This window comes from Acomys minous (assembly GCF_964271855.1).
Source record: "Acomys minous genome assembly, chromosome: 7".
NCBI lineage: Eukaryota > Metazoa > Chordata > Mammalia > Rodentia > Muridae > Acomys > Acomys minous.
In genome coordinates, this window is record NC_140488.1 from 1,523,817 (window position 1) to 1,584,764 (window position 60,948).

At 51.6% G+C, this 60,948-nt stretch overlaps 4 protein-coding genes and 1 long non-coding RNA gene across 23 annotated transcripts in view; 3 read left to right on the forward strand and 2 right to left on the reverse strand.

Annotated features, from left to right (window-relative positions):
• The window catches only part of PDZD4 (PDZ domain containing 4), a 26,227-nt gene extending 2,936 nt beyond the window's left edge, over positions 1–23,291 (forward strand). The window contains exons 2-8 of one of the 5 annotated variants that reach the window (XM_084790958.1): positions 16,599–16,852; positions 17,840–17,930; positions 18,415–18,513; positions 19,679–19,741; positions 20,118–20,219; positions 20,384–20,494; positions 20,676–23,291. In XM_084790958.1, the coding sequence (XP_084647084.1) occupies positions 16,599–16,852; positions 17,840–17,930; positions 18,415–18,513; positions 19,679–19,741; positions 20,118–20,219; positions 20,384–20,494; positions 20,676–22,214 (2,259 nt within the window). In that variant the 3' untranslated portion in view covers positions 22,215–23,291. Of the gene's footprint in view, positions 1–16,598; positions 16,853–16,883; positions 17,319–17,839; positions 17,931–18,414; positions 18,514–19,678; positions 19,742–20,117; positions 20,220–20,383; positions 20,495–20,675 lie in introns of those variants that run through there. The other 4 variants (XM_084790960.1, XM_084790959.1, XM_084790961.1 and 1 more) reach the window with 4 other exon arrangements.
• Positions 23,292–24,734: 1,443 nt separating this feature from the next.
• Positions 24,735–29,030, reverse strand: SSR4 (signal sequence receptor subunit 4). 6 transcript variants are annotated; one of them, XM_084789106.1, is made up of 7 exons: positions 28,716–29,030; positions 26,783–26,898; positions 26,599–26,681; positions 25,864–25,938; positions 25,615–25,704; positions 25,301–25,366; positions 24,735–25,104 (listed from the first exon to the last, which is right to left on the reverse strand). In XM_084789106.1, exons 4-7 carry the CDS (start codon positions 25,933–25,935, stop codon positions 25,000–25,002), a joined length of 333 nt encoding a protein of 110 aa, XP_084645232.1. In that variant the 5' UTR covers positions 25,936–25,938; positions 26,599–26,681; positions 26,783–26,898; positions 28,716–29,030; the 3' UTR covers positions 24,735–24,999. The 6 variants fall into 6 exon arrangements, with proteins under 6 accessions (XP_084645232.1, XP_084645231.1, XP_084645230.1 ...); XM_084789105.1 differs by having other exon boundaries at positions 26,783–26,901; XM_084789104.1 differs by lacking the exon at positions 26,599–26,681 and having other exon boundaries at positions 28,716–28,919.
• On the forward strand, positions 26,908–28,807 carry LOC311601589. The gene is made up of 2 exons (XR_014780604.1): positions 26,908–27,937; positions 28,413–28,807. It is a non-coding gene; the product is annotated as an uncharacterized lncRNA (long non-coding RNA).
• A 69-nt stretch (positions 29,031–29,099) lies between the features above and the next one.
• On the forward strand, positions 29,100–37,843 carry IDH3G (isocitrate dehydrogenase (NAD(+)) 3 non-catalytic subunit gamma). 2 transcript variants are annotated; one of them, XM_084789079.1, is made up of 13 exons: positions 29,100–29,254; positions 33,432–33,473; positions 33,814–33,825; positions 34,052–34,149; positions 34,550–34,662; positions 35,660–35,720; positions 35,850–35,982; positions 36,159–36,292; positions 36,539–36,641; positions 36,727–36,873; positions 37,129–37,223; positions 37,311–37,371; positions 37,637–37,843. In XM_084789079.1, exons 1-13 carry the CDS (start codon positions 29,174–29,176, stop codon positions 37,736–37,738), a joined length of 1,182 nt encoding a protein of 393 aa, XP_084645205.1. In that variant the 5' UTR covers positions 29,100–29,173; the 3' UTR covers positions 37,739–37,843. The 2 variants fall into 2 exon arrangements, with proteins under 2 accessions (XP_084645205.1, XP_084645206.1); XM_084789080.1 differs by lacking the exon at positions 33,814–33,825.
• Positions 37,844–37,869: 26 nt separating this feature from the next.
• Positions 37,870–60,722, reverse strand: LOC311601568 (SRSF protein kinase 3). 9 transcript variants are annotated; one of them, XM_084789058.1, is made up of 48 exons: positions 60,598–60,722; positions 57,763–58,901; positions 57,179–57,358; positions 56,199–56,327; positions 56,003–56,103; positions 54,965–55,094; positions 54,682–54,838; positions 54,487–54,595; positions 54,290–54,404; positions 54,034–54,159; positions 53,835–53,951; positions 53,455–53,548; positions 53,194–53,363; positions 52,850–53,001; positions 52,517–52,622; positions 51,315–51,445; positions 50,906–51,082; positions 50,608–50,803; positions 50,277–50,516; positions 50,006–50,167; positions 49,781–49,932; positions 49,571–49,671; positions 49,261–49,484; positions 48,697–48,875; positions 48,449–48,515; positions 47,977–48,058; positions 47,731–47,823; positions 47,526–47,629; positions 47,345–47,441; positions 46,814–46,992; positions 46,509–46,669; positions 46,122–46,269; positions 45,911–45,975; positions 45,768–45,843; positions 45,574–45,635; positions 42,257–42,387; positions 41,967–42,075; positions 41,778–41,865; positions 41,393–41,480; positions 40,817–40,923; positions 40,459–40,746; positions 39,852–39,981; positions 39,524–39,763; positions 39,344–39,444; positions 38,756–38,863; positions 38,613–38,682; positions 38,440–38,532; positions 37,876–38,330 (listed from the first exon to the last, which is right to left on the reverse strand). In XM_084789058.1, exons 2-48 carry the CDS (start codon positions 58,819–58,821, stop codon positions 38,146–38,148), a joined length of 7,179 nt encoding a protein of 2,392 aa, XP_084645184.1. In that variant the 5' UTR covers positions 58,822–58,901; positions 60,598–60,722; the 3' UTR covers positions 37,876–38,145. The 9 variants fall into 9 exon arrangements, with proteins under 9 accessions (XP_084645188.1, XP_084645189.1, XP_084645190.1 ...); XM_084789057.1 differs by having other exon boundaries at positions 47,731–48,058; positions 49,781–49,926; XM_084789056.1 differs by having other exon boundaries at positions 47,731–48,058.
• Positions 60,723–60,948: the final 226 nt, after the last annotated feature.

Sequence of the window (60,948 nt, forward strand, 5' to 3'; positions counted from 1 at the left end):
AATATAGGAACAATATATTGAAATCAGTGAAAGCTATTAGGTAGTTCAGGTGAGATCTTATGCAAGAGGGAAGTTCATAGGCCTCAAGGAGTTTCCCAGCAGAGCAGAAGGCAGCTTTCATCCTGAAAAACCCCGGCAGTTCTCAGTATCCCTTTTCTGCCTCCCGAGATCCTTAAACATGTGTGTTTCCCCCATATTGAGTGCCCTTCTCCCTGTCTCAAAGGGACTTTGTCCATGTTGACTCATGGCCTCACCAACCGTGACACATTAGGACTTAAAGGAAAATTATAGCTTTATTGACATAAAATTCACAGGCTATACAATGTATCTTTTCAAAGAGTACCATTCAGTGCTTTTGGCTATTGTAGATAATACTACAATGAATACTGGTATACAAATGTCTGAATCCCTGCTTTCAATTCTTTTGAGTAATACCTAAAAATGGAGTTGCTGGTAACTTAAAGTGTATAGGGGTTCCAGTTTCTCCACATGCTTGTCAACACTTTTAATTTCCTGGTGATAAAGTGGCATCTTTTGTGGGTTTTTTGTTTACTCAGATATAGTGTTAGGGATAGAAGCCAAGGACTGCTACATGCCAGGCAAGAGCTCTACCATGGAGCCATATCCCCTTGCTCTCACTGTGGATTTGCTCATTTGCGTATCTGGTGGCTAAGTGCTGCCAAGCACCTTTTTTTGTGCTTATTGTCCATTTACATATCCCATTTGCAGAAGGGTCTGTCTTAATGCTTTTATGATGGAGCATTCTAGGAAGTCTTGAACTTAAGAAGCAGCTGGTCCTTCAACTTTATCTCTTTTTAAGATTGTTTGGCTCTATTGGGTCCCTTGTTTCCATGTGGAGTTTGGGAACATCTTATTTTCTGAAAATAAACTGGGATTTGATGGGGTGGCATTGAGTCCATAGCTCAGATTGTAGAGTATTGCCTGCTTATTTGGGCCAAGGCTTTACTTCAAATATTTCCTTTGTTAAATATATGTTAGTACTTTATTATTTTTTTAAATTGTATATGAGTGTTCTGCCTGTATGAATGTGTATACATTAGATGGCCTGGTGTCCTAAAAGGCCTCAGAGGCCGTCAGAATCCCTGGGACTATAGAGACTCCTGGAACTGGCATTATACATATTTGTGAGCCATGTGGGTGCTGAGAACTGAAATTGGGTCCTCTGCAAGAGCAACCAATGCTCTTAACTGAAGAGCCATCTTTCTAGCCCAAGTCTTTTATTCTTTTTTAAGTTATTGTAAGTGGATTTTAAAAGCAGCCTACCTGTATCCCTGGCTAGTCTAGAACTTATTATGTAACAGGCTGAGCTTGAACTCATAACAGTTTGGCGTCAACTTCTCAAGTCCATGAGCCAGTATGCCAGGCTTGGAATTGTTTTCTAAATTTTATTTTTATCTTTCTCATTGCCTAGACATAAAAATACTTGTTTTTTAAAAAAGATGTATTTATTTATTATGTATACAGCATTCTGCCTGCACACCAGAAGAGGGCACCAGATCTCATTATAGATGGTTGTGAGCCACCATGTGGTTGCTGGGAATTAAACTCATGACCTTTGGAAGAGCAGCCAGTGCTCTTAACCTCTGAGCCATCTCTCTAGCCCTCTACTTGTTATTTTTTTAAGTGGCAGAGGGGGAACCTACTATCTTTCACAAGGTACACCCGTCCTCTATCACTGAGCTAACAACCCCAGTGTCTCCCAATGATTTACCCTGCTTAGTGGATTTTAAGGAATCGATATACTGTGATTATGTCCTTGGCAAATAGAAACAAACTTACTTATTCCCAATCTTGGTTCATTTTTCTACCAGTAAGGAGGAGGGTAGCTGGTTTTTTTTTTAATTAATACTTTATTTTTTGTGTATGGGTGTTTTGCCTGAATGTCTGCAGTATACGCATTCCCCTAGCTATCTATCAGATTCCCTGGAACTAGTGTTAGAGACAACTGTGAGTTACAGTGTGGGTGCTGAGACTCACATATGGGTCCTATGTAAGAGCAGCAAGTGCTTTAAACTGCTGAGCTATTTCTCCAGCCCGTACTCTTACTTATTTTTATTATTATTATTATTATTATTATTATTATTATTATTATTATTATTATACAGGGTCATACTCTGGAGTAGAGGCCTCAACCTCTTGATATTCCTGCGTCAGAATGTTGGCGTTCATAGGTGTGTACCACACACTGGGCTTAGCAGATTGAGGAAGCTCCCTCCCATCCCTGCTTTGGCAAAAATGTCTATAATGAGAGATTATAATTTTGTCAAATGCTTTTTCTGTCGATGCCGAGATGTAATTTTGTAATCTATTTGACTGATGAGATCTGTTACAGGCCCTTTACTGTAGTGTGCCAGAACTTCATGGCCATGTCTGTTATTTTGGTTGTGTCCTTTCAGCACACTGAATGGGGTGTGGCTGAATAGAGCAGGCTGAATGGGGCACAGGAGTGAGGATGCTTATGAAGTACAAGACTTGCTTCTGACCAAAAGGGAAATCACTGAATTTTAACAGGGTCAGTCTGCTTTGTCCTACTGCCCCAAGATTTTCTCTTTGATCATTTCTACACGTAGTTTTGTACTTACATTGTGTGCGTGAGGATGCACGTGTGGGGATCAGAGAACAGCTTTTAGGAGGTGGATTTTTTATCATACAGGTTCCTGGGATAGAAGGCAGATCCAGATCATCACTTAGGCCCTCCCACCCTCCCCTCCCCTCCTCAGGCAGCCTGGGATGGCCTTGAGCTCTGGATTTCCCCCTGCCTTTCTTTTTTCTTTTCTTTTTTTTCTTTTTAAGATAGGCCAGTCTGTAACACAGGCTTGCCTCAAATGTGTATGTGAGACTCATGCATCAGTGTCAAAGAGCAAACTATTATAGCCTATATGGTTTTGGGGACTGAACCTAGGCAAACGCTCTCTACCACTGTACTACATCCCTACCTTTTTGCCTGTCTATTCTGAAGACTATCAAATCTGTTGAAATAAATTGTGACACAAACATATCAGCAGTTGCAGGGCAACTGGGGCAGCAGGGCCATCCAGACCCTTAGTTATGACACAAATCACCATTGTGTCTGTTGCGTTGATTTTGCAGGTATGTGGACATAATATACAAAACTTGTTTTATGCCAGGTGTGCTGGCACACGCCTTTAACCCCAGCACTCAGGGAGTCAGATGGCAGTGAGTTTGAGGAGCCTGGTCTACATACAAATTGAGTCCAGGACAGCCAAGGCTACACAGAGAAACTGTCTTAAAAACAACAACAAACAAAAAGAAAGAAAGAAAAAGAAAAGAAGGAAAGAAAGATGAAAACCAACCTATTTCCCTTTATATACCATATACAGGCATCCCTCACTCAGTAAACTTCAAAACTCAGAACTTCCTGTTTACACATGTACACCCCAGCTCCTGGAGTTATGGGGTATCTCCATGGTCTATTCCTCCATCAGGTTGATGTGGTAGCAGGTAAGAGCAGTTGTGCCTCCAACCCTAATTTCCCCACTTGCTATGTATGAGTGAATGAGCACTTGTTGCTGCAGCCCATTCGGGTGATCCCTAAGACATAGAACAGGACCTGTTCGACATCTAGTGACAGAAGACTGTCTTACCTACCTTATTCTGAGAGTTTCTCTAATGTGAAAGAAAACGGAGCAGGGTGAGTTAGGAGAGGGACAGGGATAACAGCAGAGGCCTAAGTTGTCATTTTGCACAGAAGGAACAGGCTAAGAAGTTGCAGGACTAAATACCTTCCTTCGCATAGTGCATTCTGTCCCATCTTCACTGTACTGTTTGGAGCAGATAACATCACTCTGCTTATGGCTAGCTATGGACCTTGCCGTTGCTCTGCCAGGCCAACAGGAGGTGGTGGGAGCTTTGGCTCTCGGCCACTAATATTTATTGGGCACAGGAAAACTGAACGAATACCCAAAGGACATGGTCTCGGGAAGTTGGCTATTGACCTAATAGGGCATTCCTTCTTCCTGTCTGCTTCTCTGGCAGGACTACAGAATTGTGGAGGGGCAACTGGCCTCTGGCAAGGCAGTGGGGGTGGGGTAGGGAATGGGGGGCAATCTCTGCCAACTCTGAGCCAGCATTACTCACACCGCTGCTTTGGAGAAGGCAGATGCTGGAGCCTGGTCTGATTTTTAAAGGAGTTTTTGTGGTGGAGTCTTGTAATTCCCTTTCTCTCAATGCACAGCCCCCTCCTTTACTCGGGGAGAAGCTTGTTCAAATGTAAATCCAGATTAAGAGAGGTAGTGGGTGGGATGAGGTGGCTGTTTGTTTCCGGAGTTTGCATTTCTTTCTCACGAGCTAGGAGCAAGGTTGCTTTCCTGATGAGGTGAGGGACTTCACATAGGAATTTGGGAGAAGGTCAGTGAAAGAAGCCTCAAGTTACATCAGTATCAGTGGGGAAGTCGGGTGCTTTTACACATAAATGGTAAGACCTTACCGCAGACCTATTAATTTACAAAACCAGGACCAGCAGAGGGCATTGCCTAAATCAGGCCTTAAAAGGCACAGTGTGGGGCTGGAGAGATGGCTTAGAGGTTAAGAGCACTGGCTGCTCTCCCAGAGGTCCTGAGTTCAATTCCCAGCAACCACATGGTGGCTCACAACCATCTGTAATGAGACCTGGTGCCCTCTTTAGGTGAGCAGGCCCATATGCAGGCAGAGCACTCACTGTATACATAATAAATAAATCTTTAAAAGAAAAAGGTCTCTTGCAGATGCCTTCCAGCCCTGGAGAGATGGATAGAAAGGATAGAAAGGATGAGTACAGAGAGATTGGGAGTGGTGAACAGCCACACCCTCTCCCAGATTGGCAGATATGGGGGAATGTGTGCTGTGCTCATGCTAGAAAATAAGGTGTTTCATAGCCACCAATGGAATAACTCACTTACACAAGAGTCAGCCCCCTGTTCCTGTGAATAAGAGAAAGTGCATCTTATGCCAAGCATAGTGGTACACACGTGTAGCCCCAAGATTGCAGAGGCAGAAGGATTCATGATATGACTCTTGTTGCAAACAATGGGCACCTTATAAGGGAGCGGTCCGCAGCCACTACCTTGACTATGTGCTGAAGTTGGAGCAGAAGGGCCAGGTGGGATCTGTTGTAAAATACAGATAAGGTGAGTGGAGTGATAGTTTGGGGGTTTCAACTGCTTCTGCAAACATGGGAGTAAGTGAGAGCAGGTGTACGTTGTGGAAAGATCTAGATAAAGGAAACATGCAGGTATTTATCTTCTTGGAAGTTGACAATTTTTGAAACCCAGAGTTAGGAAAACATACATGGGAACTTCTGTTGGGGATAACCCAGAACGTTGAGGCCCTGCTGTGTTCCTTTGTTGTTTGTTTGTTTTTGTTTTTGTTTTTTCTCACTTTGTTGATCTGCTCACTTCGACATCCCAGTAACATCAGTGTGGGCTTGGGAAGCTACATCCAGGCTATTTCCTGTATACTCCAGAGAGCAGAACTGAGAGCCAGCAGGTCGGTGGGAACTGGAGGCTAACTTCAGGTTTCTTTTCTTCCCCAGCCTCAGACTCCTCATCTGAAAAGTGGGGTAAGCCACCTGATTGTGGCACCTGGGTTCCTTAGAAATGATGTAGTTTCACCAGCTACCCCTTGCGTTTTATCCATGAGTGCAAAGGACCATTTCTCTAGCCAAATAGGAAGTCTCAGGCCTTGCAGGATATCCCAAGGTAGGGCTCTTTTCTTTTGGCTCCACCTCTACCTTACATTTCTGAAGACCCAGACTAGCAGGAAGGCATCCCAGCCCAGAGCGCAGCGAGGTCAGGCTGAATAACATACAACACAAGAGATGGCGTCCTGTGGGGCTGCACTCACCCGCACCAGGAAGGCAGATGCAGGGAAGGTGCTGGGGACCTCCGTGTGCCTGCCTGCTCTTCCCCCGCCGCCGCTGCCAGGATCTCTTTGTCTGCAGCTTCGGAACCAGAAGGCGGGGCGAGTGCTCCCGCCTCCCCCACCCCTCCGGCTTTTCTGCTGCTGCTGCTGCCTAGCCCTTCCCCGTCTCCGGCTTTAGGAAATTTTTTTTTTCCTTAAGTAATCCTCATCAGCATTTGCCCCATCACACAAAGTGGCCCCCAAACCTGCAAAACCAAAACCAACTAAAGGGAGCAGGTGCCCTGAGTTGCCCTCATCCATCTTCAAAAGCTTCCAAAGAAGGCTATGCCTATTCAGACTGAGCTTTATGGTCTGTCTCGCCCTGTCAATTTCTTCTTCATCTATCTTGCGCCCCTCCCAAGTCTGGTTTCTTGCCCTTGATTTTCTCTCTTGATGACTTTGGAGCTCTATTCTCTTTTCAAGCACTCAATGTAAAAGTGCCCCAAAGGCCTCTACTCCCTTGTCTATTTCATGGCTGCCTCCTCCTGATCTCAAATCAAGAACCATTTGCAATTAATTAAATTCAGTAATAGGTGTAGTGACGCTGGCCTTTAATCCCAACACTATGAGTTTTTGGCCAGCCTGGTCTGCATAGTCAGTTCCAAAACAGCCAGAGACCCTGTCTAAAAACAAAAAAACGAAAACAAACAACCCAGCAACAATGCTTACAGGCTACTCAAGTTAGGGGCTCTTGTTTTCTAAGTAGGTGTAATGGGGCGCTGGAGTCGTTTGTGGGTGTCAGGACTTTCAAGCTGCAACGAAGGAAACCCAGCTCCATGTGGTGCCCCTTCCTGTAATCTCAGGATTTAAATGGCACAAGAGGAACCAGAATTTAAAAATATCTGCTATGGAGAGAGTATGTGTTAAATAAGATTCTGTCTGGGGGGGAAAAGATCCTGTCTGAAAACAAGGAAACAAGCATTTCCATTTTCAGTTAAGCCTAGGCCTGGAGTTGTCCCTCAGCCTTCCTTTCTTTTGTAAGGACATCCCTGGTCTCTGTGGATATCTGCAAAGCTTTCACTTTTATTGTGGTAAAATACACATAATGTAAAATGTGCTATTAGTGACTTTTCATCTATTCACAGTGTTCATTCCAGAGAAAACTGAGAGCCATTAAACTGCCACTCCCCACTTCCCTTCCTTCAGCTCCTGGCAACCATTACACTGGTCTCTGTCCCCATGGATTTGCCTGACAGAGATGCTCCATCTAAATGGAATGCCATACGACATGTGCCTTTTGTGTTTAATATAAACCATTTGTAAAGTCCATCCATATTTGGATACATCTCAGCAGTTCATCTTTCCATCCTGTATAGAACAATAATCCACTTTGCATGGATCACAACATATTTATCTGTGGGTCTTATGTACTCAGGGGACCCCAGCTGACTTGGAGTCACATGTGCCCCCTCCCATCACCTTCCAGTTGTACTATTTGTTTTCGTTGTTTTGTAAGATTTATTTATTTATTATTACATATACAGTGCTCTTCCTGCATGTGTGCCTGCAGGCCAGAAGAGGGCACCAGATCTCATTGTACGTGGTTGCTGGGAATTGAACTCAGGACCTCTGGAAGAGCACTCAGTGCTCCTAACCTCTGAGCCACCTCTCCAGCCCCACTCTTTTGTTGTTTGTTTGTTTGTTTTCGAAACAGGGTTTCTCTGTGTAGCCTTGGCTGTCCTGGACTCACTTTGTAGACCAGGCTGCCCTGGAACTCACAACGATCCGCCTGCCTCTGCCTCCCGGGTGCTGGGATTAAAGGTGTGCGCCACCACGCCTGGCTTCTTTTGGTTTTTAAAGACAGGGTTTCTCTGGCTGTCTTGCAACTCTGTAGACCTCAAACTTAGAGATCTACCTGCCTCTGCCTCCCAAGTGCTGGGGTTAATTATAATCCCACCACTGCCTTGCTCACCTATACTCTTGAGCATGGAGTGGCACTGGGTTCCAAGCCCTCTACCTCCACAGAGAAGCAGCTGCCACTAGTCTGTCTTTTCAAGTTTTCTTTCTTTCTTTCTTTTCTTTTTTTTAGTCTAGGGTGGGAGTAGAACTCTTCCCCATCTTCCAGAGGTGTTTCCAGGAAACGTCAGTGCCCAGTTTGGGGTCCTCATTCATCCTCCATTCACAAAGCAGGCACCCACCCATAATTTCAGCCTTGGGAAGATGGAGACAGGAGGACAAAGAGTTCAAATGTTCAAGGCTAGCCTCTACTACCAAGACCCTGTCTTAAAATTAAAAAAAGAAAGTTTCAGGTAATTTGAACCTGAAATAAAATAATAGTACTGGGTTATGCAGATAGCTGTGTAGTATCATATATAGATGCACTAAACATTTCTTGGTTGTATATTTAATTAGGTCAAATTTTTTTTCATTTTTTAAAAATTTATTTTTCATATATACACAGTGTATTTGCATGCATGCACACCAGATGAGGGCACCAGTTCTCATTACAGATGGTTGTGAGCCACCATGTGGTTGCTGGGAATTGAACTCAGGACCTCTGGAAGAGCAGCCAGTGCTCTTAACCTCTGAGCCATCTCTCCAGCTCCCCTTTTTCTTTCTTTCTTTTTTTTTTCTCTTTCTTTTTTTGAGACAGGGTCTCACTATATACTTCTGGCTGGCCTGGAACTCAGGCTGTCTTTGAATTTACAGAGATCTGCCTGCCTCTGCCTTCCAAATGCTTAAACTAAATGCATGTATTACTATGTTCATCTTGGTTGTATATTTAAAAAGTGGGTAATTTTGTCTTAGGTGTATTCTACCATAATAACACTGTTATAAATATCCTTGCAATTAAATTTGAAAATGTCTTTTCTCATACTTTGAGGTAGAATTCTGTTGCCTGTGTGTTTGGAGGGGAAACTGAGGTAGGCTGGAGTGAGGAGTGCCCAGTGCCATGATGGCTGGTGATGGCCACTGTGCTGGGACCCTATCCCAGCCGAAGGTTCCAAATTCAGCAACAAATTAGGAAATGAGCAGACCTGAATGCTGAAGAGGAAACAAATTCAGGGAATGGTGTCCCGGGGTGGCAATTGCTGGGGACTTAGGGTTAAGTACAATTTTTTTTTTCTTGAGACAGGGTCTCTCTGTGTATCCCTGGCTGTCCTGGACTCACTTTGTAGACCAGGCTGGCCTCAAACTCACAGTGATCCACCTGCCTCTGCCTCCTGAGTGCTGGGATTCCAGGCACACCTGGCTTAAATACAGATCTTGAGATGTTCCATATCCTCTGTGTGGTGCTTTGAGTGCTTCTATTGTTTCAAAAAGCACAAGAGCAATGGTTCTAGTGCAGGATGAAGGACCAACTGGTGTGAACAACCCTGTAACTTGTAGTTGACTGCAAACACTCTGCATAAACAATGGCCAGCACAGGCCTTGTGGGATGCCAGTTGTACTGGCAATTGCAGCGGGTTAGAGGTATAAGAAGGCTTGGGAGATTAAAGTAGTCTTCCGGATTGTTACAAAGGCAAGTTGTACTTGATAACGGAGCAATTTTATTTGTTTTCTGACAATAGTCTGCTTAGTAAGTGCCACTTTTCTAATACTCGAAACAAAGTGAATTCCTCCAAAGGAGATACAGGCATTCATTTGATGAAGAAAAAAAATTTTTAACCCCCCTCTCTCCCCAGTAATGGAGATGCTATTAGGCAGTTGATCTGTTACTAAGCTACATTCCCAGCCCTGAAACTTTCTGGTGTTGGCTTATTTATTTATTTATTTTGAGATAGAATCTCATGTATTTCAGGTTGCCATCAAACTCTCTACACAGGATTTTGTGTGTGTGTGTGTGTGTGTGTGTGTGTGTGTGTGTGTCTGTAACTCCACTGCCAGGGCTCTGTAGACCAGGTTGGCCTCAAACTCACAGAGATCCACACACCTCTGCCTCACCAGTGGGGGACCAATATGTTGTGGTTAATTTAGAAGTATGGCCTAATGTTTATTATTAACCCTATAATTATTATTAGGGCAGTATCTTTTTTCTTTTTTGGTTTTTCGAGACAGGGTTTCTCTGTGTAACCTTGGCTGTCCTGGACTCACTCTGTAGACCAGGCTGGCCTCGAACTCACAGTGATCTGTCTGCCTCTGCCTCCCGAGTGCTGGGATTAAAGGTGTGCGCCACCATGCCCAGCAATGGCGGTATTTTCTAACCCACTAGCAATCAATAAAGACACCTGTTATATTTTAAAATAGCCTTAGTTAACCAAGGGCAGGGCAGATATTAATCCCCTAAACTACCTCCCATATTGCGCCAGGTGTCCCATACCCTGCCCCACTCCCATGCCATCTGCTATTAATAATTTCTATCAAGCTACCTCCTATCCATAATCCTAAATAATTGTTAATTTTCATCATCTAGGTCAAATCCTTCATCCATGCCAGCCATGTGTTTCTTCTCCACCTAACCCATGGCATGGCCTTCCTTCCTCTCCTCCCTTCTTGTCTCCTCTTCCCCTCTTCCAGTCTCTCTGCTTCTTTTCCCAAGAACCCCTCTGTGTGACCAGCCTGGGAACCTTAGCCACGTCTATCCCATTTACCCTGCTCGGGTGTGTTGGCTTTTTATTGGCCAAATACAAATAAGTTCTTAGGCAAAGTTACAAACATTTTGGGGTATGTGAGTCTGCTAATTGGGCAGCAACTAGACCAAATCTCAACAGGGTTTCTCTGTGTAGCCCTGGCTATTCTGTAATCTAGGCTGGCCTCAAAGTCACAGAGATCTGCCTGTCTCTGCATCCCTGGGTGCTAGGATTATAGGTCATAACCCCAGCTCCTGCTTTTTTTTTTTCTACACAGGGTTTCTCTCTGTGTAGCCCTGGTTGTCCTGGGCTCGATTTGTAGACCAGGCTGGCCTTGAGCTCACAGAGATCCACCTGCCTCTGCCTCCCGAGTGCTGGGATTAAAAGCATGCACCATCACGCCTGGCATTGCTTTTTTCCCCCCCAAATGAAGGTGTTTGTGGCAGATCTGAAAGCACCCGTGCACTACCCTCGGTATTCCCCTCTCCTCTCTCCCAGAAGGATTCTGTGCAGTGATTTTCATGGAGAGTTTCTTCTATTGCTGATGCCTTTAAGAAGTAGGTGTGAGTGCTCACTTTGGCAGCACATATCCTAATATTGGACCGATACACAGATTAGCATAGTCCCTGCGCAAGGATGACATGCAGATTCGGGAAGCGTTCCATATTTTTAAGATACAAGTGAGAGGATAACAATTGGGATGTAATCTGAATAAATAATTTATAAAAGAAAAAATAGAAACAAACAAAAAAGATGTGGATGTGAATCAGATGGTGGTGTGTACCTGTAATCGTAGCACTTGTTAAGATTTGCGAGGCCAGCCTAAGTAATTTAGTGAGATTATGTCTTGACTCCCCAGCAAAAAGAAACACACAGAAATGCACAGCTCCTGCCTGTGGACTTCTACTGATCAGCAATTTGCTTGTCTGCTGTGGCCTGGATGTAAATTCTCTTAGTCCACAGCACACATGCTCTTGTCTGGAATGTGCTTTTAGTTGGTGCATACATGCTCTTCATGGTTTGCTGTTCCCTGTTCCAAGGATCCTAAGAGACATCCTTCTCACCTAGCACTGGACTGCTTTGGGCCAACTTTCCCCAAATAGCCTTGCTGCTGTTCTGCCAGTTTTCATCTTTGGAGTGTCCGCTTTTCCTACACCTCAGATGCACTGTTCACTCACTGCTAAGGCAGGGTGTTTGCCTTGCCCCAATTACATCTCTGGTCTATTTTGTTTTGTTTGTTGGAGCTTGTATTGGGTGATAGCAAGCGTTATGTGATTACAGGGGGCATCCTGAGTGTCTCATAGATTAGTTCTAGCATTTGAACTGTCTTAGTTCAGGTTTTTATTGTTGTGAGGGGGCACCACAACCATAGCAACTCTTTTTTTTTTTTTTGAAGATTTATTTTGTACAGTGTCCTGCCTGCATGTACACCTGCCTGCCAGAAGAGGGCATCAGATCTCCCCATGTGGTTGCTGGGGAATTGAACTCAGGACTTTTGGAAGAGCAGCCAGTGCTCTTAACCACTGAGCCATCTCTCCAGGCCCCACAGCAACTCTTATAAAGGAAAACATTTCATTGGGGCTGGCTTACAGTTTAGAGGTTGAGTCCATTGGGATCATTGTGGGGAACATGGTGATGTGCAGGCATTTGTGGTGATAGAGTATAGCTAAGATCCGCAGGAGCAGCAGGAGACCGCCACACTAGTCCTAGCTTGAGCATGTAAGACCTCAAAGCCTGCCTCCGCAGTGACACTCTTCCTCCAACAAGACCACACCTCCTAATAGTGCCACTCCCTATAAGCCAAGCGTTCAAACACAGGAATCTATTCTTCCTTCCTTCCTTCCTTCCTTCCTTTCTTCCTTTCTTCCTTCTTTCCTCCTCCTTCTCTTCAAACAGGCCTTTTCTGTGTAGCCCTGCAGCCTGTGGTGCTCGAGGGGAGGCTGGTGGAAGCCAGACTGCATCTCCATGCCGTTGTTGCTCAGCTCTGAGCCTTGTGCATGCTGAGCTACACCCCTAGGCCAGAACGCTTTTCACAGAACAGCGCTCTGAAGGTTAGAGGTGCCCATAACTGTTGGGGACAGGCAAGATAAGAGCTGTCCCATGCCTGGCCCTGCACTGCTGTGCACAGTGCCTCATGTATTTCTATCCTACTAGGAGCTGGAAGGAGTTCTTGTCACGGTTTCTCTCTGTCCTGTGTACCTTCACTAGTTATTGAGAATCATAAGACCTGAAGAGGAAGAGGGAGAGGAGTCCAAGGGGTATGGCCACCACTTGGGCCAAGAGAGCCCTCTGGCCTGTCAGAGGCAGTCTTTCTGATGGCTCCTTTTCTGAGGTGCTAAGACTGTGTTCCCCGCCCCCACCTGCCTGCCCTGCAAGCTCTTCCCAGTGCCTGGGCCTGGTTTCCATAGTAACGCTGCTGCTGGGTAACTTAATGATTCCAGGGAGAAAGGCATTCCTGCAGTTCTGTGTCACCTGAACATCCCACCCTATGCTAGTGCCCTGGGATTTTCAGGGTAACTCCTTCCACACAGAAATCCACAGATCATCTCTGACATCTTCTGCTTCTTTGTTTCCACTTAAGAGTAGTGATGAGCTAGCAGATGTTACAAAACAAAAGTAAGTAGTGAGCTGGAACACCGGCTGCTTTTTTATGGTGTTAAATGCTCTTTCTACTCTAGCCCATTTCGAGCCACTAATATGAGCCACTATGGAGCAGAGTGAAGAAATGTGCAAAGCACACACTATCAAATGTTTACTTACAGACACACAGAATGGAAATAATGCCAAGCACACAGACTACAGCAAAGTGTAGTGAACAATTAGAGAGCCAGAAGGCTCCGTCTTTATTGCCTTTGTCTGTATTTATTTATTTATTTATTTATTGAGACAGGGTTTCTCTGTGTAGCCCTGGCTGTCCTGGATTCTTTTTGTAGACCAAGCTGGCCTCAAACTCACAGTGATTCACCTGTCTTTGCCTTCCCAGTGCTGGGATTATAGGTGTGCACCACCACGTCTAACTTAATGTCTGTGGGTTTTTTGTTTTTGTTTATTTGTTTGTTTGTTTGTTTGTTTGTTTGTTGGAGACAGGGTTTTTCTGTGTGGCATTAGCTGTTCTGGACTCACTCTGTAGACCAGGTTGGCCTCAAACTCAGGTCAATCCACCTGCCTCTGCCTCCGAGTGCTGGGATTAAAGGCTGTGCTGGCAACGCCCGGCCCTTCATGTCTGTTTTTAACAGCTGCTCCAGCCACTGCTGTGAGGACCATTCGTCGCATCATTTTCAGAGGCCTTTCCTGACACACACCTTGCTGGTGTCCTATGCATAGCTGCTTCCTTAGCCTGCCTGGCTAACTGGCCTCTATATGAGTCAGGACTGATCTGTAATTCCCCCCAAAGAGGAAACTAACCTTGAAGTCCTGATCCCTGTGCTCCTGAGTGCTGAGTGTGTTTCCACATCCAGCTCCATCTAATTTTTAAAAAATATACTTGCCTAGAAAATGCCTTTCTGCTGGGTGTGGTGACACACACCTGTAATCCCAGCACTCGGGAGGCAGAGAGGTAGACGGGTCTCTGAGAGTTCATGGCCAGCCTGGTCTACATAGCGAGTCAAGGACAGCCAAGGCTGCACAGAGAAACCCTGTCTCAAAAAAATGTCTCTCCTGAGAGAGGGCAGTTTGCCTGAACATGTTTCAATAACTCTACTTCAAGAAAGACTTAATCTAGTGTGTATAATTCATCACAGTAGATTACACAGACACACGAAAGATACCCCAAATTGACCTTTGCTATAGTCTTTATAGCAAAAAACTGGAAATGGCCTTCTTGCTATGCAGTAGAGTTTGAAGGATCTACTCCTACCTTATCATACACACAGAAAAAACTGAAAATATGCCCAGAGGGCCACAGCATTACATATACATCTGAAATCACAAGCAGTGTTGGTTTTCTATAGTTTTAAAATATTTCACAATGGTCTGGTGTTTCTCTTATATTTAGACAAAATGCAATTTTTGTTTTGTTTTGTTTTTTGGGGCCTTGGTTTTTTTGAGACAGGGCCTCGTGTATTCCAGGTTGACATCAAACTCTTGCGGTACAGTCAGGCAGATCTCTGTGAGTTCACGGCCAGCCTGGTCGACATAGTGAGTCCCAAGACACCCAGGGCTACATAAAGACCCTGTCTCAAAAACAGAAACAAACAAACAAACAAAAACTTTTTACAAAGGAAGTTCATGGGAGAAAGGAGACAGAGGAAACAAACTGTTATCTATAAGGGCGTGATGAACTAGCATAGGGATGTATGGGCTACATGGCTCAGGGAGGGGTTGATGCTGTGGGTCCATGATACAGGATCTTTACAGATACTCACGACTACGCTTTCTTGAGCTGCATGGAGCCACAGCCATAGCTAGGGGTGTCCTCTCTAATCCCTTCCAAGTGCTCTCCCCCTTGTTCTATCCTAAGAAAACTAGCCTTCTCGTCTGTTTTTTTTTTCTTTCTTTCTTTCCTCCTTCCTCCTTTTCTGTCTGACAGCGTCTCTTGTAACCCATGCTGGTTTGTGATATAACTAAGGATGACTTCGAACTCCTGATCCTTCTGCTTCTGCCTCCTATTTCTGTCTTGTATTAAAAGCACAAGCCACTATACCCAGCTCTTATTTTTGGGGGTAGGGCAGGATTTAGAGTTCTGCTATGTATGTCAGGCTGGCTTCAGATTCACAGTGATCCTCCCCAGCCTCCAAGTGTCACCTCTATTTTTGGCCCATCACTTTCTTTGCAGCTCCTCAAGGATGCTGCCTACCTCCCTTCAAGGTGGGGGTAATCTCTGGCTCCATGTTCATCCCAGTGGACACCAATCGGTATGCTCTTGCTCAATCCAGAAAAGGTTTTTCAGTAACTGCCATCTCCAGAAACTGCTTCCTGCTTCTTTTGCTGGCCTTTGACAGGTGCCCGGTTTGCTTGTTATACCCCTTTGCTTTTCCTTCCTTTCCTCCCTCTCTGTCTTTCTCTGAGTCTCTGTGTCTGTCTCTCTGTCTCTCTCTCTCTTTGTCTGTCTGTCTGTCTGTCTGTCTGTCTGTCTGTCTGTCTCTCTCTCTCTCTCTCTCTCTCTCTCTCTCTCTCTCTCTCTCCTTCCTTCTTTGTCTTATATCGAAGGAAGACCAGAATGGTAAAGCTCCATGTGCCCCGTAAGTTAGCAGATTCTGGCTAGACTGAGATCAGCCTTCTGCCCAGGGCTGCTTGCTCGACACCCAGCTGAGGCTGCCAACCTGCTTGCCCACCCGGGGTCCTTGCCTACCCAGGAACTCAGCCTGCCCACCACTCCACTCTTCCTTCCCAGGCGTGCATCTGCCTTAGGCACCCTCCCTTGCTCCTCATTCTGGACTCAACTTGTTCACCTGAGCCTCAGTTTCCTCATCTGCTCAACAAAGGCGACGCCTGTGTCTCCCTTAAAGTTGCTAGGATTTTGAATTTGGGGGGGGAGTCACTTTAAGGGGCTCTGCAAGTGCCCAGGAAATTGTGCTGGCCTTGTGAGATCCACCATTTGGCACCTCTTTTAGGACACTTGTAATTCCAAACCTTTTTGTGTGTGTCAGGAGGCCGGCTGTCTTCAGCAAGTCAGCTGTCATCAGAAGGAACAGCCCATCTCTTGCACATTTTGCTGTTTTCTCCATTGCCCCTTCCCTGTGTTTGTGGTTTTGCTGAACTTGGCCATCCTCTGGCCCTTGTGTTAGGTGGCACAAATTGACACTAAGTCTGGCTAGTTTGTCTCAGTAATCATCAAGGGACTCTAGGATCTTTTAGATGGCCTCAGTGCTGCCAGAAGAGAGGCGAACTCTGAAGGGAGGGAGGATCAGAGAGCTTTGGATGGCTCCTGGTGGAGGAGGGATGTTTAGAGCTGATGGCAGAACTTTCAGACCCTGTACAGATACTCAGTCACCTGGCTTTAAGGAACTTAAAGCAATACACACAGAGACATCTGGATTGGAGACTGACAAATGAGGTCTGCCTGGGAAGGAGGGCACCAGGGGTCGCCAGGACTATGGGTAGAGAGCCACGATCTTTGGTTGAACAGGTCTGGGTGCTGGTTAGCAGCTCAGGGTCCTGCTGGCCTTCACCTCCAGAGGGGAGCAGTCAGCTCTTGAAGGTTCTCACAGAGGCATATCTCTGCCACAGGTGAACGGGAAGGAGCTCTCCAAGCTGTCTCAGGAGCAAACCCTAGAGGCCCTGCGTGCCTCCAAGGAGCCCCTGGTGATCCAGGTGCTGAGACGCAGCCCCCGTCTGCGGGGGGACAGCTCCTGCCATGACCTTCAGCTGGTGGACAGTGGCACTCAGACCGACATCACCTTCGAGCATATCATGGCGCTAGGCAAGCTGCGCCCGCCCACCCCACCCATGGGCATCTTGGAGCCGTACGTCCTCTCTGAGCTGTGAGTTGCCCTCAGGAGGGCCTGGGCCCTGCCTCCAGAGAGGACATGCCACCGGGGGCAGCTGTCCCCATGCGACCCACAGGCGGCTTGCTGCAGCTCTAGCCATGGTGGGGGAGACCCAACACAGCTGCCACTCTTGGGCAGGAAGCAGGCTCTTTGACCTCTAGAGCTGACCATGGCACGCGGGCTCAGAAACCTCCACGCCTCTGGCCTCAGGCTTGGCACCAGCTCGCGGAAAGGCGGAGGGAAAGCCTACATGCCCGGGACTTGGCTGCTCCTCCATCCTCTTTCCTCTTCTGCTGCTCATCGTCTCTGCCTCCTCACAAGCATCTCTCCTTGAATCTTCTTGCATCCCTTATCTGTCCCATTCTTCTACCTGCTTTGAATTTCCTCCATCTCTTCGGCTTCTTTCTTTGGCCCTCTCAGAAGAAGGGCCTTTCATCCTGGCCTGGTGGCCCATGACCATGTGAGCAGCACTGACTCATTCTGCTAATCCCACGGTGGCCTGCAGGGAGGTGTCCTGGGAATCCTTTTGTTCGAAGAAGTAGTTAGGCCGTAGAATAGTAAGAAGTCAGCCTTAACTTTGGGGCAAGGCGGGTAACTCCTTCCTGGAGGCAGAAGAGTGCTGCTTTTCAGAAGGCCTGGGTAACTCCTGAGGGTTCTGCATGACTGGGTACAGTGTCAGGCAGCATGAGTAGTGACGTCAGCCCCTGGTCTGGGAGCTGGGATGGGGAGAGTTAGCTGTGCCTGCCTAGGTCCTTAGGATGGACCCCTGTGAGCTCTTTTTTGAGGAGCATTCCCAATCCTTCTGCAGCATTTGTGTAGATCAGAGAGAATATTTCTAGAGGCAGAAACTTGGCTACCTTCTAGAGAGTACATCTAGAACAGAATTTCTTTGCTTACTACACTGGGACTGGCCAGCTTGGAGCTGGGGCTAGGGTGCCAAAGAAGCAGATGCCCCATCTGACCCCCCCTTCTCCTGGGCAGCCCCCCCATCAGCCATGAGTATTATGACCCAGCGGAGTTCATGGAGGGCGGCCCGCAGGAGGCAGAGCGAATGGACGAGCTGGAGTACGAGGTGAGCCTAGTGGCTGCCCTGGTCGGCCTGGCTGGCTGGAATCTCCAGCCAGCAGGAGTCTGCGTAGGCCCACTTTCTGCAGCTCTGCCCAGGCTTGGCTCCTGCTGCCCCCTGGTGGCTGGGCCTCATGACCCTTCCCAGTAGAGAGCAGCCTGAGTCAGGGAGGGTGTGGGTGAGGTGGTGTGTTCCTTCTGTCTGTGCTGGTAACTCTGTGTCCCACGCATGTCTGTGTGCTGTGTGTCCTGTACATCTTGTGTTTTGGGCGTTTCCTGGTAGGGAAACCACTGAACACTCGCACCATTTAGGATGGTAAGAGACGGGAGCCCTCAAAGGCAGGGGCTGCATACTCGGTTCAGGTAACTGAAACAGAAGGCAAGGGGATGCAGGGGTGAGGGTCTGGACCAAGGCTGCAACGAAGTCTGCCGGCATCCCTGCTCCTACACTTTTCTTTACATCTCTACTTCCTCCCCTACTCCTGTGGCAGGAGGTGGAGCTATGTAAAAACAGCCACCAAGACAAGCTGGGCCTGATGGTGTGCTACCGCACAGATGAGGAGGAGGACCTAGGCATCTACGTTGGAGAGGTATGGAGACGTGCTGTGGCAGGCTATGGCACACAGAGCCCAGCGCTGTCCCAGCCCAGCTCGCTGGTCTTTCCACAAAACCTGTCCGAGACTTAGGGCTGCTCAGAGATTTTAATTACCCCTTAAGTGTCACAGTAGGCTGTGGGTGTCAAGGCCAAGGTGGCCATGGCTTCAGTCTAGGGAGACAGTCCTGCTGTACCCAGATGTCACAGATGTCCACCTCCCCCCTTTTTGCCCAATTGCCTTTCCTTTGGCAGATGTCTATGTACCCTGCAGCTCTCCACTAGCACTATCCTCCTAACCCTACCCACCCCACAGCCCAGAGCGTCCCACACTTGACATAGTTTCCTTACAAAGAAACATCCAAGCACATGCCAGTGCCGAGCCCTCCCCACCACCACCACCCACAAAAGAAAAGGAAAAAACCTCTGAGCTAGGTGGAGTAAATAGCTCATGCCTCTGCACTCCCAGCACTTGGTAGGGTAAGGAATTGACGGTCATCCTTGGCTACCTAGTGAGTTCAAGGTTAGCCTGAGTTGCAGGAGACTCTATTTCAAAAACAAGGCAAGTCTGGTATGGCTACTCAGAAGCACCTAGAAGGCAAAGGCAGGTAGATTTCTGTGAGCTTGAGGTTAGTTAGAGGTATGTATTGACACTTTTAAAAGGGTGTGTGTGGGTGTGGGTGTGGGTGTTCTGGAAGGATGATTTTTACTGCTCTTCCAGAGGACCTGAGTTCAATTCCTAGAACTCACATAGGATGTCTCACAACCACCTTCAGCTCCAGGGGATCCAACTTGTTCTCCTGGACTCCACCAGTACCTACACTCTCCTGTGCATATACATGTAAAAAAAAAAAACCAGCAAAAATAAAATAAGTCTTCAATAAAGTTGGGGTATAGCTCAGTGGTAAAATGCTTTCCTAGCACTCGCAAGGCTTAGTCAGCTCCTTAGCATGGTCACTCTGCTTTACCCAAGCCGAGGGAGCAAAGTGCCCGGGCCACTGTCCCCCCACTCCCTGCTGCTCACTCCGAGGTGAAGTGGGAAAGTAAGCAAGCCTGACATCTTCCCTGGGAGCATCCCAAGCTGAGGCTAAGCCCAACACATGCACACACGCTGAGAAGGACACCATAGGTGCCCAAGTCCCCAAGATGCATGTGTCCTGCAGGTAAATCCCAACAGCATTGCAGCCAAAGACGGCCGGATCCGTGAGGGAGACAGAATCATCCAGGTGAGCACTCAAAGTCAGGCTGCCGTGCCTGCCCTGCGGCCCTGCCCCCTCCTCAACCAACCCATTCCTAGATCTTTTCTGCTGAGAACCTGGCCTTCTACCCTGGAACCTACCGTGTTTGGAACCTGGCCACATCTCATCTCTCTGTTCTGCTCAACTGGCCTGAGTGGTCCCCATGTACCAGTCAGCACCTCCCTTCCCTGTTCTCCGTCCACTACTACCCCATTCTCTGAGCACACACGTGCTCTGGCACATGCCCTTTCCCGTGCTGCACTCTGCATATTATCTATGCCTTCCCAGAGGTCAGGAGCCTGTCCCTAGCACAGCCAGAGGCTCCCACTAGCACTCCTGTTGATTGTCTTCTGGATCTCTACAGATTAATGGAATGGATGTCCAGAACCGAGAGGAGGCGGTGGCCATCCTGAGCCAGGAGGAGAACACCAACATCTCCCTGCTGGTGGCCCGGCCCGAGAGCCAGGTGTGTCTGTTCATCTGACAGGGTGACACAGGGCCCCTTGTGGGCTTTCTGTCTTGAAAGCTGGTGGTCTGCTTGACTGCGCTGAGAGAATGGGGCCTAGGGCAAAGTGGAGGGACATTGGGGAGGGTTCTAAAGTGTCGCCTAGCTCATGTCTGTCTCTGCAGCTAGCAAAGCGGTGGAAAGACAGTGACAGAGATGACTTCCTAGATGACTTTGGGTCTGAGAATGAAGGAGATTCCCGTACCCGGAAGCTGAAGTTGCCCCCTGTCCAGCAGGTGAGGAAGGAGGAAAGCCTGCTAAATGGGCAGAGAAAGAGGGAGGGAGAAGAAAGGGACTGTAGCTGTTCATGCTCTCCCAGCCTGGGCCAGAGAGGAATAAGCCATGAACCTCTTTCTAGTCTTCTTGCAGCACACTTGTCTGTGGGAACCTAACTGTGTTTGTCCATTTCTGTCCCAGGCTGGAAATGATGAGAAGGGAGCTCCTGATGGGGGCCCAGGCTTGAGCAACAGCCAGGAGCTGGACAGCGGGGTGGGCCGGACTGATGAGAGTACCCGCAACGAAGAGAGCTCTGAACATGACCTGCTGGGGGATGAGCCCCTCAGCACCACCAACACCCCTGGAAGCCTGCGCAAGTTCGGCCTACAAGGGGATGCTCTGCAGAGCAGGGACTTCCACTTCAGCATGGACTCTCTTCTAGCGGAAGGGGCGGGGCTAGGAGGGGCCGACCTGCCTGGGCTCACAGATGAGGAGTATGAACGCTACCGGGAGTTGCTGGAGATCAAGTGCCACCTGGAAAATGGTAACCAGCTGGGCATCTTCTTCTCCCGGGCCTCCAGTGGCAACAGTGCCCTAGATGTCAACCGCAATGAGAGCTTAGGCCACGAGATGGCCATGCTGGAGGAGGAGCTTCGGCACCTAGAGTTTAAGTGTCGCAACATCTTGCGGGCACAGAAGATGCAGCAGTTGCGGGAGCGCTGTATGAAGGCCTGGCTGCTGGAGGAGGAGAGCCTCTATGACCTGGCAGCCAGTGAGCCCAAAAAGCATGAGCTGTCTGATATCTCTGAACTGCCAGAGAAATCAGACAAGGACAGCACCAGCGCCTACAACACTGGGGAGAGCTGCCGCAGCACTCCACTGTTCGTGGAGCCTCTGCCCGAAAGCCCCCTGAAGAGATCTGCTGCTGGCAACTCCAATTTGAACCGGACCCCTTCTGGCCCTCCTGTCACCACCCATCCTAAGGGGGCTCCTTCACCAGGTAGCCCTGCTAAGTTCCGATCACTCTCTCGGGATCCCGAGGTGGGCCGGAGGCAGCACACAGAAGAGCGTGTCCGCCGCAGCACCAAGCCAGGTGCTGCTCTGGAGCGAGTGGGCCCTGAAGGCAGCCCTTACCTCTCCAGGCGCCATCGCGGCCAGGAGAGTGAGCACTATCACAGCTGTGTGCAGTTGGCCCCACCACGCACCCTGGAGGATCTGAGCCATGGCTCCTTGAGCTTGGCTAGCGGTCCTCGGGTGGGAGGGGTAGTGGCTGCAGCTGGCGAAGCACCCCGCATGGAGTGGAAGGTGAAGGTGCGAAGTGATGGGACCCGCTATGTGGCCAAGCGGCCGGTGCGAGATCGACTGCTGAAGGCCAGGGCCCTGAAGATCCGAGAGGAACGCAGCGGTATGACCACTGATGATGATGCAGTAAGCGAGATGAAGATGGGCCGCTACTGGAGCAAGGAAGAAAGAAAGCAACACTTGATCCGAGCACGGGAGCAACGGAAGCGGCGTGAATTCATGATGCAGAGCCGTCTGGAGTGTCTAAGGGAGCAGCAGAATGGTGACAGCAAGCCTGAGCTCAATATCATTGCGCTGAGCCACCGAAAGACCATGAAGAAGCGAAACAAGAAGATCCTGGACAACTGGATTACCATCCAGGAGATGCTGGCCCACGGTGCCCGCTCAGCTGATGGAAAAAGGATCTACAACCCTCTGCTCTCTGTCACCACTGTTTGAGCTGCCCCAGCAGGAGCCCAGCCCAGGCCTAGAGAGCCTGACCCTCACCCTCCCTTAGAATCTAGTGTGTGTCTATGTGTGTGCTTGCACGCTGTGCTCATGCACACTATCTGTATATGTATGTGTGCACAGGACTTTGGTAATAGAAAGCCCCAAGAAGGGACACTTCTCTTCCACTTACTTCCTTCTCCCCAATAAAGTATGCCAACAGCCTGCATAGAGGACCTACCCATAAAGGGCACCTTTATGTCTGTGCATGTGTGCACACACATGGTGTTCTTGCTATGTTCTTGGAGACAGGGAAGGCAGTGTAGAGAGGTGAGGTGGACTATCCTAAGCACAAGAGAATGCCCAGCTTCATGCTGAGCACAGCCTCTCCCCACTTCTAGGAGCCGCAGTTATTTGTAGAAAAGGCAATTTTGTGGTTTTTCTCCTTTTCTGTGCTTGCCAATAGTTGTTTTCTGTTTTGTGGACCTGCTCTGGGGGCTGGCAGCTCCTTTAGGCAGCCTGACAAAGGTGGACCCCACTGAGTGCTGGCTGGGAAGGAGGTTGGGGGGAGGAAAAGAGGGAGGGTTGGGGGAGGGAAAGGAAAGGGAAGGGGAAGAATAGAAAGCAGCTGTCCTGTTAGCCTCTTCTGAGGGGTGGCAGGGAGGCTCTGCCTTGGCTTGCCAGGCTTATCCATGGGGCCCACCTCTCTCCCCAGTGACTGAAGGAGAGTGACATCACAGGGATTGTGGGCAGTGTCCATCCAAAAAGAATTCGCTGGCTCCTGGCCTATGCCATCTGGAGCAGAGCCACTCTTCTCAGTGGCCTGAGCAAGGAGGGCCAAACCCATTGAGCAAGAGGGAAGACCTCGCCTAGCCTAGAGATCATCTGGCGGGAGTTGGGAGGTCTGGACCCAGTAAAAGGAAGGCAGGCTGAGTGGGACGCCTAGAACCTCTTAGGGGTGACGCAACTCTCAAATGGGCCACTTGTTTGGTGCCTCTCAGGCTCGATGAAGCTCATATTGGAGGCCACAGGATGCCCTTGCTCCCCACCTACATCCCAAGAATAAAGCAAGCTGTCTTTTTAACTCTATTGATGTGGACTCTTGTGTTTGTTGTCGCCATGCTGTTTGTGCTGGAAGATGTCAGCTTATTCGTTCCTGAAGGCCCAGATTTCTACAGCAAAGTGGTGATGGGCAAGATGCCAAGAAGGGAATAAGAAATCCAAGGGCCCATTCCTAGAAGCTGGGAACACTGGGTCCCAGCCTCATCTCCCTGCCATACTCTTCAGCTCTGGGTGGGAATACACATGGCAGTTCTGCTGGTGACTAGAAGAGGCTTATAGGGAGTGCTGGAAATGGGGGTGGGGTGGGGCTAGGTACTGACTCCAGATTATTTTAGGGGCCTCTCCAGTTTACTGCCCCATAACCAGTGAAGGAGACCAAGGTCAAGTATTCCTTGAACATTCCTCTGTTCTCTGGCAGTGGGTTCTCAGTACCATGATGTGCGCTGATATTGGTCTGAAGGTTATGCTGCCTTTGCTGGTGACACCAGGCAGGCTGGCAGTACTGGGTTACTGCAACACCAAGTTCACATTTGGCTGCCATTGCCATGTGCCTGGGTGGTAAAGCCAGAACCAGAAAGAGCAACTGGCTGACCAATAGTTGTTGCCACTGCCTGACTACACAGACTACTGAAGGAACACAGTCACTTGTCATTTGGAACTTAGCAGCCAGTGGGGGAAGCTACTGCTCCCAGTTCTGGCCTTTCCTGAGCCTGCTGCTCATCTACAGTCAGATATTCTCAGGACCACTTCCTTGTGCATCCTAAGAACTAGGGATGGCAGAACCCCCTGGCTTGGGTGAACCTGAGTCATAAGCTGTGTTTATGCTCTAGGACACCTCCCAGTGTTCCAGTCAACACTCACCCCACCCCGAGGTTAAGGAGCCCCCACCACTTAAGTGGCTGGTGTCCAACCTGGGCAAAGAGATGACACTGAACATGTAAGTACAAGCAGGGCTTCCTACTTCTTGTCTTTCAGGCCCTACATTACTCATAACCTGGTAAGCCGAGGCCTCACTAGGGAACAGGGTGCTTTTGGAGATGTAAGAGGCTGTTCTTTAAACATCCAGCAGCAGGCCAGGAACAAAACATGGGTGGATAGGGTGTGGTGGTCCAAAAGGACTGTTCCCCTATGCCCAGGGCAGCTGAAACATAGCAGGACAAGGCCCCACTGATTCCCAACCACGGGGGCAGTAAAGGAGCCTTACAGCCCAGAGCAGTCCTAGAGTCAGGGCCCTGCTGCCCATGGGAGCATTTCCTGACAAGAAGCCAGAGAGAGAGAGACCCAGCTCTGCCTGGAGACTGTTAAGGAAAGAAAAGATGGTATTTCCTGGTTTTTTCTTTTTTTCCTTCCTTCCTTTCCTTTTTAAAGATAGGGATCCTCCCTGGACTCCAGGCTATCCTTGAAGTCAGAGATCCGCCTGCCTCTGCCTCCAAAGTGCTGGGATTAAAAGCGTGCGCCACCACTGTCCAATCAAGGTCGTCTTTTTTTTTTTTTAATGAGTCCACATACTAGAAAAGAGGAAACCAATGCACAAGCCATGCTGCTCATCAGGACAAGGACAGAAACAGAGGCACTGGGTGCAGTTCTCCACTCAGGATCTCTGCTGTCCAGGCAGACAGAGGCAGCTGGGTCCCCAGCTCTCCCCATAGACACAGGAGTCCTGTGTCTTAAGTGTACTCATGGCAAATAGCGACTGTTTATTGAGAGAAGTAATGGAGGGCCGAGGATGCTGCCCTCAGGCCTGGATGTGGCTCTTTGCACTGAAGGCTAGGTAGTAGATCACTATGCCAATTACTGCAGCCAGCACCTCCGTGGAGACCCAAGGCCCATTCCAGGTACCCTGAAAGAAAAAGACCAAAAGACAGCTCAGGGGAGTAACAGCAGAGCGGACCAGTTACTCTCAATCATTTGTTCTCAGATACACAGATCAATGACAGCCCAGAAGTTGGGCTGCAGAGGATGAGAGCTTTTTCTTAGACAACCCAAAAAGATAAGGTGTGCCCTGTGTTCTCTGCTTCCACTACAAGGGCACTTACCCGGTGGTCGACACTGACTGTGAACAGGGGTGGGATGACGGAGACGTCCTCATTATTTCTCTGAGCCTGTAAGGGAGGTGCTGCGGTTAAGAAGTGCTGGGTGGGCTGCCCAGATAAGGGAGACACGAGCAAGAGACAAATACGGAGGCAGGGGTAGGAGCTCAGGAGGGCACCCATTCGGCCCATGTAAGCTAGGCCCCTGGCACACTGATGGTGTGGAAGGGGAATGCGGAGTGATCAGGTTAAAGAGGGCTTCAGAAAGGGGGCATGACCTCCCTCCTTGGGGCCTTGGAGCAGTTCCAGATGATACTCGCCTTCCTTAGGAGGCTGTAGGACTCTTCATCAAAGAATCTGACCTCATAGGTGCCTGCGTGGGCGCTCTTGTGCTCCAGGCTCCAGGACACCTGATTGGGTGTTGGCAAAGGGTGGGCATAGCAGACACATGATGTACTATTCTGCTAGTACTGGTACACACCGCACCACTACGAGCAGCGCTTTGAGTCTTTGGTCTCTAACCCTGCTTTGAGCCATTTCCCCAACAACCGGGACGCAGTATTCCTTACCTGGTATCGGCCCACATCCTGGCCCCGGGTTACAGGAAACTGTTTTCCACTGACGTCGGCATAAAGAGCCATGTTCTGGATGGGGTGGGGGTGGGAGGATGATAAAAGCAAGAGTCACATTTTCCTCCCTTCTCTGCGCATACACAGAACTTCCACTGTGCTGCCCAAAGCAGCACCATGACTGGGAAAGGAGAGCAGGCCAGCTGAGGGGCTGTATTGTGTTGGAAAGGGTTGCTGTAGAAGACCCAAGGAATAGGCCTGCCACAGCCCAGAAGCATCGTAGGCCATGCCCATGGCTACTGTCACTGTCTTTCTTCATTTGTCTCTTTACAGAGGTGGAGAGAACTCGATCTCGCCTATGAGCAGCTTAACCTAACCCACAGCAAGGCTGCTAGCTGTACACAGGGGTGGGGTGATAAAAAAAAAATGGCCTTGTTACTTCTTGGGGCTTGAGGGGGAAGTACCAAATGAGGTATTTAGCCCTACCAGTATTGCCCCCCCCCCAAAAGTTCCAATTTCTTTCTTTAGAGTTTTGGAAGAGGAGGTCAGGGGTTGAGGCTGGGGTTTCTCAGTTTTAAACTTACAAAACATCCATCCAGACACACACTTAAGCAAACTGCAAGCGGAAAGGCGGAAGGGCCTGGGGCCTGACCCTAGCTCTCTCTCCCATCGCAGACATTCATCCAGGAAGCAGTGGGGTGTCTACCCACATGACTGCATGGAGGCAAAGCATACCAAGCAGGTCAGGAAAATGCTCTCGAAGGACTTGCTAGCATCTGGCCTCTCCTGCACCCTGTGAATTGGAATCCTTATTCTCCCTGTTGATAGGATCCTCAGGTCACTGTCAACTGCCAGTGAAGAGCACTGCCACCCTCATCTCTTCCCCTGCACCCTCTCTGCTGAGTCCCTGCTGTCTCACCTGGACCCTGTTCTTGCAGGTCAGTGAGATTTCCACGATGAATACGGTCTCTGTAGAAATGACGGCATCTGAGGTTGTATAGTAAGAAGGGGTGATCTGGGGTTCCAGGCAGGCCTCTGCTGTGGGGAGGAGGCAAAGCCAATTTGTGTGTTCCCCGGCAAAAGGCAAAAGGGTTTCCCCTGGCTGTCTCTCAGACTTGGTGAGCTGAAGCCACACAAATCCTTCTGTTCTTGAAAGAAGGTGGGGTCTGAGAGATTGGCCCTCATACTAAGTCAGAAGTGTAGTGGAAGGGTCAGGCTGTGGGGACAGGCCACGGTGTGGTAGGGAAAGCTCTGCAGGTGAGCCTTGCTGCAGCAACATGGGAGGCACAGGAGTGTTTGAGGAGTGTAGGGGGCTGATCTACTAAATCAGTTATCTGAATCCATGAAAGGGATGGCCGGGCATGGTGACACACACCTTTGATCTCAACACTCAGGAGGCAGAGGCAGGCAGATCGCTGTGAGTTCGAGGCCAGCCTGGTCTACAGAGTGAGTCCAGGAAAGCCAGGGCTACACAGAGAAACCCTGTCTCGGAAAAAAAGAAAGAAAGAAAGAAAGAAAGAAAGAAAGAAAGAAAGAAAGAAAGAAAGGGAGGCCACAAAGCAGCTCACCTGAAGCAATCCACAAGCCAAGTGGGCGGAGACAGCCTCAATTCAGAGACATGTATTGCTACAATAGCTTACTGAAAGCATTCTGCAGGCACTAAGTAGGGTGCTGGTAACAGAGACGCTTTCAACAGTCTCTAGACCCAGCCAGCTGATACAATGTCACACTGGTCCTACTGTTTCCTGAGAGAAGTAAACTCTGGACTGAAACACCCAACTTGTCCCTGTAAACTAAGCCCCTCTGAGGAAAAGTGGCCATAGGAAAATAAGGCTGGTAAGTCACAGGGTATGAAGTAAACCGTAAGTGGGAATGCTCTCATCCAACAGCTCTCCAAATGGAATGTCTTGGAAGAATGACCAATTAAGCTGGAAAAGACTCTGTACCAGGATGACTAGCATGAGGAAGATGCCTGGGAATGGTCTCAGAGGCCAGATCCCACCAACCCTTCTGTGACCTGCTAAGCTGCTGCTTCTTCCTTTGTACACTCCGGAGCCTCTAATAGATTTTACAGGTTTGTCTTTTTAAGACACTGCTAGCAACAGACTGGAGGATTCTGGAGGGGTGCGTGGGAGGCATGGAGGGAGGCTACCTGCATGTACAGAAATTAAATCTTGCTTAGTCCAGGCTCTCAGGTCTGGAGCAGTAACAACTTCCACAACACACATCTGGACTCCAGATTGCGCTCAACCCCACCAGGTGTTACCGATGGCTCATAAAATACCAATGGGTCTGTGCACAGTTCAATTCTGCTATGAACGCTCAGTGGATATTCCGGGGCCTCATGGAAACTCGAGGCTCTGGGAACTAAAAGCCCTTGCTCACTTCTTTGGCTTCCTAGCTAACTCGCCTTGTGCGTGCACTTACTGCGCTCTTCTGCTTGGATCGTCCTTGCTCCCTCTCTTATCTTTCTCTTGGGGAAGCCTGGCCTACTCAGCACTGGTTGCCCTGTGCCAGCACTGCTCATGTGCGACTACCTTCCGACACAGGAGCCAAGGACATACGACCTTCCCGGCTGGAGCTGGTGATCGGAGCATGGTGCGCTTTGGGGGCTCTCCCAAAAGCAGACAGGGAAGTTTCTTCCAGCAGCCTGGCTGCCGGGTAAACGTGTGTGTGGTGCTTCAGTCACCACGCCACGCCACCCATTTGGGGTGGGGGGGGGAGATCCCGCCAGTAGCGACGAGCCCCGGAAAGGGCCAGACCCCCACCTCGCGCACACCCTTCCTCCCCCAGCACCACCACCTGCCAAGGGGCAGAGGCTCGCCGGAAACAAGCTCCGGCCAGGCCGCTACCTGAGCAGCAAGATAGGCCGAACAGCAGAAGTAGTGCCAGGGCGCCGAAAGATGCCATCGCCGCCATCGCCTCTTCTCTGCCGAGGGGAAAAGAGAGCAAGCCGCCCTGAACATGCGGAGCAGACGAGGAAGCGCGACGCGTAAGCGGCCTCAGCACCCAATCGTGCGCCGGCGGGCTGGGCCGGGCATGGTGACGTCGCTGGTGGCACTGACGTGTCCGCTTCCCTAGCCAGGGTTCCAACCGGTCGCACTTCCCTCCTTCTCGGCACCACCCCGCCTCCACCACTACCACCACCACCACCAAGATGGCGACAACAGTGCTCCAGGCACCGGAAGGGGGCGTAGGAACCGGTGCAACCGTGCGCGTGCGTAATGCTACCCCGGATTTCTCGCCTTGGCCAAGTGTCGCGAGAAGGGACTCTTAACGTTTTGACCTGTAGAGGTCCTCACTTTCCGTCATGGCGCTGAAGGTGGCGATAGCTGCTGGCGGTGCTGCAAAGGCAGTGTTCAAGCCAGCTCTCCTCTGCCGTCCTTGGGAGGTGAGTGGTGAATGGGCGGTGGGACAACGGCAGCCCCTACAGGGGTACTTGACACCCTATTGGAACCCGGAGGAGGGTAGCAGCTCTTTGGGCAACCTGGAATTCGATTGGCTGTGCGGGCCTTAGGAGGGGAGGGGAGAGGGCTGCACTCTGGGGTTCATTGGTCGCTTCTGCTGTCAGTGAGGAGGTTGGCCGAAGTTGACTCCAGTCTGGCTCATCTAAGGGGGGGGGGGTCTGTGACTGGTGACAGGAGCTCCTCCGGAAGGTCTGGGAAGGTGGACCAGGGTGTCTCGGAGTCCCTTCCGTAGTGTCCTTGTGGAAACCCTTTTCAAGAGATCACATGTACTGGTCCACCTTGCCCATACTACCTAGGCTGGTTGTGTCTGGTTCCTGGGCTCAGTTCCTCTTTGGTTTCCCGTCTCTGCCTTCCATGTGCTGGAGTTAATTAAAGGCATGAGCCACTACCACCTGGCTACCAATGACTCTAGATCCTTCTTACATCTCCAGATCTCCTGCCTCCCAATTGCCTTGACATTTGATTCTAGCCTAAAGGCCGACAAACAAGTCTAAGCTCCTGTAATGAGAGTGAACCAGGCCTGGCTTTCTCTTTGGAGTCTTGGTTAGCTGTTCTAGCTCCTGGTTAGTCCTACTTAGGACCAGCAAGCCAACCAGTACCTCTGGGGAATAAGAGCTATGACCTCCAGGCCTTGCTCTCCCACTGACCCAGAATATGGCATTAGGCCAGTTCTCTTCTCTCTCTGGGTTCCAGTGAAGAGAGAGGGCTTCGTGTTCTTAGAGCGTTTGCTGACTCTGACCTTCCTGAATGCCTTGGGTTTTGCCCCAACCTCTTCTAGTTACTGCCTTGTCTCTCTCCTCTGTTATCTAGGGAGAGGGGGCTCATATACTCTATAAAATTCTCTTTAAAATAGGGACGTGTGCTTCAGCCAGATGGTGCAGTGGGTAAAGGCCCCTGCCTCCAAGCTTCGATACCAAGTTTGATCCTTGAAATTCTTGGGAAGTGCACAGAGAAAAGGGGCCCCACAAAATTATCTTCTGATTGCCACACATGTGTGATATGGCTTCTTCCGCATTACTCATGAAAGAGCGCAGCATATAGAGGGTTACCAGAGGCTTCTTCCGCATTACTCATGAAAGAGCGCAGCATATAGAGGGTTACCAGAGGCTCCTGGTGGCCCCAGCAGCTAGGCTTCTGTAGACTCTTGTTGGAGACCTTTCCTCCTGACTGTTTTCCTAAATTGTTGGGTGACAGTGAGTGAGTGGTGGCCAGGCAGGACCTGGCCCTGAGATTGATTGTCCTGCTGGTTGCTTTCCCCTGGGAAATCATGCTGCCATTATTGGCAGTTGATCCAACATAAACATCATAAAGAAAGAAACCTTAGGAAGCCTTGGAGTGTGGGAATCCATCAGCAAGAGATTGTCCCATGCTGGACGGTTGTCTTTCTGCAGACTAGCAAAGAATGGTGACTGAGCTGAAGGCTTGTGCACCTCTCAACCTGCCTCATACTGGGCTTGTTTGATTGGGCTCATGAAGGAGAGCTTTGTAACCCGCTAAAAGAAACCACCCACAGTTGGGCATGGTGGTGCACACCTGTAATCCCAGCACTTGGGGGGCAGAGGCAGGCAGATCGCTGTGAGTTCAAGGCCAGCCTGGTCTACAGAGTGAGTCCAGGACAGCCAAGGCTACACAGAGAAACCCTGTCTTGGAAAACCAAAGGAAAAGAAGAAAAAGAGGAGGAAGAGGAGGAGGAGGAGGAGGAGGAGGAGGAAGAAGAAGAAGAAGAAGAAGAAGCAGCAGCAGCAGCAGCAAGAGCAGCAGCTACCCTCATCTGAATAGAGCAAGATCAGCGTTTGGGGGATTTTCTGAGACTGGAACAGTTCCCACTGTAGCACCTGGCATGGGAGGCAGATGTGGACAGGTTCAGCTCTGGCAATGATGATGCCACCCATGAGCAGGGCCGCACAGATTTTGAGCCACACCTGGTGGATTATTGCCACAGCTGAAGGTGAGAAGGAATTAACTGCTGGGAGCTATAGGGGTCATCCTTATATCTCCCAAGCACACTAGTTTGAAGTCTGACTGAGAGGCTGGCAGAGTGAGCTCAGCTCCATCCTGCTGGGGTTTGTGAGCAGCTTAGATGTGTCCGCTTGGTTAAGTTTTCCAGGAGTCAAATGAGATTGGTGCCTCCATTCCATGGATTGATTCTCTCCCCTCCCCCTTTCATTTTTTGAAAGAGTTTCATGTAGCTCAGGCTGGCCTTGAGATCAACATGTATATGAGGATGATCTTGAATTTCTGATCTTCCTGCCTCTACCTGTGCTGTCATGCGTGGCTTCTGTTCCATGGATTTTTGATGTAGACCCAAAGCCATTTCAAAAGTAGCAGATGGTGGATTTGGACTCAGATATCCTTGGTCTCCAACTCTTTCTTCGTTTTCTGGTGTGTTTATTTACTTAGAAAGTATTCCTAGCCTGGCGTGGTGGCGCACGCCTATAATCCCAGCACTCGGGAGGCAGAAGCAGGTGGATCGCTGTGAGTTCAAGGCCAGCCTGGTCTACAAAGTGAGTCCAGGACAGCCAAGGCTACACAGAGAAACCCTGTCTCAAAAAACCAAAAAAAAAAAAAAAAAAAAAAAGTATTCCTTTTGTCCCAGCTCTGGGCCAGTCACTGTGCTTGGTCTTGGAGTGGCAGTGGAGGGTGAGACAAACATGTGCTGTGTTCTCAGAGGCCAGCAAGAGAGCAAGGAGGTGATAGTCAGGTGAGTGATGCCTCTTAGAGGGATAGTGGATAGGATGTAAGTAGAACTTAACAGCCTAGGAGGAAGGGAAAGCTATACTACCTTCTAAAAGAAGACGAAGCTGATATTGATAAGTAATAGAAAGAACACAAGTATGCCTGAGGCTGCATATGTAGTAAAGGGACCCTTAGTGCTCTGGTCCTAGTGGTCAACCTTCCTAGCTCTTCTTCGCTTGGGTGATTGAATGATATTCCTGCATTGCTAGTGTCTGGGTAACTGAGCCTATTGTAATTGTGGGCCAGGGGAACCCACAGAGGGGATTGGTCGGACTGCCTTCTGATGTTCTGGAAAGAAAGCATGGAATTTTAGAAATTGGCAGTGGCGTCTCTCTTATTGGATTGAACACTTTTGTACTGTATGATGGGTAAGTGGCAGAGAATCCTCAAGTTACAAGGAAGAGCTTGGCTGTACCATGCCACTGCCTCCTCAGGTATCCCAAGTGAGTGCTACACAGCAGGGATGGGAGAAAAGCTGTCCTGTGGAGCTGAGGTCATGGCCTCGCCCCTTCAGGACAGTGGGTCACTTCCTAGCACCTAGTCCACTTGACCCAGACAGCTTTCTCTCTGAAGCATGGCCAAACATAGCTGCTTCCCACTCATGGGACTGGGGACATTTATCATCCACCTAGGCTGTACCACAAAGCAGCTTACAGTCCCTTGTGACAGGCATCCTAGAGGGAACTGGTATCTGTCATCAATCTTCTAGAAATGGCTTTATTTTTCTAGACATTTGATTTTTATTTCTGTTCTGAAGGACCATTCCCTAGGGGTGACAGTGCTTACCCCAGGGCAGTGGGGTGCTATTTTCCTCCTTCCTTCCCCATTTTCATTTCCTATAGTGGCCATGTACTAGCTTTGTGATAAGGAAAGGCAAGGAAAGACATGATGAAGTTAGTGCTCAGAGTTGGTGGCTTGTTGAGATTTCCCATGTGCAATATGTCAAGTTTGCCAGTCTTCTCCTTACACAAATAGCAGCAGTCGGCCAAAAAGAGAATCAAAAGCCAACACAAAAGTGGGATGGGGACATACAGTTGTGGTTTTGTTTTAGAGACAAGGTCTCACTTTTTCACTCTGATTGACCTGGAACTCACTATGGAGAACACACTGGCCTTGAACTCTGCATCCTGGAGGCTGGGATTAAAGCTACTGTGCCTGGCTGGGACATCGTTTTTCTTGTGCTGATTCACAAGGGGAATGAAGTGTTGGGCCAACTCTGACTGGTGCTCATGTGGGACAGTTGTTGAGAATGTCCTAGACACATGGGGAATTGTTGTTCCACTATGCCATGAGCTAGGGCAGCTCTTGCCGACTTGACTTTTGGGACTGGACACCTAACATTGGCATCTGGGTTCTCTTTGACAGGTTCTGGGTGCCCATGAGGCCCCCCGAAGGAGCATTTCCTCAGTAAGTACCTGCTTTAGATGTGTGTTTGCATAGGCACACATACATGTGGGGGAGAGCTATGCTCATGTATTTCCATGTACACACATGTGTGTGTGTGTGTGTGTGTTTGCGCACGTGCATATGCACACATATGCATAATGTGAACATATGAGACTGTGTACTGTGCCTTTGTGTCTTTGCTCCCTGATTCTCTGTCCTAGTCTCCAGAGGTCATTCACCAGCCTTTCTCTGAGTTGTGTTAGACAGTGTCCCCAGGGGAAAGACCCCAGTTCCCTGGTCACAGCCTTGTTCCTCAAACCTTTGCTAACCCATGTCTTCTTCCTTTCTGTCCTCCCTCTAGCAACAAACAATTGTGAGTATTCTCTGCATTAGATTTGAGGGCTCTTAGTGGCTTTGGGGTTAAACCAAGTCCAGGTTGCCTTGAGGGGGAGGGAGTAGCTGCTGACCAGGACCCCCCAGGACAGTAACCCTGCTTTGGCTGACCTGTGGGATTGGTGCTGGTGGGAAGAAGGGAACTGGCTCAAGCCAGGGTGCACGTTGGGGTACCCAAGGGCTCACTTTCACTCTCTCTCTTGCAGCCTCCATCTGCTAAGTATGGTGGGCGGCACACAGTGACTATGATCCCAGGGGATGGCATCGGCCCTGAACTCATGTTGCATGTTAAGTCTGTGTTCAGGTATGGAGGGGCTTGGAGCTTGCCTTCTTTCCCAGAGTGGCCCACCTGGAAGCCACTAAGAACTTTGTGCCAAGGAACACAATGAACTCAGAATCCTTTCATCTGGCACTGTGCCCAAGTACACAGTGGGCTTATGGCACAGAAGTCTGCCTATAAGCCCAGACCTTGCATCTAGTGTTTCTCCTCCTGCTAGGTTGACCTGGGCATAAGGAAGGTGGCCTCAGTACTGCTAACAATGCATTGTGGAGGTCAAGTGTGACCCTTTTGTTTGGCGTGGGTGTGTCTAGTTCCTTCTTAGCTGGAGTCAGGTCAAGGTGGGAAGCAGCAGGGAAACCCTGGTGTAGGCTTGGGGTGTGTGTGGAAAGCCTAAGCCAGCCTCGTTAGGTTGACTCTACTGCAGGCATGCGTGTGTGCCAGTGGACTTTGAAGAGGTGCATGTGAGCTCCAATGCTGATGAGGAGGACATCCGCAATGCCATCATGGCCATCCGCCGGAACCGTGTGGCCCTCAAGGGTGAGCTTACAAGCCAGCTTGGGATGCTATACATGATTCCTGACTTTTGTGGGTCCCCATGGCTCCACTTTTAAGGATTTTTCTGGTTTATTGATAACTCTTTGTTCTTGGCATCTGGGTAGAGGCTTTTGTGGGCCTGTTGCTAGCATGGCTCTGTTGTCTCAGTGGCCTATATGATCTTGCTCAGTGGCTTCGTCTCACCTCTTCTTCACTGAGGCATGGCTCTGATGGAATCTGCTTTAACCTGCAGTGTTTCTTCAAAAGATGAGACATGTGGTTTGGCCCTCTGCCTACTGCCTTGGCACCATTCACACATAAGGATTCTAGCAACCTTTCCTGGGTTCTACCTTGGTAGGGTGCACATCTTTAAACAGCAATCATTCTGTGAACTTCAGCCCATACACTGCTCTGTGGGAGGAATGTGTTGGCATTAAATGACCCTTACACAAGCTACACGGTGCCATAAACACTCTGGGTGAAGTCAGCCTGGGCAGGGAACAGCTTGGGAGTGGGAGTAGGTGGTATTGGTGGGCTGCCAAGAGAGGCCTTTCTGCGTGGTACTGTCTAATCACTTTCTAGCAGATATTACCTTACTGGCCTCACTAGGCCTCCGTTTTCCTTCCTGTAGATGTCTGAGCCATGGTGGCCTAGTTGGGGCCTTTTCCAGGTAGCTTCTACCTACCTCTGAGCGAGGCATGGGTATCATCTCAGTTTGGAGCCTGGCAGTAACCCTGACCAAGGTCACCTTGTTGGCCCCAGCATTGCTAGCCAGTTTATTCATAAACAAGAATATTCACTCTGTGGAGCTGGAGGGAACCTGGGCAGTGAGTGACAGGGTGTCCCCATGGAGTTCATAGTGGCATCTACATCACAGAGTTTGAAGAAGTATTTTGCATCTCAAAATGATCTTCTCCAGTTGGATTCGCCTTTGGTGAACATTGCCTGAGCCCAGAGGATTCCTCTCTAGCTTGCCTGTATTGTTCATTTTGTCCTGCAGGCAACATTGAAACAAATCATAACCTGCCACCATCCCACAAATCCCGGAACAACATCCTTCGGTGAGCACTGTGTGCATAGGCTGGTGGCTCAGTGAAGGCCAGGGTGGGCTGCTCTAGCAATCAGGCATTCATGACCCTGCTTAGTTGCTGGTTGGGCCTTGTTTGACTTTTTCCCTGTCACCCTCATAGTACCAGCCTTGACCTCTATGCCAACGTCATCCACTGTAAGAGCTTGCCAGGAGTGGTGACCCGGCACAAGGACATCGACATCCTCATTGTGCGGGAAAACACAGAAGGCGAGTACAGCAGCCTGGAGCATGAGGTAAGCAAAGCTATTCGACTTCCTTGGGTAGGTGGTGATGATTCTGGCCAGGGTCAGAGTTGAGGAGAGAACTTGAAGAACAAGGAAAAGATGCGGTCACTCAAAGGGCTGGAAAAGCCAGCTACATCCTGTGGCTCTCCCATCAAGGCCTTTGTTGTCCCCTGGCCTCTTGTCAGAGTGTAGGAGGCGTGGTGGAGAGCTTGAAGATTATCACCAAGGCCAAGTCCCTGCGCATTGCGGAGTACGCCTTCAAGCTGGCCCAGGAGAGTGGGCGTAAGAAGGTGACGGCTGTACACAAGGCCAACATCATGTATGTCTACTCTATATCCTTGTGCCTACTTTGAGCAGCTCCAAAGCAGTTAGGACTCGGGGCTGTGTCCTGTTGTCCCAGAGGCTCTGCCTCGCTATAGTGCATCCGTAGGGGAGGGGGGATAGATGGGTTATACTTGTGTTTCCTTACGGAGGACAGGTTACAGGTTAGTCCTCAGGGTTCCCTGACTCTCCAGATGACTGTAGTGAGAAGCCAAGCTGTTGCCTTGTATCCCCTGTCACCTAGGAAACTTGGCGATGGCCTTTTCCTCCAGTGCTGCAGGGAAGTGGCAGCCCGCTACCCACAGATCACTTTTGATAGCATGATTGTGGACAATACAACAATGCAGGTAAGTAGCCCAGTGGGCTCCATAGCCTTCTGCCCTGTCTTGGTTCTCATGGCTTGTATAACTCAGCTCGCTTCTTTTCCCACAGCTGGTATCCCGACCTCAGCAGTTTGATGTCATGGTGATGCCTAATCTCTATGGTAACATTGTCAACAACGTCTGTGCAGGGCTAGTTGGAGGCCCGGGCCTTGTGGCTGGGGCCAACTATGGCCATGTGTATGCGGTGTTTGAGACAGTGAGTAGCCAGCTACAACTCTGTCGTCTTTTTCTCTTATGGTGGCCTTGTGTCGTAGTTGGTATCCCACAGTGTTGTGCAGCCATTGGTATTGCTTAAGACTAAAGGTTTCTAAAGGAAACCTAGACTCATGAGCATCCCCATTCCCTCTCCCGAGGCCAAATAGACCTTCATTTGCTCTAGCTGGGAGGTACCTCTATTGGATGTGGCGTTCTTACATTTTCCCACCTACTTCCTTCTTCTTCCCCTTTCCAGGCTACAAGGAACACAGGCAAAAGTATTGCCAATAAGAACATTGCTAACCCTACTGCCACACTGCTAGCAAGTTGCATGATGCTAGACCACCTCAAGTAAGTGGCTTCCTAATGCCTGCTCATGGGTCCTCTGACCAGCCTCTAGGCCCTGGGGACCAAAAGCTTGTTCTCTTCGTTGTCTAGGCTCCACTCCTATGCCACCTCCATTCGCAAAGCTGTCTTAGCATCCATGGACAATGAAAATGTAAGGCTCCTCTTGTCCCCTCCTTGTCCCACCTCCAGTCTCCCCTTCTGTAGCCATGTTATACTGATCTAACTAACCAGATAGGCTTCGGGCAGTGACCAGCACTGGGTGGCCTGTAAGGGAAGGCTGGTATCAGATAGGGGAAGGTCTCCTGGTGCCAGTTCCTTGCCCTTCCAACTATAGGAAACAGTGGGTATCCCTGGGCCACCAAAAGGGTTGCAACAGACTTTGTCCTGATATATCCAAGCTTCCTGTTTTCCTACAGATGCATACCCCAGACATTGGAGGCCAGGGTACCACGTCCCAAGCCATCCAGGACATCATTCGTCACATCCGCATCGTTAATGGCCGGGCTGTGGAGGCTTAGCTATCCTGCATTTATTTCAGTGTGTCTGTAGGACCCCCTTCTCACTTTAGCACTCCAAGTAGCTTGGTGGACAAGGCTCCAGAATAAACCACTTCTGCCTCAGAATTTGGCCATGTGCTTGCCTCACTCCAAGACACTGGTATTCGGTCCCCACTTTATTAAGAAACAAACAGACAGTCTTTCCCATTCAGGACCTTCTAGGAGGATCACAAGTAGACAGGCTGAGATGTGGGCCTTGCCCCAGCATCTCTGTCCTGCCATGGGGGGGGGGGGGTGAGCGCTATAGCACCTAGCAGAAGGGGAGAGTGGCTCCCACAAGGTGGCAGAAGTTGCTGGCTTTCCTTCTAGGCACTGAGAGCTAGGGCTAAAAGCAGCTCAGCTGCTACTGCCCCCAGCTGCAGCAGGACCTAAGGATTAAGCCAGGGGTGCTGAAGGCAGTCGGCAGCACTGGCCCGCTTCTCAGGGATGTACTCCATCATGGGCAACAGGAAAGCACTGAACTGTGTCGCTTGCTCCAGGGGCCACTCGTACTTCTCCATGAGCACCTCATAGAGGCCCCAATGCTTGAGGTTGTGGATGTGCCGCAGTTCTCCTAGATTGTGGGCAACATTAGACAGTGGCCCCAGGTAGGCTGGCTCCTAGTGTTCTCTCTTATCAGAACCAAGGTCCTCTGCTCTCCTAGCCCTTTACTTAAGCCTCACCTCTACGGTTGAAGAATTCCCGTGAATAGCGGCCTGAGAGAGCAAAAGCTGGGGGGATGTCTCCCAGAAGCTCCACAATATGAGCAATGTGGTCTGTAGGCAAAGAAAGGGTTGGGAATTGGGAGGGGGCAGCTGGAGGTCCTGAAGCCAAGGCCAGTGTCTGCTTCCCTTACCCTCATCACGACTGTAGTCTTCTCCAGAGTGAGGCTCAAACAGGTAGTCACCAGTGGCCAGCTCGAAGGCCTGGAAGGAAGGGGAGAAGTGAGGCTGTGGCAGGTGGCTGGTCCGAGGCATGGCGGCAGCTGGACTAGCATACCATGCACGCTGTGCTCCAGATGTCAGCTGGGGGGCCATACTCAGCACCAATCAGCACCTCCACAGCCCTGTACTGGCGAGTCTGAATGTCCTCGGTGAAGTGCTTGTGCTGGAGGAAAAGGGAGCCCTTGGGAACAGGAGCCTGCTCCTAGGCCAGCCTGCCCCACAGCCCACTCCTGCTTTTTGTCCAACCACCTGCACTCCATGGAGCTCACTCTGCTCTTTTAGGTTTGGTTTGGTTTTTTGAGACAGGGTTTCTCCGTGTGTATCCTTGGCTCTGGACTCGTGTTTTGTAGACCAGGCTGGCATCGAACTCAGAGAGATCCTCCTGCCTCTGCCTCCTGAGTGCTGTGATTACAGGCATGAGCCATCTTAGAGTTCCTCAGTTGTCCCAGGAGGGACTATCTAGGTGACCTGAGGATAGCCCCCCTAGTGGCCCCTGACCATTACCATAGGCACAATTCTGGCCTAGTAGGACTCTGCTGCTTGGAGACAGCAAGAACCAGCTCTCAGCTACACTCAAGGAGACAGGCCTAGGGTAGGGCTCCTTAAGACCAAGCACCCTGTCATCTCAAGGTGCTCAGCATACCACCCAGCAGGCGTTGCCAAGGTCTGCGATCTTGATCTTGATCTTGTCTGCATTTTGGGGCTCCAGGGGGTTCACCAGGAGGTTGGAAGCGCCAAATGGTACTGAGGAAAAGATAAAGACTGCTTTGCCCCTGTTCTTCTTGGTCCTGCCTATCCACTCCCCACTGTTCCCTACACTTACTGCTAGGAGACAGGAGACCTCCAGTCTCACGCTGGTTGGATGAGCCTGAGAGGATGGAGCAGGAAGCCATGGAGAACAGGGACCCTGAGAAACCTGAGGTCTGTGAGCTGGGACTAAGGCTGCGGTCACCCCCAGGCACGGGGGAAGAGGAGGCTGGAGAGGGGCCAGCCCTGGTGCCCTCTGGGTGGCAGCCCGAAGAAGAGGTGGAGCCGCTGCCCTGCTCTATTCTGGAGCTGGAGTCTGGGGAGGAGGGACAGAAGGGTACATGAGAGGAGGCCAGCAGCCCACATGCATGCCTAGTGGCCCAGTGCCCTCTCTGGCCCCTCACCCTCAGCCTGTACTGCGGCCTCCATGGCCTCCAGCCTCTGCAGGTCTCTCAACCTTTCTTCCAGCAGCCGCTTCTGTTGTTTCCTTTTGCGCCTCATCTTCTTCCTCTTGTTTTTGGACAGCTTACCAGTCTGCCACCAGAGTCAGGGTCACTCCTCAGGTTCCCCTGCCCTACCCTGGGCCCCAGAATTAACTCCCATGGGTCTCAGAATATAGATGCTACTACCTTCTGTCTCAGCCTGAGTTCCAGCCCCTCATCCATTTCTCTGCCTCTCCCCCTACCCCTACTCCCTAAAGCTTTGTGGTTTGGGGAGAGCCTGGTGGGTCCACCCTAAACTGCTCCTAGTCTACCCCCACCCCTAGATGAAGCCACCTGAAGTAGCCATTCGGGGAAGGCATAGTATCTTCCCATTGCGGTGGTAGTGGGCCCAGTGGCCACAAGAGGCAGTTTGAAGCATATGGCCCACTCTGTGTAATGACTCTCTTCTCAGGTACCTAACTGTTGAGAGGCGGGACAGGTGTGGCTGAGGTGCCAGGCTCTGAGGACATGGCCTCATCTAGCTTGGACAGGAAGAGGAGACAGGGAAAGAGGTGGTGCCACAACTTACCAAGACCTCCTGGGGGGCGGCGCTGACTGGGGGTGGGGTTGAGGAGAGAAAAAGGAATAGTAATTCAGGCAGGGATTGAGGTCCAGAGTCTTGGTGCCAGTCCCCACACGTGCTCTTGGTACCTGTGGAGCGGGAAGGGGGCTGGGCCCCTGACTGCTGCCACTCTGTGGCTTCAGCAGCCAGGCGCCTGATGTAGGCATCTCCAACACACAGTAGGATGTTTTCAGGCTTGATGTCCGTGTGGATGATCTTGCACTTAGTATGGAGGTAATCCAGACCATGCAGCACCTGGCAAAAGTTGTAGCTGAACCCCAGCAGCCACACCCAAGCAAGCTGGGCAGCCTGGGGCAGCACCTACCTGCCTAACGATGCTCTTAACACAGGGCACAGGCAGACCCTGGTAGTTGGACTTGATGATCCACTTGAGGAGCTGGTGGCCCAGGACCTCTAGCACCATGCATACGTCTGGACCTGGAGTGAAGGACAGCCAGTACCACACAGCTAAAAGCACAGGCTTCCCTACCCTCCTTCATGGGCGAGCTTCTAGGCTCGAGGAGTGCAGAGGTCAGGGAAGCAGGGCTTTCTCTGAACCATCTTGGTGGCTACCACTGTCCCAGTTAATTATTTATAGTGTTTCTGTCACTGTCGAAGACATGCCAGTTGGGATGATACCTCTAGTTATTTCTACAGATGCCTCAGCCTTACTCTTCTGCCCATGTATTCCACAAAAGGCCTGAGAAGTAGCCTTTTATATTTGTGGGTCACTCAGCAGCATCCACAAATAATCATTACCTGTGTTCCCCCTACTCAGAAACATAAATGCCAAAAGGGGTGGGTTGTTTCATGGGCTATCTCTGCAAGGGTTGCATCCATGGTGCAGACCAGACGTTCTAAGGCCCTTTGACTGCCATATCGCTCACTCTGCAAAGGATACGGACTCCATTAACTCCTGAGATCCTGAAGTCATCAATGAGCTGAACAATGGTCTCTCTTTTGGGGTCACTAGGGTCACTGTCTCGTACCTGGAACAAATGGCAGTGAGCCACAGATGACTCCAACCTTCTCCTCAGCAGCTGATCTGTTCAGCTCCCCTGAAGCACTTCTGGCCCCCTTTCCCAACCCAGCTGGGGCCCACTTGAAGAGAGGCAGCTGCCTCTTTCAGGCCTCTGCCCTCTGGGTCCTCTTACTTGGCAGAGCCAGCTGGAGCCTGTTCCTCTGGGAGCCCCGCCCCACTCTGCAGGGCTCCAGCAGGCCCTGCAACCACATTGCCAGGCCTAACGCAGTTGCAAGAGCTGGGAAGAGTAGGGGAGGTGCCTCACACATTTCAGGAGCTTGATCTCATCCACGGCTGTCTCTGTGTAATGCCCTGCGCTCTTCACTACTTTCAGGGCCACGAAACGCTTGCGCCTGTAATATGGAGACCCTCATAGGCTCCCTGCCCTTGCCAGAGTCAACATGGTCACAGTGGTGGCCTCAACCAAACCCACAGGCAGATCCCAGCCACTCACTGAATATCCCAGCAGAGCCAGACAGTAGAGAAGTGGCCCCAGCCTAGCTTGCGTACCACGTGGTACCGCCCATTGAACAAATCGCCGATCTTCACCGGATAGTAACCACCTGCAGAAGGAAGCCGGCAGGTCAGAGTAGGCTATCTCTCCTCTAGCCCTCAAGATAGCCCAGGCCTGCTGGACATCTGTCCCATGTGGGCCTAGCCTCTGGGCACCTTCTTCCTTGTAAGCTGTCCTGAACCCTGCAGTGCCAATCTGGCTGGCCACACGCAGCCAAGGCCAGGCCTTACCCTTGCAATAGTCCTTGGGGTCTTCCTGCTCTTCATCGTCAGAGCCCAGGAGTCCCTTTAGCAACCGAGGTGCTGGTGTGGCTGGAGCTAATTCAGAGCCTGAGGACTCGGGCCCACAGGAAGTCTGAGAGCTGTGGGTAAAGAGGTGGGACTCAGGCAGTGAGCTCACAAGGTACAAGGGACCCCAGTCTCCCCAGCCTGGGCATACCTGCTGCTGCTGCTGCCACCACAGTCCACAGCACCACTACCACCGGCACTGGCACTCATCCTGGTGTCGCAGCCCAAGCCCTGGTGCACTGGACCGCTGTTCCTGTGGGGCCCAACTGTGGCCAGTGCATTTATAGCTTCTGCTGCTGATCTCACCCGCCTTTATAAATAGCCTCCCAGCTGCTCAGCTCTGGACAAGGTATGCAGCCCAGGGAGGGGGGAGTATACTGATGGCAGCCCTGGAGGGCCCAGCCCCTAGACTCCCCGCCTCCTTTCACCCACACTCTACAGACAGGGCCACCAAGCTGGGGTGATGGTAGTGCCTCAGTCCCTAGGCTGATTCCCTATAGTCCAGGACCAGCCAAGGAAGACATCTACATGGAGATGGAGCGGCCTGCAGCTCCTGCACCCTACGGCTGTGGGCAGAGCCTTATGAAACAATGTAATTGACATAGTGACCAGGTCCTTAGACAGAACTCTGCAGGGCACTTGGTTTATTCTTGAACTTCCCATTTAATCCGTGGAAGTTTTCTTTTGGAGGTGATCCCCACCAATCCCATCTGAACCCCATTCTCTACTCATTCTCAGTCCTGGTTCCACAGTAACTCTCAGATCTCCTCCCCATACAGGTGGGAGCCCAGATCTCCCCTACATGTGGCTGAACACAGGCGAGAGCCTAAGGCAACTCATTTCTCCAATCAGAGGCAGCAGGTCCCTCAGATCACCACTGACTTGTGTAGTGTTCCCTGGCTCCAGAGCTGGCCATCCCTGATTTACTGTCTCCACCCACCATTGCAGGTTCCTGATGTGGGCCAGCTCTGCCATGTTCACCAGGAAAACAAAACAACCACAGTTGCTCCCCATAAGCTAGACAGTGACCAAGGGATCCTGTGTATCCTGAGGTACCAGGAAGTGTTGAGTCTGCAGAAGCAGGCAGAGCAGTACAAGTACACTGGAGACTGCTACAGAATGCTAAGGCCTGGGAAAACAACTGAGAACCTCATCTGGAGGCTACGGGTGTTGCTGGGGAGTTCCAGAAAAGTGGACAAGTGCTTTTGCTCTTTAGAAAGCCCATTCTGCTGGGTGTGGTGGCCTTTAATCCCAGCACTCCGGGAGGCAGGGGTAGATGGATCACTGTGAGTTCAAGGTCAGCCTGGTCTACAAAGCGAGTGCAGGACAGCCAAGGCTACACAGTGAAGCCCTGTCTCGAAAAACAAAACAAAACGCTCACTCTGGAACTTGAAAAGGTCTATTTAGTTGGTAGTGACATAAACCAGTTGTGATGGAACGTGCCTGTAATCTCAGTACTCAGGAGGATCAAAAGTTCAAGGTTATCCCCAGCTACATAGCAAGTTTGAGGCTAGACTGAGATCCATGAGCTCCTATCTTCAAAAACCAAAATGAACCTGGGCAGTGGTGGCACACACCTCCCAGCACTGGGGAGGCAGAGGAAGGTGGGTCTTGGTGACTTTGAGGCCAGCCTGGTCTAAAATGCAGGTCCAGGACAGCCAGGGCTGCATGAAGAAACCCTGTCTCAGAAAAAATAAAAACAGCAAAAACAAAAATGGGCAGGAAAGATGGCTCAGTGGTTTAGAATACTGGCTGGTATTGTCCAAGTTCAATTCCCAGCACCCACATAATAGGGTACAACATGTCTACAACTCCAGTTCCCAGACGATCTGTCACCCTCTTCTGGCCTTCCTGGATACCAGGCACACAAAGGGTATACAGATGTACATGTGATCAAAACATCCATATACATATAATTAAAAAAAAACAAAGAAGAATGAGAGTGTAAAAGAGAACCTACTCTAATTACTTTTAGATGAGAATAAAGGTCAAAAGTGAAGCTAGGGGGCTGGAGAGATGGCTCAGAGGTTAAGAGCACAGACTGCTCTTCCAAAGGTCCTGAGTTCAATTCCCAGCACCCACATGGTGGCTCACAGCCATCTATAATGTGATCTGGCGCCCTCTGCTGGCCTGCAGGTGCATATGCAGATAGAGCACTGTATACATAATAATAAATAAATCTTTAAAAATAAATGAAGCTAGGAGGCCAGCCAGAAACTTCTGACTGAAGTTCCTGCTGAGGTGAGAGACATGAGTTGGGGTTGTAGGGGAACCCTGTAGCTCTAGGATGCCACTTCTCCAATACTAGGGGTCACTCCTCAGACATTCCTAGGTTCTTCACAGGACTTCTTTCCAAGCCTTTCTTCTGTTCACCTTTGCCCTTGCGGAAAGATGAGCTAACTAGGACTTTGGTGCTTGGCCCTGCGCCTCCTTTCCTGGCCTCCCAGGCCCTCCGGGAAGCTATTCCTGCCCCAGTTCTTTCTTATCCTAGGACTCATGCCTCTCATCTCAGCCCCAGGGAGTACTGAGAGTGGACACTTGGCAGGAAAACACAGGAGCAGCAGATTGAGATTGTTTTTTAAAAGATATGTTTCTATTTTATTTCCAGATGTGATTTTCCAGCAAGCAAATAAATACAGTGGAAAAGACAGTGGGGATCATTATAAATTAGAAAGAAGCCAGCTGGGTGGCAGTAGGCACTCTATCGCCTCGCTGAGCCCTCCTCAGTCACTGCTTGCTCAGGGTCATACGGCACTTTGGTGGCAGATCCTGCTCAGTGGTCTATAAGCTGGCAGGTCTCGGGTGACTGCTGTGGCCCTAGTTCACAGGTCAGTCACTTTGTTCTCCACCAGGGCAGCGATCTGTTGCAGGCGGCAAGCCAGCTGCATCTTCTGGGCCACAGGGTCCTCCTCCAGGGCACTGATAATCTGTCAGGGCAGCAGAGTGTACCTGCTTGAAACCCCACCCCTCTGTCCATCACTCCTTTTTTCCATCTCAACAAGGGCCTGGGGTAATAGAGGAGAGGTTCTTCCGGAGACCTGCCCAGGGGAAAGCCAAGACCATCTCCCAGCCAGGTCTCTTCCAGCACAGGATGTCTCCTGTCCTTTCTTCCCTCTGTCTGGATTGGGCTACCCCAACCCCATCCACTTCCCCCCCCCTCCTCCCCATCAGGGAGGTTCCATGGGTGATTGTCTTGGCTACCCCTCCAAGTGCCTGCCTTCTTCCCTCAAGAATGCTCTGGCCTCACCTGGTCATAATACCTGTGGATGTGGTTGTAAAGTTCTCGAAGAGCCTCCAGACAGTGGGGAGCAGAGGTATAGTTCTATGGGCAGCATGTGGGGGGGGGGCAATGAGTCTCTTATCCCAGACCTCAAAACCCAAAGTTCACCACTTCTGCTCTGCCAGTTACTTTCCCCTAAATGTGGAGGGCTGGGTCCCCTGGGCCGTTCCTCACCCCAGAGAGTTCAGCCAGGGTTGAGTTCATCTCCTGATAGCTCGCTGGCGAGCTCTGGCGAATGTCTGCATAGTACCTAGAGAAGTCGGCGGGGTTAGGGGCCTGCATCTCCGATCCCCAGCCCCAAAGGCTCTGATACCTACTTTTCCACCATCTGCTTGTACCGAGGGATCTCCCGGGCGTAGAGCAGTTTGTTCACTGGGGAGTCCTACTCCAGGTAGAGGAGGTGACAGGTGTAAACAGGGAGGTAGGAGAACCACCTACACCACCATCTCCTACCCCCACCACGGTATCCCTCTCAGAACCCAGGCTCTGCGCTTCTATTTGCCTCTGGTACCCTGTTTCTGCCCTTACCCGGCCCACTTTATGCTCCGAGACCATGCAGGAGTCGATGAAGGTCTGTGCAATGACAGCCAAGATGGCATCCTCATTGTCTGACACTTGCACATCAAAGATGAGCTGTGGGTTCTTCAAGGCATTCACCCAGAACCGCAGCAGTAGGCTGGGGACACAGGTCAGGTGTGGGGATGAGGCCTGGCCTGCCAGTGTGGCCTCTTCCCCTTGTACTCCAGCTCCCGACCCCTCTACATGGATGTCTGTCCTGGAGCTGGGGACCTAGGCAGCTGTATAAAGCCTGAGTTCCTATCCTGGACTCACTATCCTGTCATAATGTCCTCGTGCCTCTGAAATTCAGTAGACCATCCACACAGTGGGAAGGAGAGGGGGCAACAGGGAAGGTACCTGTTTGTCTTCCAAATGTGCAGGGTCTCTGGATCCTCAATGCCGTGTTTCTCAGCCAGCTCATCCAGGAAGTCAAATAGGTACTTAACAGCAATAGGCACAGGGCGATTCATGCTAAGAATGGCCTGGAAGGTGTCATCCACAAACTTCTGCAAGGTGCCCTGCAGGTCAGTCATGAAGAGCCTATGAAGGCAGGGTGTAAAGGGCACTACTCCCTGCCTCATCAAAACCACACTTCCTTCCAAGTTCAGTCACAATTCTGTGACAACCCTGCTCTACTGCCTGGCTTCTCTGGCTGCACCAACCTTCATTGAAAGTAATCGAGTGAGATAGATTTCAGGGATGGCCTTGGCTCGTGCCCGCTCTCGCTCCCGTTCCCGGAGGCTGCTGCGCCGCACTTTGGCCCCTTCTGGCTCCTCAGTGGCCTTCACCAGGTGCCAGAGCCGAACTCCACCCTCCTCACCATCTTCCAGCATGGGAGTGTCTAAGAGCACAGAAGCCCGGCCTCAGTCCCACACTCCTGCCACACTATGCATCCCATAGTTCTCTTGGGATGGGGTGAGAAAAAAAGCAAGGAGGGAGAAGGTAGGGGACAAGTGAGAGATGGCTCAGGAAGTTGCTCAGCCTGACATCCCATGCTTCCAGAATTTCCACACCTTGGTTCAGCCTGGGGATTTGGCTATGCCACTGGCAGGGAGGAGTAGGAAACCAAAATAAGGCAGACTGGGTGGCCAGGACTTCTGTGGGCCCAGCCTGGGGCTCTAGTGAATCTACTGGGCCACCCGAGCAGCACTGGGGCTCCTGGCAGGTGGGAATGTCTGGACCAAGGAACTCACTTTCTCCAGAGGGGCAGCCAGTCTGGCCCAGACTCTGGGAGACAGTGTTACCATTGTGCAGCTGAGGAATGAGGACCACGGTTGCTCCATCTGGGACCTGCAGGCAGGGAATGAGAACACAGACGGATCCTGGAGGCAGCCCCTGCCCCATCCACCCTGTCCTGTTGCCTCCCACTAGCACCTTGTAGTGTTGTAGGGTGTTGAGTCTCTTCCAGTGGTTTTGAGTCACAGAGGTCAAGTCCTCATCTGACAGGGTTAGGTGACCAGCTAGGCCTGAGCGCCACTCTGGAGGGACCAGAGAAGCCCATAAGCCCACAGCAATAGCTGAGCGGCTGCAGGTGTGGGAGGAGCAGTAAGTGACCAGGGAGTATGGCTGGCCTTCTCACCAAGGTCTAGGGAGTGCACTGAAGGCCTCTGGGAAAAGGGGGTTCCCTTGTAGACTTGATCCAACACCTTCTCCTTGACTTGGGTGATGGTATCTGTGTCAAGCACTCGGGCTGGCACTCGATGCATGTCGCTGTTTCCTGCTGCCCCACAAGCCCCAGGTCCCACCAGGGCCATCAGGGTCAGGGGCCGGAACTCCACATCCTCTCGTAGCAAGTGGCTATCATTCAGAGTTCGTTTTGCCTTGCCTGTCACAGCGTCCACAGGGCCCTTGTCCACCTGGTACTTGATGGCCCGGAAGAGCATGTACAATGGCTCGCCAGCTACTTCCTGCAACCGTTAAGATGGGCCAGCTATTGGCCAAAGGCCTAGTGGACCCAGCAAGGCCCAGCAGAGGGCACGGTGGGACTTAGAGGGGCAGTTAGCAGCCTACAGCAAGGATAAGCAAAAGCCAGCACAGGCCCCTCAGCGGCCCCCAGCCAGCTCCCGTCAGCTGGAGAAGGGGCACCATGCATTTCCTTTCCAGCACTCTCATGCCGTGGGCCTCTCATGAGTCCCTGGAGCAGAACAAAGGATCTCATGACCTTCATCAGAGGGCCCACCCTAAGGCTCAGCCAGAGGTTTGGTTGGAGGGGGTGGGATCTGGGGATCAGTTATGGAGAGCACAAGCAGGCAGAAGTTCTTAAATGCTGGGGAAGGATGCAGGACAATGCCCCTCACCTTCAAGAAGGCGTAGAGACAGATGGATAGCCAGTTGGTGAGCAGCTTCTCTACCATGGTCTCTGTCCTGTAAGGAAGAGGCCCCAGGACCCTGGTGAGTGAGGAAAGCCCTCAACTCCTCTGTGACCCCACCCCTGCAGTTCCTGGCTCCTGACCTCAGGACCTGATCCCACTCACCATGTATTAGGAATAGGTCAGAGGTGAGCCCCTGCCCCTGCCCCTGCCCCCACATCCAGGTCAAGGCAAACCTGCGTAACATGAGCTTGGGGTTCTTGTGCACGTAATGGGCTGCTAGGTCACCAAGCAGAGTTCTCATGATGTCTGTCAAGTACTCAAGCTTGCTGTGCAGAGCCAGGGAGAGCAGTGAAGCCACATGGCAGCGGTCCCTCTGGGAGAAGCCTGGCTGCTCCTCTAAGGTGTGGATGAACTAGACGGGGAGTTGGCATTCATTCCACAGAGCCCCGAGCCCGCCCTCTTCTTCTTTTTAAAAATGGCTTCCCTCCCCCTTTCTGGTTTTTGTTGGTTGGTTGGTTGGTTTTGTTTTGTTTTGTTTTTGAGACAGGGTTTCTCTGTGTAACCTTGGCTGTGCTGGACTACCTTTGTAGACCAGGCTGGCATTAAAATCAGAGATCCACCTGCCTCTGCCTCCCGAGTGCTGGGACTACAGGTGTGTACCACCACACCCTACCTGCCTCCCTCTTTCTATGACCATGTCTTTACCTGGGTCTGGCCAGTACCCAGTCCCACCCCCAGCCAGCTGAGGCTCCCCTGTCCCCTGGCCTGCCTGTCCCCACCATCCATGTGGCTCTCACTGTAAGAAGGAAGAGCTTGCTGTTGAGCAAATTGGAGAGTTGTGTGAGACCCTGGCGCACGGTGGCACGGCGACCCTCTTCCCCAGGCCCTTCGAGCCCTGGCTGCAGTGGACAGCCACCATGGCCAGGGAAGAAGGCGCGCTCAGCATATGTTCGATAATCCAGGAACGGTATTCCACTGGCCTCTAGGTCACTGGTGAGGTCTGTCATCTCGGTCATGAGATCTGTAGGCCAGGACCCATTAAGCTGTAGGTTCAGGCCTGGTGGATGCCCTGTCCTGCCACCTGTACCCGCCGCCCCACACACACACCTGTGAACTCCTTGCGGCACTGGTCACCCACACCAGTCTCCAGGTTCTCCAATTGCACCAGCACCTTCTGATAGTCTCGCAGGGCCTGCTTGCTCTTGTGCCTGGAGCCAGAGGCCAGCTATCAGCCACAGGCCGAGATCAGGTTGGCCACTGGCCTAGGGCTTGCCGTGGGAAGTTTGCCCACATGTGCTGAAGAGGGAGCACACTCACCTGTACATGAGGGTGAGGAGGAGCACTGCAGCAATCAGTACGGCAGCACCCATGCCTAGGCCCACCTGGGCCTCCACAGGAAAGGCTGACATCATGGGCTCTGCTTCGTACTGGACAGGGCCCAGAGCCAGGCGCACATTGCCCATCTGCACCTGGGGGAGCAGAGTTCCTCAGCATGGGCCTGTAGCCCATGGCCCATCCACCGGGGGCGGGGCACATACTCACCACAAATTGTGGTAGGGTGCCTGAACCATTGGTGGGCTGAGGGGCTTGTGGGGGTGGCTCGCAGTACAAGTGAGTAAGTGTCAGTGTCTTCACCAGGCACTCTCCATCGCCAATGTGCACCCGCACCTCCTCCTTGCTGATCCCCAGATTGAGACCCTCACCCTGGGATGCAGAGCAGGAGCCTGAGCCTGTGGGAGCACACCCCTGACCCCACGCCACCCTCCTTAGGATGATGAGTGCCCAGGCAGTGCCTAGCTGGTGGCATTCTTACCTCCACATCCAGGACATGTCCTGGCTTGAGGCGGTATGGATGAGTGGTCCCCTCATGAGTAAGTGGAGCCAGGCGAGGGTTAGGCTGGTACAGGAATCCCTGGCCCCCACTAGCACTGGCAAAGTCTACTTGCATGTTGTCTAGGGAAAAGAAGACTCGCTTTGGGAGGGTCCCATCTGGCACAGCTGGACTGTGGCACAGGAGGAGGCTGGATGAGTTGACAGAGCACAGGGTGGAGCACTGCAGGGGGCAGGGAAGCAGATCAGTGACCTTCCCTGCCCCCTCACTAAGCATTCCCGGGGGTTAGCCCTGTTCTCCGCTAGAGACTCACCTGAAGCAAGCCACTCTCAAGCTGGATACAGGTCTGAGGATCTGCAGCAGGGCCACCACAGCTCCTCCTTGGATTCACATCCTGGACCTGGGCCCCCAAAGCCTTTGCCTGGGCCTCAGCCTCCAGCCACACAGACAGCAAGGGCTGCCATACGACATCTAAGCCTGTACCTCTGACTCGAATCACTCGTCCACCCCTATGCCAGGATTGAAGTCAAAAGAGTTGAGAGGACCTTGGGTAGTTCAGCCCTTGTACCCCATTTTTCCAGTGGCTCACTGCAGGTTGGCCAAGTACTCACCCCCGGAAGCTGACACTAGGCTCTGCTGCAACCAGTTGGGGGTTGGCAGTGTATCGAAAGGGGGTGGTGAGCAATTTGCGCTCAACATGACCAAAGACTACAAGGACCACTGCTTCTTTTGGCTCAGCTTGGGGCATGGTGTGGCATATGATGGCTTCAGGACACACAGGCTCCTGGCTGCAGAGGAGGGGATGTTCTTACTTGGGGCTCAGCCCTAGTGAGAGGCGCAGTCCTCCAGGGAGAGGCCCACTTGCTTCTCTCAGCAGGGGCAAAGGTTACTAGGGAAAGGCACATTAGGAATTCTCTTAGAATTTCAAGGAAGCCTTGAATCCACCGCCCTATTGTATAAGAGGGTCCTTCGGTTCACAGTGCCTAGGTCTGGAGCAGGTGAGTTAGGTTGCATACTCACATGGGGCAAGGTTGGTCACCCACAAAGGCACTGACGTTGCCTCCTGTCTGGAGGTACTGTCCATGGATGGTGAGCTGAGTGCCCCCTGCCTGGGGCCCCCACTGAGGATTCAGGCTCAGCAGGACAGGGTCCTGGGGAACAGGGTAGGCTGGGGTAGACACTGAGCCCGTCTTCAAGGCCCTCTAGCTTTAAGGAGCTAGTTGGTCTCTTGCACAGGGGCCTCAGTCAAGTGCACCCGCCTTCTTGAACTGCCATACCTTTTCCCCTTTGGTTCTGCCTAGACTAGCTCACTCCTGTCTACCCCTGCCTTTGCTACCACCTTCATCCCTCTTGAGCAGTTTATACCCGGGACCTCCTAAACTCTAAGCTCTAGGATCCAATCATCAACCTAGGGCACTGCAGCAGAACTTGCCCTAATCCACCGCTGCCTCCTACTGTCACCCTGGGCTTTCTACTCCACAGCGGTCTGACCATGTGCCCAGGGCTCAGGCCAACATCTGGAGGTATCCCTACTTTTTCTATATCCCCTACCAGGGCTGCAACAAGTTTTGTGTATTCTCCACCCTGGCTGTCTGCTGTTTTTCATTCTGTACTGCCTGCCTGCCTCCTAGACAGCTGCCAGTAACAGTGTCCTTGTCATCACAACACTGCTCCCAGCTCACTCTCCACTAAGATCATGTAGCTTCCTTCTTGGACACAGCAGCAGTGCTTCCTGCTTCTCTTTTTTCGGGGGGGGGTTGGGGGTTTCAAGATAGCATTTCTTGGGGCTGGAGAGATGGCTCAGAGGTTAAGAGCACTGGCTGCTCTTCCAGAGGTCCTGAGTTCTATTTCCAGCAACCATATGGTGGCTCACAACCATCTATAATGAGATCTGGTGCCCTCTTCTGGCAGGCAGGTGTACGTGCAGACAGAGCACTGTATACATAATAAATAAATAAATAGATAGATAAATAAATAAATCTTTAAAAAAAAAAAAGGAAAAAAAAAGCTTTTCTCTGTGTAGCCCCGGCTGTCCTGGAACTCACTCTGTAGACTAGGCTCGCCTTGAACTCAGAGATCTAACTGCCTCTGCCTCCCAAGTTCTGGAGTTAAAGGCTTGTGCCACCACAGCCTGGCTCTGCTGCTCTTGGATTCAGTTTGACATCTTTAGTCTTCCCTTCCACCATACCCTGCATTAGGACCACCTTAGGGGAGTTACTGACCTGGTAGGTGAAGTGCTGAGTCGAGATACCAGGAGGACGACTCTTAATGGCCACTTGGACTGGCCCAGCAGTGCCATTGGGAGCAGGAGATGTTACACACACAATCCTAGTAAAGCAAGGTCCAGTAGCTGCCCAAGCCCTGGGGGATGCTGGGGCAGCCTGCCAGGGGCTGCCTGGAGCCTGTTCCTCCTTTGCCGCTTGTTTCCCTTTTGTGCTCTGACCCAGGGCCTCACGTTTCCTAGCTACAATCCTCCCCTCCCTCTGGGTGACCAGCTTCTGGAGGCTTACTCTGGATAGCATCCCTCTGCTCCCCAGCCTGCTGAGGTGCCTTACCGGGCAGAGATGCGATAGAGAGACGGGTCAGGGTTGCAGGGCCGGCCAGCTACAGTCACAGCATTTCGCACATCATTAAAGGCCTGGCCCAGGTTGGAACCCAGGATGGTGATGGCCAAGCCACCTTCTGGGGGACCAGTCAGGGGTTCAATCTGTAGCAGAGAAAGATGGTAAATAGGATCCCCCAAACTGGCATCCCACTCTACAGTGTAGGTGCCCAATCAGCCAAATACTGAACAATGTCTGGACCAAACTACTAGGGCTTGCTATGGGGGAGTATTGGACAGTGGAGGCAGGACCCTTGGGGAGTGGAAAAGCTAGGATCTACAGGGGCAGAGTCTTACCACATCAATGCTGGGTGTAGGGCATAGCTGTTCCACAGCACCTGGTGGGCACAGTGGCCCATAGCGGCAGCCAGGCTGGCCATCACCACACCACAAACAGCTTAGGCTCCCATTGGCTGCCTGGCAGTGGCTGCAGTCAGGGTGGCCCATGGCACAGTCATATAGAGTAACTAGGGAAAGTGGGGCAGCATGCTGAGCTACTACCCATGAGCCGCACATCCTGCCCCGCCCCTCCACCTGCCTTGTTACCTCAGAGCTCACCATGAAGATCACCAGCATTGTCCAGCCGCTGGCTCTCACCCCTGGTTACGTAGATGGGCACTGGGAGCTCCCACCGGGACATAGAGGGGTGGAACTGTGGGCAGAGGGCAAGGTCAGGCTTGACCCCTGATTTGGGGCATCTCTGCCTCCTGCTTCCTTAGAATGGGTGTGATTGTTCTTTGCATCTCTAAGGGGAACCAAGGCTGCAGGCACCCTGCTGCTGGCACAGAGTGGGCTTTTGTAAGTAATGGTAAGAGGAAGGAGAGACTGGGCAGAGCTGTGTGCGTGCATGCGTGTGTGTGTGTGTGTGTGTGTGTGTGTGTGTGTGTGTGTGTGTTTGAGTGGAAGGGAGCTGCCTAAGACACCAAGCAGCCTTTCACCTGCTGGGCCTGGCAGTGAATAAGGCCAGAGTCCCTGGATGTCTCCTGCAGGTAGGCAGGTAGCTTCTCCAGCTTGCCAGACAGCTCTAGCCAGCAGTAGTACAAGGCAGGCAGCCCCTGGAAGGTATGGAGGCCATAATGTTAGTCATGTGGACACTGTCTACTCTCCCATTGTACCCCCAACCACCTGACTACTCACTCGGAAATAGTGAAGGTTCTGAATGCGCAGGGCTACGTGGCTCTCCCAGCCCACATGCACCAACTGGGAACTTGCTAGGCCCTCAACCTGGGGGCAAGCCCCTGGACCACGATCCTGGATGGACACCTAGGGAAAGGACAGCCTTAGCTCTTCAAAATTGCATGGAACCACTCCCAGGTGGCTCTGGTACTGTCCTGCCAGAATAGCTTTCTGGATTGATCAAGTGCAAGGAGGTTTGTATGTCAGTCACACCCACCTCCTGGACACTGTAGACAGTCTTCTCGCCCTCAGGGCAGTGCTCTCCATATACACAGTGACTACTCTGGGGACACCAGTGGCACCGCCACAGGCTGCTCACACAAGTGCGGCACCTAGAAGAGCAGAGGTGTTCCTAGGCTGGGTGCCATCTCAGATTCCACCCTTACCCATCAGTAGCCAGGCCCAGGGACTCACGGGGCAGCCACTTCCAAGGCCTGAACAGCACTGCAGTCATAGAAGGAGAATGTAGTGGCAGCCACAACCACATCCTCAAACATCAGGGCCAGGGGCAAAGTGACATGATCTGGAAGGGGACAGTGGTGGCAGAGGTCTCGTAGCTCCTGCCCACTCCAGTTCTACCCTGGAATCCCTACCCAAGGGTCCACTCACCTAAGCCTGGAGGGTTAGGTGGCACCTGATCTTGAGGAGGGGTGACACAGACCACATGGGGACCTTCCACCTGACCTAGAGTGTCATAGTCCCCAAAGGCACAATGGAAGTATTCATCCATGGCCAGGCTGGGCAGCCGAGGAACAGACAGAGTGACCTATGACACATGAGAGAACAGCAAGGCGCTGGATCTAGAGCAGAGTGCTGGAAGTGCCATGCTGGGGCTGTGGGCAGAGGCAGCCGGGGCGGAAATGAACAGGCAGCAGCTGACACTGGGCTTCACCTGGCCTTGTTCCTGGCGGGGGTGCTGGGCTGGCAGCAGGCTCTGGACGTGAAGGCAGTGGTTGTCTTCATAGCTCCACAGCCACTGGCTTGGCTGGGCCGCCCGTCTACACTCACCCCTCCGAGTACACCTGCCAGACACGAGCCCATTGACTCATCTCGTGAGTCTCAGGTCTCCTGACATGGGGTTAGGAGGATGGCGTGGCTGGAGCGCAGTAGGAAGAATGAAGGGAAGAAGGGCTTCATGGCTTTAACTATGAGTAAGAGGATAACACTGGCTTCCTTCCTTCTTTCCTTTTCTTTCTTTCTTTCTTTTTTATTGTTTGAGACAGGGTTTCTTTGTTTTTAGCCCTGGCTGTCCTGACTCTCTCTGTAGACCAGGCTGGCCTTGAACTCACAGAGATCTGCCTGCCTCTCCCTCCCTGAGTGATGGGATTACAGGTGTGCGCCACCACCTCTGGGCCCCTTCCTTCTTTCCTTTCTCTCTTCTTCCCCTCTTTCACCCCTCCCCCTCTCTCCTTTCCTTCCTTCATGTATTCCTCCTTCCTTCCTTTCTCTCTCTTTCCCTCTCTTTCAAAAGGGCTCATGTATACTTAAACTGTAGCTGAAGATGACCTTAGATTTCTAGTCTTCCTGCCTCTACCTCCCAAGTGCTAGGATTACAGGTATTTACCACCATGCTTAGCTTTTTCGTAGTAGGAGTTGAACCCAGTTGAGTGAATGCCAGGCAAGCTCCCCACTAACTGAGCTATATACCCAGCCTACACCTCAGGTTTTCATTAAGAAGTCGTGGGATGACAGCCCCGGCTGGAGGAAAGCTGCAATAAGCCAAGGAATACCAGCAGCAAGTCCTGGGCCCTGGGAGAGATGTCAGAGGCCTGGGCTGAGGTAGGAATGAGAGAGCAACAGTGATCCAATGAGCTGAAATGGTGTTAAGGAGCTCAACAACAGAGCCAAGTTGGCCTCTTGGCACACCTCTAGCTGCTTCCATGGACAGCTTCTTGGTCCCCTGTTGGTTCAAGCCTGGGCCCATGCTCACCTGCCCTGAAGGATGCACCAGCCACACAGCGGGTCCCTGGCCTGGAGGCAGGTGGTGCAGTTAGGGAATTGAGGACAAGCTGCCACAAGTATCCGGTCTACCTGGATAGGCAGTGAGCCAGAGGTAAAGGTGGTCACAAAGATTACGGTCACTTAGACACATCCCGTCCAGCCCGGAGACCAGAGACAGGGCTTACCTGCTGGGCAGTCAGGACATAGAGGTGGTCCCCATTGCTGTCTACCAGCAGGTCTGGGCTGATGGCTGAGCCTGGGGACCCCACTTGCTGGGTATGGTATATGTGGCCTTGGGAGCTGTTTAGGAAGACCTGGGCACGGGCACAAAGATAGCTCTTGACTACCCAGCTCTCTTGATGGCTTCTGGCTGGCCATTAAAGGTACATGCAGGCCAGGCAGCGGTGGCACACGCCTTTAATCCCAGAACTTGGGAGGCAGAGGCAGGTGGATCTTCGTGAGTCTGAGGCCAGCCTGGTCTACAGAGCAAGTTCCAGCACAACTAGAGCTGTTACACAGAGAAACCCTGTCTCAAAAAACAAACAAACAAAAAACCAAAGGAAGGCACATGCTTTCCTGGCTCCTTTACAGGGCTATCGAGACTCTCAGGAAGTAGCCTGTTTCTTCAGAACCAGATTCCCTCCTGATAGGCCATCAAAGCAGAGCATGCCATTTTCTCCCATACATGACTCTCAAGGTTAAGCCATTCTCCAGGAAGTAACAAGGCTAGCGCAACAGAAGCACCCTAGCTAAGGCTCTTGAATACCAGGTCATTCTGCCACATGCAAAGGGCAGCTATAAAGACAAGAAGGTCACTGGGAAGCAGGTTTTGCCTTAGAGAGACTCTTGTCCAGGCTAGTTCTGAGCATCAGGTCCTCTGAGCCTACCTACAATCATCCCACACACCTTCAGCAGTTAGGAAAGGCACAGCTGCTTCCAGAGGTTCCTGGATAGTTTCTCATTTGGGGACCACAGCAGGAGCTGGGTCCTACCAGATGCCCAGGTGCAATGAGGCTTTATGACACACTGGTGAGGCATAGCTGATAGATGGAGTATCCTGAAGCTTGCCTGAGCCACAGGAAGCAGGGCCACCTTAACAAGCAGCAAAGCCAGGTCTGAAAGTGTGAAGATCATCCTAAAACACCCCCACTGGTCAGGATCTCACCTTATGTAGCTGGCCCTGGGTATCACCCAGGAAGGCTATCGTGTGCCCATCTGTGTGGAGAGCAGCCACTGCACTGATGGGCTGTCCCAGCTGCAGCAGAGGCTGAGCCTCCAGGGGTTGGAGGCCTGCGATGGGGCTGGGGGTATGTTCGTCACCACAGGGGTATGACTCAGGGGAGTCCTAGATAGACAAAGTGTAGAGAATCAATTTCCAGGAGGAGATGGGCAGGCCCTCCCCTGGGAGTAGACCCCACAGACAGTGAGAAAAGAGTTGGGAAGAATTGGAGGCCAGAGCATCCTGGCCAGGAGGGTCTGGAAGGCTGGTCCCCAAGCCTCACAACATCACAAACTTGTCCCACAGAGAAACAGAGATAGAATGAAACAGGCTGAGAGTAAGGTTGGAGCTTGGAGACAGAGCCGTCTACTATCTACTGACATACCCAGCTAAGAGGTGAGCCAGTAGCTACTCCTGGAGAGTGCTGCATCCCCATCACAGAGGGAGAGGGCTGGCAAAGCAGGGCAAGGCACAGAAAAGGAAGACAGAACCCCCGGTCAAAAATTGGGAGTCAAGCTCTCACCACTCACAGGAGGCAAGGTGACGCAACGGGATGTGACACCATACTCCACAGTGGCTTCTTCCATGCCGTTGGGACCCTGACCACCAGTGGTATAGCAAAGTCGCCTGGCCTGTTCCATACTCCTGTCCAGGTCAGCTAAGGGAAAGGCACACAGGGCTGCCTGCTCCTGACTTGTGCCTGCCGCAAATGCACCTAGCAAGGTGTCCGGAGCAAGGAGGAAGGCAGCCTGGATAAGGCCCTGGCCATGGCAGGCAAGGGGCACTTCCACATAAGAGTAAAGGTTGACGTCTCCCAGGCAGACGCGAGCTACATAGGAGCGATATTCAGCCTGGGCCCGGGCCCCACGGCGTCGGAAGACAAAGTAGGCAGAGTGGGCGTCAGAAAAAGCTCCTACATAGGTATTGTTATAGTCGGAAAAATCACCCACCACGAGCCTTCCCAGACCTTCGCTGGAGAAAGGCTGTGGTCCAGCCAGCTGGCGCACAGTTAGGGGTGGCACTCCTGCTGACAGCTTTCCTGCCAGGCCTCTGGCCACCAGCAGGAGGTCTTGGCCTGGCAAGGGCACCACGAGGCCTACTGTGGTCACTCCCGGAGTATTGGCAGCCACAAACTGCCCATCACCAGGGTCCTCAGCCTGGTACAACACCTGAGACACATTACCAAGGCGACGCTTCTCACACACACCCTGCCTCACTTGCCCACAAGCCACCAGCTCCTGTGCCCTGCTGCTCACCAGCAAGAGCTGGTTGACATTGTCAGTGAGCTGGGCCTGTGGGCACTCAGCCAGGTCACGGAAAGGCACACAATCAGGACTGTCGACGACAGGGCCAGTGACAGCCACAGACTCCATCTTCAGCTCAGGGCTGAGTTGGAAGAGCCGATTCACAGCACCCACGTAGAGTGTGCCCTGGCTTGGTGCCAGGACTAGGTGGTTGAAGCTGGTGTTGGGTACAGAGAAGCGATGGGCTCTGGTCAAGGGCAGCAGCGGCGGCAGCAGCAGCAGAAAGTGGAGGCTGAAGGAAGGCCAGGGAGCCATCACAGGAGCCTGGAGGAAGTCAGTCAGCATGAGGCATGATGAGAAAATGCTGAAACACTCCAGTCTCCACTTCCCGGCAGAAGTAGGCAAGGGAGAGGATGGCAGCTAAACTGGGAAAGAAACATGGTGAGAGGAAGGGCAAAAGAGGCTGGGGGAGGGGGAAGGGAGAGAGGGAAAGGGAAGGACAGAAAGAAACAGATGGGACTCAGAGGGAGGCAGCCAGGGAGAGGACAGAAAGGACAAAGAAAGCGTCTTAGAACCGGAGAAAGAGATAGGATGAGGATGAGGGCACACGCAAGGGAAGGATGCTCTCATCTTCTGCCTTATATGCATCTAGACTAGAAAGAATACAGATCCTGGGAAGTCACATGGGGCTGGACGTGGCGGCGCACACCTTTAATCCCAGCACTCGGGAGGCAGAGGCAGGGGGATCTCTGTGAGTTCGAGGCCAGCCTGATCTACAAAGTGAGTCCAGGACAGCCAGGGCTACGCAGGGAAACCCTGTCTTGAAACCCAGCCCCCCAAAAAAGAGAAGTCACATGGGCATGACAAAAGGACTCTGAGTGACAGAGGGGCAGGAAAGGGGAGGGACATGGAAGAAAGTCACGTCTGCAGGGCAAGTGGGTATGTCACTTAAACAAAGAGAAACAAGAAGCAACATGCTGTCAAGAAAAGCTAGCTCAAGCCTGGCATGGTGGCGCACGTCTTTAATCCCAGCACTTGGGAGGCAAAGACAGGTGGATCGCTGTGAGTTCAAGGCCAACCTGGTCTACAAAGTGAGTCCAGGACAGCCAAGGCTAACACAGAGAAACCCTGTCTCGAAAAAAACAAAAAAACAAAAAAAAAAAACCAAAAAAACAAAACAACAACAACAACAAAACCAAAACCAAAACACACACACACACAAAAAACCAACAAAAAAAGAAAAGTCAGCTCATCATGTGTAAGGCAGGATACCCATGGCAAAAGGAAACCCACTCTAGGCAGTCAGAGTCAGCTTAATAGACAAGACAGCCAAGGAGAGCTGTGGCTTCCGGCCAAGCTGCAGCCAGACACAGGCATACTACCCCTGCCCCCCAAAAAACCTAATAATGAACAGGTGGCCAGGGTAGGAGAGCTTTGAGTCAGCCTGGAGGGTGCTGGGGAACTCTGAGTAACCAGGAAGCAGCTCAGGGTATGAGAGTGACAGACCCCAGCAGCTAGAGTCTGTGGACACCTAGCTCTAGAAGGGTCTTTAGTGTAGGAGCACTGAGGAGGAAAGCCATGAGAGAAAGGACAGAGAGAGCGCTACTGAAGTGGGGGACAGGAAGTGAGAAAGCAGGACAGAGGTAAGTGGCTCCAGGTGTGAGTGGAGAGCCCCCCTGAGTCTGAGGCGCTGAGGACAAGGGCCAGCCCCCAGCTCTCCTCCAAGAGCAGTCAGCAGCAGCCCCTGACCAACTGCCTAACTAGGTGACAGTCAGATGAATTTGACCCTGAGTAGAGCTCTAGAAAGAGGGCCAGCGCTGGTGACAGATCCTGAACTGAGCTGGGATCTGCCCAGCTAGCCATGTGGGCATGTGCCAGCCAGAAGCCACCCACTGCCACTCAGAAAGATCCCCCTTCCCCTTATCTTGAGAGCGCAGACAGGAAAGACAGTTTCCTCTAGTGCCCATGGATCTCTGTGACAGAGCTGAGTGCATGTAATGGGGGGAGATGGTGTCGTTAGCAAAGAAGGCGGAGGGCTGCCCTGTGCCCTAGCCCCGGCAAATTTATCCCTGGCTGCATCTCTCAGGGACATCTTTGGGGACATAGGGCCCAGACACTTACCACCACTACAGCGTGCAGAAATGGGGTCTCCTCACATCAGCTGCCTCGGGGCAGTGGCAACAGGCACAAGATGGCTGTGGGGGCATTGTCCTGAGTGGGAGGGAGACAGTCGAGGCTCAGCCCCATTCATACTGGCCCTGGGGGAGGAAGGAGGCAGGGGAGGGGACAAGGGCCTGGCGACCGGGCTCCACCACAGCTGGCAGCTTTGTCAATAGTGGCCTGGCCAAGGCAGCCCTGCCTCCACCCCAACAATGTCCCCTCTGTCCAGAGGCTCAGGCCAGGGACCCGCTATCTGGTGTTCTTACCCCCACCCGGGCTGTTCTAGCCAAGGGGCTCCCTGCCACTCCCCAG

Coding starts and splice junctions, on each gene's coding strand:
- SSR4 (XM_084789103.1), bottom strand. CDS start 28,782: ATGGCGGCGATGGCATCTTTCGGCGCCCTGGCACTACTTCTGCTGTTC. Junction 26,902..28,715: donor CGGCCTATCTTGCTGCTCAG/GTAGCGGCCTGG, acceptor TCCTCCCCACAG/CAGAGGCCTGCCTGGAACCC. Junction 25,705..25,863: donor AGGATGTGGGCCGATACCAG/GTAAGGAATACT, acceptor ACACCCAATCAG/GTGTCCTGGAGCCTGGAGCA.
- IDH3G (XM_084789079.1), top strand. CDS start 29,174: ATGGCGCTGAAGGTGGCGATAGCTGCTGGCGGTGCTGCAAAGGCAGTG. Junction 34,663..35,659: donor GAACCGTGTGGCCCTCAAGG/GTGAGCTTACAA, acceptor TTTGTCCTGCAG/GCAACATTGAAACAAATCAT. Junction 37,372..37,636: donor CATCCATGGACAATGAAAAT/GTAAGGCTCCTC, acceptor GTTTTCCTACAG/ATGCATACCCCAGACATTGG.
- LOC311601568 (XM_084789056.1), bottom strand. CDS start 58,821: ATGCTGACTGACTTCCTCCAGGCTCCTGTGATGGCTCCCTGGCCTTCC. Junction 51,083..51,314: donor GGTGACCAACCTTGCCCCAT/GTGAGTATGCAA, acceptor CCTCCTCTGCAG/CCAGGAGCCTGTGTGTCCTG. Junction 42,388..45,573: donor CTTTACAACCACATCCACAG/GTATTATGACCA, acceptor CTTTACCCACAG/CTCTCAGACTTCCTGTGGGC.